Raw genomic sequence first — 72,089 nt, 5'->3', positions numbered from 1 at the left:
TCCAAAGAAGTGAGTGGGAGCACTATAGAATTTCTGATAAGTATATGTTATGGATCAGAAATGATGTAGAATTTCTAGAAAGCATATAGGGTTATTTGGAAAGTGTTTTTCAATGGAAAACCTGGATTAAGCTACTTGAGCATTGAGCATCAAGATCTATAAGGATAGATCAAAACGCTTAATGGTACTTTCAAATGAGCACATACCTTGACATGATCTTGAAGTTGTTCAAGGTGGATCAGTCAAAGAAGGAGTTCTTGCCTGAGTTGTAAGGTATGAAGTTAAGACTTAAAGCTTGACCACGGCAGAATAGAGAGAAAGGACGAAGGTCGTCCCCTATCCTTAAGACATAGGCTCTACAGTATGCTATGCTGTGTGCCGCACCTGAAGTGTGCCTTGCCATGAGTCAGTCAAGGGGTACAAGAGTGATCCAAGAACGGATCACAGGACAGTGGTCAAAGTTATCCTTAGTAACTAGTGGACTAAGGAATTTTCTCGATTATGGAGGTGGTAAAAGAGTTCGTCGTAAAGGGTTACGCCGATGCAAACTTTGACACTAATCCAGATTATTCTGAGTAGTAAAATGGATTCGTATAGTAGAACAGTTATTTGGAATAGCTCCAAATAGAACGTGGTAGCTACATCTAGGAGATGACATAGAGATTTGTAAAGCACACACGGATCTGAAAGGTTCAGACCCATTGACTATAACCTCTCTCACAAGCAAAACATGATCAAACCCAGAACTCATCGAGTGTTAATCACATGGTAAATGTGAACTGGATTATTGACTCTAGTAAACTCTTTGGGTGTTAGTCACATGGGGATGTGACCTTGAGTGTTAATCACATATCGATGTGAACTAGATTATTGACTCTAGTGCAAGTGGGAGACTGTTGGAAATATGCCCTAGAGGCAATAATAAATTGATTATTATTATATTTCCTTGTTCATGATAATCGTTTATTATCCATGCTATAATTGTATTGATAGGAAACTCAGATACATGTGTGGATACATAGACAACACCATGTCCCTAGTAAGCCTCTAGTTGACTAGCTCGTTGATCAATAGATGGTTACGGTTTCCTGACCATGGACATTAGATGTCGTTGATAACGGGATCACATCATTAGGAGAATGATGTGATGGACAAGACCCAATCCTAAGCCTAGCACAAGATCATGTAGTTCGTATGCTAAAGCTTTTCTAATGTCAAGTATCATTTCCTTAGACCATGAGATTGTGCAACTCCCGGATGCCGTAGGAGTGCTTTGGGTGTACCAAACATCACAACGTAACTGGGTGACTATAAAGGTACACTACAGGTATCTCCGAAAGTGTCTGTTGGGTTGGCACGAATTGAGACTGGGATTTGTCACTCCGTGTGACGGAGAGGTATCTCTGGGCCCACTCGGTAGGACATCATCATAATGTGCACAATGTGATCAAGGAGTTGATCACGGGATGATGTGTTACGGAACGAGTAAAGAGACTTGCCGGTAACGAGATTGAACAAGGTATCGGGATACCGACGATCGAATCTCGGGCAAGTATCGTACCGATAGACAAAGGGAATTGAATACGGGATTGATTAAGTCCTTGACATCGTGGTTCATCCGATGAGATCATCGTGGAACATGTGGGAGCCAACATGGGTATCCAGATCCCGCTGTTGGTTATTGACCGGAGAACGTCTCGGTCATGTCTGCATGTCTCCCGAACCCGTAGGGTCTACACACTTAAGGTTCGATGACGCTAGGGTTGTAAAGGAAGTTTGTATGTGGTTACCGAATGTTGTTCGGAGTCCCGGATGAGATCCCGGATGTCACGAGGAGTTCCGGAATGGTCCGGAGGTAAAGATTTATATATGGGAAGTCCTGTTTTGGTCACCGGAAGAGTTTCGGGGTTTATCGGTAACGTACCGGGACCACCGGGAGGGTCCCGGGGGTCCACCAAGTGGGGCCACCAACCCCAGAAGGTTGCGTGGGCTAAGAGTGGTGAGGGACCAGCCCCTTAGTGGGCTGGTGCGCCTCCCACAAGAGCCCATGGCGCCTAAGAGGTGGGAAAGGGGCAAACCCTAATGGGATATGGGCCTTAGGGCCCATATTGGTGCGCCTCCTTTTCCCATCCCCTCTTGGCCGCCACCCTTGTTCCCCATCTAGGGCTGCCGCCCCCCCCCCCTAGGGGTGGGAACCCTAGAGGGGGCGCAGCCCCTCCCCTTCCCTATATATATTGAGGCATTGGGCAGCCCACAACACGCGATTCAATCTCTCGTTGGTGCAGCCCTGCATCTCTCTCTCCCTCCTCTTCTGTGGTGCTTGGCGAAGCCCTGCAGGATTGCCACGCTCCTCCATCACCACCACGCCGTTGTGCTGCTGCTGGATGGAGTCTTCCTCAACCTCTCCCTCTCTCCTTGCTGGATCAAAGCGTGGGAGACGTCACCGGGCTGCACGTGTGTTGAACGCGGAGGTGCCGTGCGTTCGGCACTTGGTCATCGGTGATTTGAATCACGACGAGTACGACTCCATCAACCCCGTTCACTTGAACGCTTCCGCTTAGCGATCTACAAGGGTATGTAGATGCACTCTCCTTCCCCTCGTTGCTGGTCTCTCCATAGATAGATCTTGGTGACACGTAGGAAAATTTTGAATTTCTGCTACGTTCCCCAACAACCCGGTCTAATCCCGAATCCGCCGTGGACACAATCGCCTTCGGATCCTCAATAGTACGATTTGCAGGAGAGAGTCCGGTGGGCTCCAAACTCCCATCTTCGAACCTGGTGGTTTGCTCGGGATCTGAGGCTAGAGCAGTGGTCGGGGCTGCGAACCCTTCGAAGATCAAGTCTCCTCGGATATCAGCGACATAATTTAGGTTCCCGAAACTGATCTGATGACCAGGGGCGTAGCTGTCGATCTGTTCGAGGTGGCCAATCAAGTTGGCACGCAGAACAAAGCCACCGAATACAAAAATCTGGCTGGGGAGAAAAGCTTCCCCGGAAATGGCATCGTTGTAGATGATCGAATGAGCCATCGAGCCTTCTGTTGATGACACAGTGGAACTCTCAATGAAAGCACCAATGTCGATGTCAAAACCGGTGGATCTCGAGTAGGGGGTCCCGAACTGTGCGCCTGAGGATCGAAGGTAACAGGAGGTAGGGGACACGATGTTTACCCAGGTTCGGGCCCTCTTAATGGAGGTAATACCCTACTTCCTGCTTGATTGACTTTGATAAGTATAGGGGTTACAAGAGTTGATCTACCTCGAGATCATAGTAGCTAAACCCTAGATGTCTAGCCTGTATGATTTGCCCTGGCCTCTACGGATTAAACCCTCTGGTTTATATAGACACGGAGGGGCCTAGGGTTGTACAGAGTCGGTTTATAGAGAAAGGAAACTTCACATCCGGACGCCAAGCTTGCCATCCACGCAAAGGAGAGTCTCATCCGGACACGTGGGAAGGCCTTCAATCTTGTATCTTCACAGCCCATCAGTCCGGCCCATGTCACATAGCCCGGACGCCCGGGGACCCTCTAATCCTGGACTCCCTCAGCCACCGAGATGGCCTTGCCAACTCCGTGCTACCTATTGCTTCACTTCGGTCTCATCAAGTTGATGCAATCGGCCTCGCCGAGATGGCTTGCCAACTCTCTGTTGCCTTATTGCTTCACTTCGGTCCCACCAAGTTGATTTAATTGGTGCCACTGAGACGAGGTTTGCCCTAGCCATTGCACATCGGTCCCTCCGAGTTGTTCCAGTTGGTCCCACCGAGATTCCTAACGTTCATATCTTTTTACACATGTCGGTGCTTGCGAGATTTCTGATCGGTGTCACCGAGTTGGGTCAAAAGTGTGTAACGATTGGATTTTATGTGGAGGTTATATATACCCCTCCACCCATTCTTCTCCATAGAGAGAGCCATCAGAACATGCCTACACTTCCACCATTCATTTTCTGAGATAGAACCACCTACTCATGTGTTGAGATCAAGAGATTTCATTCCTATCATTTGAACCTTGATTTCTAGTCTTTTCCAAGTTGCTTTCCACTCAAATCCTTCTTCCATCATAGCCAAATCCGTGAGAGAGAGAGAGAGAGTTGAGTGTTGGGGAGACTATCATTTGAAGCACAAGAGCAAGGAATTCATCATCAACACAACGTCTATTACCTTTTAGAGAGTGGTGTCTCCTAGATTGGTTAGGTGTCGCTTGGGAGCCTCCAACATGATGTGGAGTTAAACCAAGAAGTTTGTAACGGCAAGGAGATCGCCTACTTCGTGAAGATCTACCTGAGTGAGGCAAGTCCTTCGTGGACGATGGCCATGGTAGGATAGACAAGGTTGCTTCTTCGTGGATCCTTCGTGGGTGGAGCCCTCCGTGGACTCGCACAGCCGTTACCCTTCGTGGGTTGAAGTCTCCATCAACGTAGACGTACGATAGCACTACCTATCGGAACCATGCCAAAAATCTCCGTGTCCCCATTGCGTTTGCCTTCTCCAAACCCTTCCATTTCCTTCATGTGCAATGCTTTACTTTCCGCTGTTGTGTAGGTTGATCACATGACTTGTCATAATTGCTAAAATCTGCCTACAACTAAAATTGGAAAAAAGTTAGATTTTTATTTGGTCAAGTAGCATAATCACCCCCCTTTAGACATACTTTCGATCCTACATACGCGGATGTCGACGAGGTGGCGGCAGCACGTCCACACCTACTGCGATCATGGAGGAGAAGTAGAACACGGGAGGCTGCCGCCACTTGGGTCCCAGGAAGGCCACTGCCGCTGACCTGGCCGGTTCTTCTTTAGCTCAGACCATCCTAGGCACCCGCCTGAGCTCCACAGAAGCACCCTCCCCCTCCGACTGAAGCATCCTCTTTGTCACTCCGATGAGAAGCACGGCCAGACATAAGGAAGATACAGGGGAAGAATATGCCTTCGGGACTCCCGGCAGTCCGGTTAGCAAGCTGCCGAACATGGGGAAAACAAAAAGATGCGCGCCGCGGCCGCTGTAGACTAGTGTAGTGTACCCATGTCGTGGGAGTGAAGCTCCGCGCGACCGTACGTGCATACAGTTTTATCTCTTTAGTTGGAAATATGTTCAAAATGTAACCGTTTTCGTCCGGTTTGTATGAAATCCGTCATGTTTATATGAAAAATCCGACCAAATTTGCATGAATTTCATCCAGTCTGTTCAAAAAGAGTTTGCAATTAATGTAGCTACGGTTGGATGGCGGCCTCCCGTATCTGAGTGCGCGGATGGATGCCAGAGGAAATTTGCGGGTCGCCGTTGGAGATCCCTAATAGGGGTAAGATCGCCCATTTTAGTACAGTACAAAGTTGTGTCTAAAAAAAGCCCGAGCAAAGCATGTCGCTTGTCTTTGGAACTGCAAAGTCGGCTGTTGGCAATAGCGGACGAATGTCAAGTCAAGCCGAGCGTCAACATCGATCCCAGTTAAGAGCTCCTTTGATTCAAAGGAATTCTATAGAAATTTTCGAGGATCGAGATCTTTTGAAATTTTTTCTATATTTATCCTTTGATTCATAGGATGAATTCCATATGAATTTTTCCAATGAAATCTTTTGTACTACATTTCATAGGAAATCTAACATCCACTCCAACCTCTTTTACAATTCCTTTGTTTTTCTGTGAAATCAAACACTTCTTGCTAATCCTATAGGATTTAAGTGGGCATGACACTTCAATCCTATACTTTTTTCATTCTCGCGTTTTTAAAAACCTGTGAATCAAAGAGGCCCTAAGAGGTTGTTTGGATAAGCAGAATATACAAAACCCGATCGCTATAAACTAGGAAAACAGACTAACAGAATAAAACCTTGTTTAGCCGCTGTAACAAACCGTGGATATAGGAAACTCAGTTCTCGTAAAACCCAGAATTTTGCGTTTATGGAAAAACGAGTATTATTGGTTTTTCCAAAAACGCGATTTACATATACCCGATCCCATACAGTTTCTCTTCTTCCTTCGTATCTCCTCACGCTCGTCTTCCTTGTTGCGACTGCGCGGAAAGCATGCCGATATGGCGTTCCTGTGATTAGCAGGCCTCCATCCACGACACTAGCTCCCCCGTGTGGCTTACCGCCGAGGGCGTCACCGCCAACCGCATCAAGCACTCGCATAAACTCTCCGCTGCCGGTGTCGAGGGGCTACACGCCCGCAGGCCGACCTCGTCTCGTCGGGCAGAGCTCGTAGGAGGACCAAAGAATGGCGGTAGGTAGTCGCGTTGAAAGGAAGCTTTGGCGTCTGCGTGCCAAATCATGGAGGCCTGACGGGAGGCAAGCAGAGGATGAGCAGTAGACATGGGGAGCGATCCGCCGAATTGGGGTGGCTGCATGATGCACCGGCGACAAGGAATTAACAGCTGTACCTTGGGAATTGTCAATCAAAGAAGGAAAAAAAAAAGTGCAGAGAATATTACGAGGCAACAGAATAGGCCCCGTCCGTAACCAAACATGGAACAGGAAGAACTAGATTTGCACTTTCCTAACCCCAAACATGATTTTCTTTAAACTGATTATTCTATAAAAAAGGGATAAAACCGGTTTTGCTAAAAACCAGCTACAAACTCGTTCTGTACAAATCCATCGCTAAATATTCGCTATCCAAACAACCCCTAAGTGTTGATCAACTCTTCCTCGGTCTTGGTGCACCCTTCCGACCGCCACCGAGTCCGTCAAGGCTGCCGAAAAAACAGCAAGCGGCGCGGCGTGGACGGGCCGAGCGTCAACATTCCGCACCCGTCGCCCGTCGCACAGCCAGCAAGCAGCTGTGACCTTGGGGGCGCGCGATGCCAATCGCCGCCGCTCCGCCGCAGCGGTGGCGCCATCCCATGCCGTGCCAAAAGGCTTTGGTTTTCGCATTTCTCGTGAGACGAAGAAGAGGGGCCGAACGGTGACGCGCGCGGCAACGACAAGGCGCATCTCGCCGTCACGTCCAGGACGGACGACGACGGGACGGCCGGCCGGAGACACCACACGGGATGGTCGAGGGAAGAACGTGGTACACGCACTTCTCGACGCGAGAGTTGGCCCGCCGGACGGACAGAAGTCGAAGAGAATCTTGAACAACATAGCTCCGGGGACGTCGGATGTACTGTGATTTCTGCCGTCCGTCCGTCCGTCACGTGACGAGCAGGCTATTCATCCTCGGGTCGGGCAGATTAGATTGTCCGGATGATGACGAGGTAGATAGATGCGGTGATGTGGTGGCATAAATGCAAAAGGGATGTCGGCGTAGAGTAAGATGAGGGCCGGGATCAGTGGAGGCCGGTCCCTTTCAGACGAGATGGGCACGTCGCTGATCGAATTGAAGATGGATGCCACAAATCATTGTGGCATTTCGTAGTACCGTAGACACGAGCGAGATTCCAATCAAGCATCAGGAGGCAGGACAGCCCAGCCCTGACACTGGGGGACTGCAAACCCCAGGCCTGGCTTGTTTTGCTCGCGCCACGCATAATGCTCGACAAAGAGCATAGTCTAATCCTTTTTACTTGAGTATTAGGTGAGCAAAGCATAGGTAATACTACTAGTCGAATTGGTTGTCGCGTGTGCCGTAGAGCATGAGGAACAACTATCCTATCCTATCCAGGAACAGTATATCATTAGCGATAAAGGCGATCAGAGGGGGTGTCATCCGAGCTGTGCTACGCAACGGGGCAAATTTGACAATTTTAACCTTAAGACGAAATTAATTCACGGAATGAACTGCCCGTGAAACTATTTTACAGCACTGACCCTTTTATGTAGCGCCCGCCACGCAGGCGCCACACCATACGGTGCAACGCCCAGCTATGGGGCGTTGCACGCCTGTCCACCGTAGCAACCCTTGGACCCGCACCCAGTAGTGCAGCGCCTCCGAGCTAGGCGCCACACATGTAATGTGCAGCGCCCGGCCCGTAGGCGTTGCACTATGACTTATCCAGCGGTTTGGCCCCCCTCCCTCACTCCCCCACCCCACACACCCCAACCCGAGCTTTGCCCCCTCTCCCACTCTCTCCCCCTCTCAAATCCTCTTCCAAATCTTACAAATTTGAAGAATTTGTCTGTAGATTTCGAAGTCATACCCTCCCTCAAGGTAATCTTCTCCGGTCCCCTTGTTTTGATCCAAGTAATGCTAGTTTGGGGAAACCCTAATTTTGTTTGGATCTAGAGATTTGCATGGAGATGTGAGATCTTTGTTTGTCAATTTCCTATGACTAGGCTTTGTTAGTATGTTAGGGTTATTCTTATGGGTGTTCTTATGTTGGTGCTAGGGTTATGGTTAGGGTTAGGGTTATTGTTAGGGTTATGGTTAGGGTTAGGGTTATGGTTAGGGTTAGGGTTGTTGTTTGATATATATATTAGGGTTTGTATTCCGTGTTAATCCTTAAATTACTACTCATAGAAGCAATGTTACGTTGTGTTGTTTGAATGCTTATAGGGATGGGAAGAACATGCTGAGGCGTTGCACCCTTGGGCTGAGCTAAACAGAGAGCAAGCAAAGTGTTTGCAAGCTAGAGCCGCTACAGCGCCTAGCTTGGAGGCGCCACACTGTACAGTGCAACGCCTCCCGGGCGTTGCACTGTACAGTGTGGCGCCTCCAAGCTAGGCGCTGCAGCGGCTGTAGCTTGCAAACAAAGTAGTTGCTCTCTGCTTAGCTCAGCCCAGGCGTGCAACGCCTCAGGTCTAGGTGTTGCACTATACAGTGTGACGCCCAGCTCTGAGGCGTTGCACCCTTGGGCTGAGCTAAGCAGAGAGCAAACACTTTGTTTACAAGCTACAACCGCTGCAGCGCCTAGCTTGGAGGCGTCACACTATACAGTGCAACGCCTAGCTCTTGGGCGTTGCACTGTACAGTGTGACACCTCCAAGCTAGGCGCTGCAACGGCTGTAGCTTGTAAACTTGGTCATTTTCAGATACATTGCAACATTTCCTAGAATAAGCAGTCAAAAACTTTAAGTTCACATTTCAGTCACAGTTGAACATTATTAAGACAACAAGTGCAACATAGAGGATCAAGTTCAACATTGCTAAGACGTCAACTCCAAGTTCAACATAACTAAGACATACAAAGAGGATCAAGTTCAATATAGAGCTACCACAACTCCAAGTTCACTGACATAACAACTCCAAGTTCACCGACATTACAAATAAAGGACGATGGCTGGTTCCTAAGAAGAGCTAGTTCCTTGAGCGCTTTTTGGCTGCTCCCCCCCTTTTGCTGGCTAACTTCTTGATCTTTCTAGGAAGAGGAACACGCTCCCGCTCTGGCTCCGGTTCCTCCACGTCATCGACATCGTCATCCAAATAGTCATCCAAAACCGCCATCCGCGAGGTGCCGACCGTCCTTTTGCCTCTTTGGGTGAAGTCTTCAGGTGTGTACTTGTTGATTCCCGTCCTAGGCTTTAGCATGTATGCAGACCTAACCTGGTACGTCCCCAAGGTCATATCATCATCAGCAACCTATGCATCAACAAAAGATATGGAAAGATCGTGTGTGAGGATATAGTTAGCAATGCATCAACAATTGGATATATATGCTCATGCCATACCTCTTGGGTGACCACACCCACATCCTCATCCTCCAAATGATCACCATGGCTCTGGCCCGAAGCAGGATCTGATGGTGTCGCCGACCTAGACCGTTCTGGTGATACATACTCGGGGTCATGACAACCAAAAAGGTTTGATAGCCGCCTTAACTTTTGGCCCTGGCGCTGCAACATGTACAAGTGAATGAGACATCGAACGTAGCAACACATGTTAAGTGCTAGTTTGAAGGAGATGTGAACCTTGATGAATGCTCGAAGTGCACCTTCTCCATCGCTTTTGCCAGCCGGGGTTGTTTCAAGAATAGTCTCGGTCTCATCAGCTGCTTTCTTGATCTGGGCACGCTATGAACAGAAATGGTATTAACGTGTTAGGCAAGCGAAGATGTGAATAGTGTGAATGAAAAGCAAAGAGGGCAAATACCACAAAGTTCATCATTGGAGCTGAAGGGATCACTGAGTTGCCTTTCCTGACTAATGCGTTGTACTGGTGTTGGGCTACCTCATCAAAAACAGTGGATTCTTTCAAAATCTCCTCAGCATACGCCGGCTTGCATACCTCCACATGGGTACTTGCAAGAAACCATGTGAGATAGTTGTTGAATGCTACACGACAGTGCTCACGAAGCTGGACTCCTTTTCCAGCCCTAACTTGCTCCACACTAAGCGCAAACTGTACGACATACTTTCTGTGATGCTTGTCCCAATCCTTAATCTTCCGCTGCCTTTTCCTATCCAACCTGCAAGTTAGAAACATAATATTAGTAGCATCAAAACCGCCGAGAAGCTACTAAGTACTCAAGGTTAATTATATCTTACGCGTGTAGCAACTTGTCCGTGTCCTCCCACTCCAACGGATGTGCCTGGAACAAACCAAACTGACGGCGCACTCGATGTGGGAGGTGAAGCTCAACCGCCCAGTTGCATATGAGTGGGCACCGCATACGCCAGAGATCCCTATCCCTAGTGCACATCGGATTCAGCCTGAACTCTAAAGGGTTACCAAAACTATCTCCTGTTCCATACGGCTCCCATATCACCTGCAAAATGGGATAGAATGCAAAATTGATATCGACTTGCAATAGAAGCATCATAATCACTTATGCAATGTCAATTCACCTGCTCAGGCGTGATCGCGTCAAGATCGCTCTGGTACAACTTGTACATGACCGAGGGATCATCTGTCGTCTCATTTATCACATCCCACTTGTAAGCCCAAGTGGGTAGCCGTAGTAGGTCGCCTTTGTCGTCCCAATCATCGTACTTCACCTTCTTCGGACGTCCAACCGGAAAACGCTCCCAGCTCCATATGGAAAGTGCGAGCAAACAACCACCAATACCTCCAGATGACCTACAACAGGCTTCATCCAACTGCACATAAAAGAAAACATGGTTCAATTAAGAGCAAAATCGCATTCATAATGTAGCAATGAAGTGAAAAGGAAACAACTTCATACCTGTCTATACAAGTAAGCCAGTGTCGCCGAACCCCAACTCCAATTGCTATCGAAGACGGTCAATGCCTTCAGCCACATCCATGGAGCATTCTTGCCTGTGCCATCAGCAAACATAGTCCTGGATATCACATACCACATGTCGACACGAGCATATGTCTTGACCGTGTCCTCATCAGCTTCCGGTGGGCAAGTACCAAAGTGCTCAGTAATCCACGTGAAAGTAGCACCGGCTGCGACTCTTTCCTTCTTCTTGTTTTCTGCTGCTGGTTCCGGAGGCTCCAGAGGAACCATACCGATAAGGGCATGCATCTGCGCGCGCCACCCATCGGAATCGGTGCTCATACATAGAGGATTCCCATCGATAGGAAGACCGGTGATCATAGCAATATCCTGGAGCGTCACTGTCATCTCCCCGGTCCGTAGATGGAAACTATGTGTCTCCGACCGCCAATGATCAATAAGCGCGGTGAGTGCTGGAGCATTGTTGGGTGGCGTCAACCATTTGACCATATGAATGAAAGGGAGAAGTCCTGTCTCCCTTACATATGGTGTGTATCGCTCATCATAGCGCATCCACCCAAGGGTGACCCCGTGAGAACGAAGCTTCAAAGGTGCAAGAGCCTACAAACAAACAATTCATAACATTACATATGGGGCATTTGTGTTTGAAATAAATACGAAATTCATAAAACAGGCCACTATCATTATTACCCGCTGCTCCACCGCCATAGCGTACGACCGGTGTTGTTTGTCCCAGTGATCATCGAGAAGCCAAACCATCCTAACAATTTTGAAAGAAAGCTTTCTTGTCAACACGATTATCTTTTGAATACAAATAAACTAAAGTACGCCTACTAGATGCAACCATACCAATCTATGTATCCAACCATATCAAATCAAACAAAACTAATAAACTAGGATTTTACAAATAACTAGGCCTACTTCATACAAATAACTTTTCCATAAACTATGCCTACTTCATACAAATAACTCTTTCATAAACTAAACTAGGGTTCCACAAATCAAACAAACAAGGGTTGTAATACATGCAGAGTTCTAATACATGCAAGATTCAAATCTAATCTAATCAAACAAGGATTCCCAAATCTTCAAAATATCATATTTTCTATGGATAGAAAGAAGGGGATCGGGGGAGAGTACCTTCTAGGATGGATTGGTGAAGAAATGCACGGACCAAATCGTCGGATCTGAAGGATTTAGGAGAGGGGATTGAGAGGGGGAGAGGAGGAAGCCGCCAGCGCGCCTGTTCTGTAACTGCTGGAACGAATGGGTCGGGTGGGGGAAGGAGGAGGGGGAGGGGCGGCTGGCTTCTAAGTCATAGTGCAGCGCCTACAGGCCGGACGCTGCACATTACATGTGTGGCGCCTAGCTCGGAGGCGCTGCACTACTGGGTGCGGGCCCAAGGGCTGCCACGGTGGACAGGCGTGCAACGCCCCAGAGCTGGGCGTTGCATCGTAGGGTGTGGCGCCTGCGTGGCGGGCGCTACACAAAAGAATCATTGCTGTGAAATAGTTTTATGGGCAGTTCATTCCGTGAATTGATTTCATCCCAAGATTAAAATTGTCAAATTTGCCATGCAACGGCAGCATGCATTATCATATCCCACGCCACCAAACACGCGTGTCGTATACTATAGAAAATATATCACGATGTGGTTCATCGTGAAAGCAACGTGTGTGCGGTGCGCCCCCAGCGTAACCATCATCATCAGAAAAGAAAGAGCCGGACAGATCACAGATGAACGGATTAGCAGATATAGGATCTAGCTCCATCATCGTTCCTTCCAGCATGCTAGCATAGTACTCCCAGTGACGAGGACTCCGGATCAAATCGACGGGGGTCGCTGCGGATAACAGTTTTTTATCACCAAAAAGCAGGTGCATGCATTAGCGTTGCAACTATCGGGGCTATTTTATTGTTCTCAAAGCAAGGACCGGGCACGGCTGTCGTGTGGTTCTAGAGTAGAATATATCCTGGTGATTTCTCTGAAAGAAACATGTGTGCCTGGCAGTAGCACCATCAGGCTTTCTGTAACCATCAAGAAAACAGATACTCTGGATAGATCAACAGATTTGATTAAATATCATAATAATCGCCAAGAAAGAGAGAGCAAAGGTTTAGATCAAATTTCAACGCGTCGATCCAAATGAACGTACGTTTTATCTGTTTGGGTTGGCCGAACGGACGGGCGCGTCTGCTTTTTTATTGGGTTGGCCTATGCGTCCATCAAATGGCAGACCCAAATTTATGCGCATCAAAAAAAACTTCGTAAATACCCAATCAAAACAAAATAATTAAACATAAATGGCTGGTTAACCGCAGGCCAAAGTCCACTTAAACACTAATTAAACATAAAAAACTCCGCGCTCGCACGCTGCCCTAGGCCTCGCTCTTGCCCTTGCCTTTGTTGTCGTCGCCGTGGCCGGTGAGGTTGATGAAGGCGGGCGGCGGCCTAGCCCACCCGAATGCGAGCTGCCAGGCTGCCAAGGTAGCCTTCTCCGACGTCTGCTGCTGCGGCGGCATTGTGACGCGGCGGACGCGCTCCTCCTCCTTCTCGCGCCCCCAGAGCATCTGCCGCTCGCCATCGTCCCGCTCCTCGACGAGCCAGTGCGCCTTCCGGCGCTCCAGGTGGGCCTCCTCCCTCTCTGGCGCCGCGGCGTAGTGGATGGAGGCGTGCTCACCCACTCACGGAGCTCGTCGGTCCACGAGTAGGACTCCTCCGGCCAAGCGGGCAGCGGTGGCGATCGCTCCCGCGTGGGCGTGGGCTTTGGCTCCGGCTCCACTTTGGGCTCGATGACTGAGGGCGACGACAACGACAACCGCTTCCGAGTGGGCGTGGGCTCTGGCTCTGGATCCGCCTTTGGGCTCGACGGCTGGGGGCGGCGATGGCGATCGCTCCCGCGTGGGCTCTCGCTCCGGCTCCGCTTTGGGCTCGACGGCAGCGGCGACCGCTTCCGTGTGGGCATGGGCTTTGGCTCTGGATCCGCCTTTGGGCTCGACGTCTGGGGGCGGCGGTGGTGGGACGTAAAGGGGAGCATGGACGGAGTCCCCCGCGGCCGACAAAGCGAGGTCCTGCTCCAGGTTGTCCCACTGCGCGTCCTCCTCCAGCCGGCTCTACTCGAGCGCCTATTGCAGGGCCGCCTCGAGCGCGACTTGGTACGCATCCTCCGCCTCCTTCTCCTCCTCCTCCTCCGGCAAGACCTGTGAGGGCGGTGGGGGGGATGGCATGGTCGATGTGAACACCGCGTCGGTGCTCCTCCTCGGCTACCAGTTGGGGGAGTCTGGCGCGTAGGCACACATCGCGCGCGACGCCAACGAACCCCCTTGGCGTGCGCCGACGAGCGGGCACCGTTAGAATGGGGACGTATGCAGGTCCAGATGCCAGCCGTGCGGCGGGATGACATCTGGATATTGGAGGGGCCGGCGGTACTGCCAGTGCCATCGCGCCTGGTAGACTGGGATGTACAGCCATTCCCACTCCCGTGGCGGCGGAGGAGGCGCCCGAGAATAGCTAGCACTAGCGCTGGACTTCCCCTTCCCCTTCTCGCTGAAGAAGCACATGGCTAGCTGGCTAGGGTTTCTCGTCGTCGGCGAGGGAGCAAGCGTGACTAGATGTGGACGAGAATGGAAATGGATGACCCTCCTCCCTTTCCCCTGCGCACGCTTGCATTAAAAAGGACAGCCACACGGCGCTTTTACCTACTGCCAGGCGGACCCGAGGTAGGTGACCGCGTTTAATATGACAGCGGTCAGTAGTTGAGCGGCCGGCAGGTGGGGCCACGACGGACACCGAGAGGACGTGCGCGTGTTCGTTTGGTGTCCGCGTGGACACAAGTCAAGTTCAAATTTAGGCATGAAATGCATACAAACAGACACCGAGCGAACGCGATTTAAGTTCGCACGTTGGGCTGACATTTTCGTTCATTTTAATCTAAACAAACACGTGCCGACGAATTGGGTCCCCGCGTTGGAGTTGCTCCTACACTTTGGCTTTGGCACCAGCCCTCTGTGCCGGGATGTCCGGCGGAATCCGCCGCGCAGTTTCTCCTCTCCACTCTCCCCCCCTCACGCGTTCATCGTTCTCCCTACTAATCCCCCTCTCCCTCCCTCTCCGGCCTCACTGGATACTGCCGCTGCTCGGCGCGACCGACTGGCATCTCTGGACCGGAGCGAGTGATTGCTTGGTCGTCCCAGATCCAACAGTATAGTATTCAAGAAGTGGTGCCACCCACCGCAAACACCTGGGGGAGTAGTTGGCGGCGACCCGGCCATTCAAGACTCACCTCGGTGGTGCCTGCGGGGATATTCGGTGCCCTCGCCACTCCCCCCGCCCCAGTTCTTGCTCCCTCGCCGGAGTTCGTCCGGCCGCCGCGATGCAGCAGCAGCAGCGGCAAGGTAATCAACGCCGGATTCTCCCGGCGCCTCCTACTTAGTACTACCGTAGTTCCAAAGTTCCAATATTTCCCCGTCTCGTGCGCGGTTTCTGCGGCGGATTTTGGTTACCAGGCGCCGGGCGGTTAGATTTGGGTTCGCGGGGTGGGGAGTAGTAGTAAATAGTCCTAGGTGTATGGATATTTGGTGCTGGATCCTATTTATGCTGCTGCAGAACTCATGTCCCTGATTCACCTAGCTGCTATGTTTCTTTCTTTCTTTCTTTTCTAAATACTTTGAAACCATGATCCTATGTACTACTAGTAGTAAATACTCTTTTTTTTTAGAAATATCTAGTAATAAATACTTTGGAACCATGATCCCTCCAGCTGCTGTGTTTCTTTCTTCTTTTCTTGTTAAAGAAAAATGGTGATCCCCTGCTTCGTTAATAAACTGTGAAAAATTCCCTTAGTTGTTATGTGTTCCTAATGGTCTGGTTTGTGACAAGTTTGTTACATTTTGTTTGCGATTCAGGTCACGACATACTAAATCTGCAGCGGGAGGTGAAGACGCGGTGGCTCAAGCCCAGAGAGGTTCTTGACATATTGCAGAACTGTGAGCTGTTCGGGATCCAAAACAGGACCCCTCAGAGGCCACCGAGTAATAAAACCATCCTTTTGTTTTCTTGCTTGCGAGATACAGTATCCGATTCAATCTAATGTGTGCCCTGGGTGTGATTAACCTACTTGGTACTGAAATTACAGGTGGTTCTTGGTTCCTTTTCAACCGTAGGGTACATCGCTTCTTCCGGAATGATGGGTATGTGTGGCAGAAAAAGAAGAATGGGAAGAGCGGCAATGAAGCACATGAGTACCTTAAGGTCTGTTCAACCTTTATCTTCTCTAGTCTAGTAATAGGAGTTCAAGTGTTAATCATGGTATGTTTTGGCGGCGAGCATCTGAGAAAGCCAATAAATAGATGGGATATTTGTTGTTATGGCCCAATCAGATAAGCTGGGTAGTTAATATGCTTTCCTCTTTTGACCCTGCAAATTTCAGGTTGATAATGTAAAGGCTCTGAATTGCTACTATGCTCGTGCAGAAAATAATCCTAGATTCATGAGGCGGATATATTGGATGCTTGAACCGTAAGGACTGTTTACTTGTGTAGGGGGCATATGTTAAGTACTGTATTCTATGCTTCACATAAGCTTTTCTTATCTCTCGGATGTTTTTAAATTGTGATTGCTTCTCCTTAGAACACAAACCCAATAGCAACTTTGTCTTTGTGCTCCTCATGAAGAATTTTTTTAATGGGGACTCAGGGAGGAATTTATAAGCAGTTCATGGGCACGTGTCATTTCATTTTCTTGCTTATATGGTAAAGCCTGTTGCACAAATTCATATTCACAAGTTATTCTCTGTATGGTCGTTACTTTGAAGTTTCAGCATCCATCTGAGATGTTCCCAACAAATAGAAACCACCATTCACCAGTTCCTTGTAGACATGTTAAAATTTGTAATGCTCTACAATGTTCTTCCACTTTTTCTGATGATGCAGAACAGTGCAAGAGACTTTATTCCTAAGGGCAATCCTATATTTTTATTAGGAGTCTCCAAAATAGGCACATCAATTCTTGTACTAGTAATTAAGTTCCAGAAAATATTGGTATTATACCCTGTTATTACTATGACTTCTACTGTTGGAGTGTGGGTTATGATTTGCTGATATTTTCCCCTGTGAATACGAACCATTTACGTATAAATTTTAGTTCACATTTAATGAAAACAATTCATCTTTGCAGGGCTTATGAGCACATCGTTCTTGTCCACTATAGAGACGTTCTAGAGGTTTGTCTCTTGCTTAACTCCTTGCTTTATGAATCTAGGATCCCCAATTGTGAATTAGGGTCCCCAGTTGTGGTGCTTTTTTGCAATTTACTCATTGCGTTATCTTCCTTCTCTCACAACATATCTTCAGTTCTGATGCTTAACCAACTAGGATGAGTGAAACAATAACATTGGTTTACTACCCACACTTATCTATTCACTCTCAACTGTGGGCAATATAAGATTAATTGATCACTGGGGCATAGCACCAGTGAAATTGAACTTGAAATTTTGTAGGCTTGCATTGATTAACTCACCTATTAAGCTAGTGCATATTATTATAGTGACTGAAGTCACCACATTTGGCATGTCCTGTGCTTAACCTTTGTTTGCTGATTGATTGCCAGGGCAGCATTTCAGTATCAGTGCTAAACGGTTCGCCAACATCCAATCAGAATGGCAGTGCTAGCAGAGCTGATGCACATAGTTCGCCAGGGTTGACTAGTGAGATAGTTGCGCCACTTCTCAACTCGTGCAGCCCAGGATCCGCGGAAGAAGTTAGTTCCCAGATCCCGACCATAAACAATGAAACAAATGATATAAGTCTATTTGATTGGCGGCGGACACTTGAAATGCAGCTGAGTCTGGAAAACAAGGAACGTCATGATGTTAACACTGATGAGGTTCTGCCAAATCATGATCCTATTCCTGCGCATGGGATACAGAATGAAGAACTAGACGCATGTATAAACCTTGCAGATGTCTTTGATCTGGGGTTTAGGGAAGACAACCATGCTGAAGGAAGTCACCCTTATCCCGATCCTATCGATGTCCTGAAATATTCAGGTGCTCTACTCTAGCACTAGCAAATGCCATGCATTTGATTCTTTCATTGGTAGTTACTGCCTGGGTTAACATGGGCAAACTTTCTGAAAATTTGCATTTTTTCCATGTATATCTTTTCTTGATCAGAAACATGGTTGGAGGATGACCAACTTAAATCTATTCTACATTCAGCTCCTGTGACAATTGATGAAAACCAATGGTTCCATCTTCATGAGGTTTCTCCAGAATGGGCATTTTGTTCTGAAAGTGCTAAGGTATCACCCAGAACTGAAGTTGATATTCTTAACTGAACGAGTTATTTTTGTGAGTTAAATAATGCATCTTCATTGTTCTGCTCTATTGATAAGCTATGGAACAATTTGGGGATATTGTCACATGGGATTTACATTAACATATACACTATAATAATCGGAGTGTGCATGATCTGTGGGTTCATCTATTGCCTCGTTGAGTCGTTGGCAAAAATGCCGTCCATTAGGGAAATACTGCATTCAAGTCAATTTCTACCATGATCTTACAATAATTAATTGGAGGCTCTAAACATAATGCAGGTTGTCATTGTAGGAGATTTCCCTTGCAACCTCTCCAATAGTTCATGGGTGCTATTTGGTGATGTTAAAGTACCTGCGGTAGTTGTCCAGCAAGGTGTCATCCGTTGTTATACTCCACCATACCTTGGTGCTGGAAAGGTGAGAATGTGCATGCTCGATGAGAATGGGAAACCTTGCACTGAAGATCGAGAATTTGAATTCGTTGAAAAGCCTACCAACACAATGATTAATGGGAACGGGAAACCCTGCAGTGAAGCACGAGAATTTGAATTCCAACAGAGGCCTACCAAAAGTGACAGTGGGCTGTTGTTGCTGATTAACTATGTGCAGATGCTTTTTGATAGTCATGGCTGTGAACTCTTCTCAAAGTTCAGGTTGCCACTCCCAAATGCTCGGTCTGGATTCCCAGTTAACCCCTCAGAGATTATAGGGAGAACATGTGAGCAGTTGGACCATGAGAATGCAGTAAATTGCATCATGGAAGTGATGCTTAACAATAAGTTCCAGGACTGGCTATCATCCAAATTTGAACAGAATAGTGAAGGGGAGTATTTGCTTCCTAAGCAATACCATGGTGTGATACATACAATTGCTGCATTGGGATACGACTGGGCTTTGAAACCGCTGCTTAGTAACGGCGTGCCTATAAACTACCGTGATGCAAATGGATGGACTGCTCTGCATTGGGCTGCACGATTCGGAAGGTATTGATGACCTATTCATTAAATGGAATGTTGTATGCAAACTAGTTTCATAAGCTTTCCTATTCTTGCAACCAAATGCAAATGTCCCATCTGTAATATAAGCAATTTATCTTCTGTTTCCTAGCTTCATCACATATGGATTTCCTCCTGACTCTGACCCTAATATGAAATGACAGGGAACAAATGGTAGCGGTTCTTGTTGTTGCAGGCGCTGCTGTGGGTGCACTTTCAGATCCAACAGCGGAAGACCCTGCTGCCAAGACACCTGCTTCGATTGCGTCTGCCTATGGTTTCATAGGCATCTCTGCATTCCTTTCAGAAGCACAACTAACCAGTACCCTTGATTCTCTGGAATCAAAAGAAAATGGGAAACCCGTAGATCATAATGGTGGAGTGAGTACATCTAGTGCTGTGGATAGAGTATCAGATAAATGTGCACATGTGGATGGTGGAACTGATGATCAGCTTGCACTTAAGGATTCTCTAGGAGCTATCCGAAATGCTGTTCAAGCTGCCGGACGCATACAAGCTACCTTCCGTGTGTTTTCCTTAAAAAAGAAGAAACAAAAGGCTCTTCAGAATGGAGATAGCTCTGCTTCGCCATCTATGCTCGAAAGAGCTACATTATCTATCCAGAAGAACTTCAGGTGCTGGAAGAAAAGTAAGGAATATCAGAAAATTCGGAAAAATGTCATCAAGATTCAGGTAAGTTCAGTTCCGCGTATAATGCGCAGAGTAATTATTTGATGTGTACTAGTGCATCCTTAATGTTTTGAGGATTTTGTTCAGTCGATAAGCAAGTCCACCTGTTTATTCTGATAGGCACGGTTCAGAGCTCACCGAGAAAGAAACAAGTACAAGGAGTTACTTCAAAGTGTTGGCATCCTTGAGAAGATCATGCTGAGGTGGTTCCGAAAAGGCGTTGGTCTGCGAGGAATCAATAGCAGGGCGATGCCAATCGACCAAGACGAGGAAGAAGACATCGTCAAGGTTTTCCGCAAGGAAAGAGTGGAAACAGCTGTCAGTGAGGCTGTTTCGAGGGTATCGGCTATTGTCGGTTGCCCTGTCGCAAGGCTGGACTACCGCAGGATGCTCGAAATGCACCAACAAGCAAAGGTGAGGCCATGATCCGTGGTGTCTACTGAATGCGTTTCAGCCCAAAACTTGCTTAAGGAAGTACAGATTTACGAGCGAAAAACTCACTCCATACCTACTGTCTAGCACTTTGTGCATGAAATTTGCAACTTATTTATTCTCTTGAACTTACTAAAATGGTTTCCCCATCACAGATTGGCCATGGAAAGTAGCTGATCTGGCACCAGCTATGTTGGTGACAGAGCACTGGGCACCCACTATCCTGTGTCCTCCTCCCCTGTTAAATGATGATCTGGAAAGCAGCTGGCTTCCTGAAGAGCAGTAAAAGCCTTGGTGAGTAGTGGATCCTGCCCAAATCAGAAGGATTTACCAACAAATTTCAGTACCATCACCAATCCATGGTGAAATTGTAGTTTCACTTCACTGTACATACCCCCCCCCCCCCCCCCCCCCCCTCCTCCTCCTCCTCCATGTGCATAACCTGACTTCTGGCCAAACTTTAGGAAGGTGTAAGGCCTGTGTGTGTGATGAGGAAGTACCATCTGCTATGTAGTACCATCCTTCACATTTGCTAGGCGTGTACATGGTAATAAATGTAATGATAAATCCTGGACCGGAGCTCAATTGTCAATGAGGAGTATGATGAAGCTCTGGAAGCTTAAATACCAGCTGCCTTGTGTGTAGGGCTCCCTCCGGTCATTTTCACTCCGCATATAAAGATTTGTCCGAAGTCGAACATCGTAAAGTTTGACCATGTTTTGCGTCATGAATTTAATTTTCATATTGTATAACTTTAGTATGATAGATGTCGATATATTTTCATATAAACATGGTCGAACTTTACAAAGTTTGACTTCAGACAAATCTTATATGCGGAGTAAAAAGGACCGGAGGGAGGGAGTACCATCTTCCACATTTGCTAGGCGCGTACATGGTAATAAATGTGATGACAAATTTGAAACGGACCTCAATTGTCAATGAGGAGCATGATGAAGCTTTTGAAGTTTGTACTATGTACTCCCACCATTTATATTTGTTACTACTAGGCCTGTAAATGGTAATAAATGTATGGCAAATCCTGAAACTGGCATCGGGCGTAAATGACAAGTAGTACTGGTACCATCTTGTGCACATGCAAAGCATAACTGGTCATTGGCCAAATTCACACTTCTTTGATTTCCATGATCCTGCTGTGAATTCAACCAAAGCACAGGATTACATGATCCTGATGCAGGCCTGCAAGGCAAGGCAGAGGGAGTAATAATGCTCCGGCAGCATTTTGGCCTTCCCTTTGGCCCTTCTATTTTGCAGGTAGCAGCAAATCAGATTCCATGGGATCCTATTTGAAATGAGAGAAGAGAACTTGTTCCTGTGGGAAATGAGGTGATTCATGTGTTCCAAGCAGAGGCCCATAGATATCGACACAATCATATTTTTTCTTTTCTCTCTGATGAAAGTTGGTCGAAAATTCGTGTTCGAAGAAAAAACCCTAGACATCGACACAATCATAGTTTTCCTCTTTCTGATGATGATGGAAGGTGGTTGAATCCGCCGGTTTCATTGACAAAGGCACCAGCACAACCATAGATAAAAGACATTATATATGTCAATGGAGGCCGGTAAGCACCGGGACAAGCACAAGGGCAACGCTGGGGCAAGTAAACACAGGATTACACCATTGCAACCACCATGATTAGTTTAGCCCCCACCGCAAGAAAGTGCGTCAGTTTGGAGACCTTGGGGAACGATGGCATAATGCGGCAGTTAGGTCCCGTGACAGCGGCCCGGACCACGTAATAAACAAGGGTTTAGCCATGGGTGGGTGACGTCAGGCAAAAGCCGTTTTCATCGGACGGAGACGCCACAAAAGCCACACCACCATTAGGATATGCATGTTTATTACTAGCTGGGTAGAGAAGAGAAGAGAAGAGAACCCAACCAACAGCAGGAGAGGCTTCAGGAGGTTGAGGACTCTGATAGGGACAGGAAAGGAGAAGAACACAGCAGCTGAGAGTTCAAGAAAAGGAAGGCTTCAGCTTTGAATGTGTGATGACTTACAGCTTGGGACACACGGCGCAAAAAAACACATTCAAATGCACAAAATGGAAATTCCTGCACAAACCACCAGCACCTAATTATGTACACCCATACAATTCCCCGGGAGGAAAAAGGAAGGAAAATTTTGCTCTCCCTACATTTTACATTTACATTACAAAGGCGGAGGACGCCGGTCGAGCTGAAACCTGCGGTCAGCGTATATGGTTGGCGGCCTTTTTTCACGCAGGCCGTCTCCGAGAAGTTGCTGAACAAAATGCCGCACGTGCGTCCCGGCTCCAAGAGCTTTACACCTTTTTTCTTTGCCTCTTGGTGGGATGGTGTACCAAGAAACAGAGCCTGGGTGGCTCCATCTCCAGGTTTTTAAGCTCATACCTGGAATAATAAGAAAAATCATGACATTAGACATGAAGGATTCCGCGGTGTATAATATAATGATCTCGGAGATCTCAAAATCAGAGCTTGCTTTAAGAAATTGTAATAGTAGTCCTTTAGAACCAAACCACCACAAACAAACTTCAGCAAGAAGGCCTGCTAAGAATTGCTTTAAGCTTTATAAATATGCATATCACATTTTCTTTTGCCTACCAGCGCTAGTTCGATTCTTAAATAAGAAAGAAACATGGATGCAGATAGGAGGGAACAAATTACAGAGGAACTTACTCTTGGGAGCACTGCAGCTTCAACAAACTCCTCCGCGCCAATGCCATGAGCTGTGTGGCGACATCCTCCACTAATTTACAATCCATATAGACCTACCTACTGAACATGGTCATGACTTTGGAAAAATCGAGTTACTTCTCTGTACAACTGCTCCCCTTCGAATGGCTTGGAGACATAGCCATCCATTTCACATTTCAAGCACTGCTCACATGTTGCCTGGATAACATCTGCCGTCATGGCCAATATCGGAGTTCGCCACCTCCGAACGTTAGCACATTCTGGTGGCGCTTCTCCGCGTTCTATCCGCTCATTTAGCTCTCGTTCCATCATTCTGATCCTCTTGGTGGCTTCAAACCTGGAAAAAAATGCATGATAAAACTTCAGTAATTTATGACTGGCAGATTAATACTCGAAGGAAATGGTGAGCAGCCACTTAAAGACTTACCCATCCATTTCTGGCATTTGTATGTCCATGAAACAAGCATCAAAACTGTGAGGTGGTTTTAGCAATGCGATTGCTTTCTTCCCACTGTCTGCACAAATTACTTCTGCACCATACTTCTTGAGAGCACCAGCAGCCACTTTAAGGTTCACAACGTTGTCGTCAACCACAATGATTTGCCTCTTGTGAAGAAGGCTACCCAACGCTGAGTTGCCAACGACTCCATTCTTTCCATTCACCTTATCTACTCCGCCCAAAGCCCGCCTTAGTGAAGCCTGAAGCATACTTGCACGAAGCGGCTTCATGATTACATTCAAGTTATGCTCCCTCGATATATTTGAACCGCTCTTGATAGAATTAGTAGGGTTCTCCAAAAGGAAGAGCTTCGGAGGGTCTGACTGATCTTTGCTCCGCAGTTTGCTAAGCAAATGAGGCATTGAATGGGATTCCTTCATCCAGGTTTCCTTGTCAACTAGCACTAGCCTTGTAACTAGTGATGCGCAGTTCATCTTAGGAATAACTTGGTTTACATCAGTGGTCAATTCCGTTTTGACTCCAAGCCTTTGCAAATGGTACTTGGTAACCTTGGCACGAACCGGCTTATGATCAACTACCAATGCATTTATCCCTTTAAACCCTGGCGATTTGTTAGCATTTGCATTGGAGCGTGCCTTCGTAAGCACTGCAGTGAAGGAGAAAGTAGAACCAACATTGGGTATGCTTACATACCCAATCTCCCCCTTCATGAGATGAACCAGGCACTTGCTGATGCTTAACCCGATGCCAGTGCCCCCATGGATGCGGGCAATGGATGGACCAACCTGCATGAAAGGCATGAATATCCGGGATTGGGCTTCAGGTGGGATGCCGACGCCGGTATCTTCAACAGATATTATCAATCTTATTGTTTCAGGCATGATGGGAGCAAAGGTCATCTCAGACAAGTGTAAATCCGTATTGAAAAGTTGGAAGCTCTGCCAACTCTGCCTTCTGTTAGCTACCTGGTAGCCACTTAAGGTGTTGTAGGTGTTGTTTGTGTTTTGAAATTCTGTTTCCACCTCTAAACAACTCATGACCTCTTCGACGACATGAACTGTCAAGTAGATATGCCCTCTTTCTGTAAACTGTGAAAAAAAGATAGAAATCTTCAGCCAACAAGTAACAGAACACATATAAATAATGAACATTCATAACAACATGCTTTGTATTTCTATTTGCACTATTCACGTATATTAATCATCTTACTTTTATGGAGTTCCCCATGAGATTTGTAATGATTTGCCTCATTCTACCCGGATCGCCAATAAGTGTTTGTGGAACTTGATCAGAGACATACACTGCCAACTGCTCACGTAGCACGTAAAGATAAAATCATGAAAAATGAAAATGGTTAGTGCATTCCAACAAAATACACCAAAACTGCACTGCAAGAATCTACTCTGGAATTACCTCCAGTCCTTTCTCCTGAGCTTTTCCACAGAAGAGAGACAAGATGTCATCACAGACTAGTCTAAGATCAAAGGGCACTGCCTCAAGCTCGAGTTTGCCAGCTTCTATCTTCGCCTGATCAAGAACCTCATTTATGAGGGACACTAAAGCTTTTCCGCTGGCTTGGGCTGTTCTAACATAGTCTTGCTGCGTTGTGTCCAGATCAGTATCCATGAGCATTTGGAGCATTCCTGAAAAAAGTGGCGATTGCTTAAATCCCTTCAGTCAGAAAATAATGGAGTATACATTATGGATTAGATCAATCACACACTTACCTAAAACCCCATTCATTGGAGTTCTGATCTCATGTGAAACTGTAGCCAGGAACTGCAAACAAGCAAAAGAAGGGCATGGAATGAGAAAAAAAAAAATCAGTTAGACAAGCAGTATAGGTTGTGTAGAGAGATTACTAACCTGTGACTTGGCAACATCTGCAGCTTCCGCACACTTCTTGAGCTTCTTCATAATTTGAAGATCATCTTCAACTTTTGCGATACGATGCACAGTAGCATAAAATATATGTCCAATGAGCAAAGCAATCACATAAGCCCCTAACGAATATGTTATTGCAAGCCATGGCAATGGTGGCTTTTGCATGAACCTGTTGAAGAGGAATATGTCACATGAACAGTTGTTGTGTTTTACAGAGAAGAAGGGAGAGAACAGGACACATGGGCAGTACTACGTCGAATGTATCCATACTGCAGAGTCGATAAAAGGCAAGAGCGACAAATCAATCACCTGCAATGCATCTCATGCCGCCTAGATGGATCGCCAAAGTTGAGCGTGCTATTATGGTACATCCCACTGCCTGTATCATCCGAACCATACATGCTGATCGGCTTGTCATTGGTAGTATCATACACATTCACCATGATGGACTGCTTCCCCGCGAGCTGATGAAGCAACTTGTCGACGAGCGCTTCTATGTCAAATATGCCACCTAGATAGCTGCTTGCAAGCAAAAAGCAGCCAGTTAGAGATTCTGTTGCATACTCACATATGGCTGGAATAGGATGCTTTGATGCAGACTTTACCCTATGGCGGCTTGGACGCGCTCCTGCGGCCTCGCATTCGCGGGGGGCTCGGACTTGTACACGGAGTACGTCAAGATCACGCCGAGGCGGCCGTTGAGCAGCTGGAAAGGAGCAGTTAGAACACCCTTCCCGGATTCTCTGGCTCGTATTATGTTCTCGCGATCGTCCTGCAGAAAAGCAAGCCAAATGCACTTCTGTTAGCATCAAACAATGTTAACTCAGAACCAACGATTATTCCTCATCAGAGTAGAAGAATCCCAAGATACTAACAAGTGACCACACCGTAAGTTGGTAAAAAAAATCATTCACTGTCAGTGGTAAAACACTGCTAGTAGCAGCAGCGCTGGCTGGGCTGGGCTGAGCTGTAAAACCACATGAGGAGCACCGAGAGGTGCAGCTTTATACGGCCGGCCGGGCCTAGGCTAAAAAGGATAAATCTAGCTTAGCTAGCGTGAGACTTGGGAGTGGGGGGAAAAACGAAGGCACCGAGATTTTTTGTGTGGGATAGGAAAGCAAGCAAGTAAATTAATGGTCACGCACAGCGCCGGAGAGCATGTCGAAGGAGATGACGTTCTTGTAGGCGTCCTGCGCGAAGATGACGGGGGCGTACTCGTCGGCCGGGCCGCGGATCTCGGCGACGGCGGCGTCGCCGGGGCCCTGCGAGTTGGGGGAGGAGTACATCTTCTTGATGCTCCAGCCCTGCTGCCGCTCGAAGTGGTCCCGCTCGGCGTGCGTGACCCGCACCGCGTACGCCACCCCGCTCGTCAGCGGCCGCTCGAACGCCGTCCTCTCCGCGTACCTCGCGAACGTCGCCTGCGGGCATGCCGGACAGAACAGGGTTAGTTACTACTAATCGGCTTCACTTTCCGGCATCACCGCCATGGGAGACGGGACGGAGAGCAGAGCAAGATTGATGGTGCCGTACCTGGGTGATGGCGGAGGGGTTGAGCGAGTGGTGGAAGGTGTTGACGAGGATGGCGAGCGCCTGGAGGTGGTTCATGCTGACATTGAACTGGTCCTGGAGCATGCGGGCGCGCTCGTCGCACATGCTGGCGAGCGACTCCCGGCGCTTCTCCACGGCGCCGGAGTCGAAGTAGTGGAAGATCTGCAGGCAGATGAGCGTCCAGCCGACCACCCAGAGGAAGAGCGTCCAGCGCCACCAGCGCTCCCGCGCCTCCCGCGAGCCGTGCCCCCGCACGTGGCTCCGCAGCGCCTTGGCCGACAGCTTCTCCGGTAGCGGCAGCCGCACCCTGTCGAGCCCCATCCCGAGGAACCCCACCAGCCCGGCCGCCACCGCGCCCTTCCCCTCCATCCCGGCGGCCCCCTCCCCGCCGCCTCGTGCCGAGCGAGCAGCGCCGGTCATTCGGCTACATCGCCAGCGCCGCCGCAGTGGCTCCCCCGCCGCCGCCGCCACCACGCGCCCCCTCCGCACCGCATCCACGCCGCACGGACACAGCGTGGTCGAGGAAGCTGCCGCCGCGCCCGGATTGGAGGATTGGATGCCCCGGAACCAAACCAAACCGGACCAAAAGGGGGCCAACAGCCACGCGCTTTCGCCGGTCGCTCCGCCCTGTCGCCCACAATTTCGCCGCCTCCGAGCTCCAAAATCGCCACCACCAGACCAAACCAAACCAAACCCCCGACCCGTCGGCAGGCACGGCGCTTGACCGACCGACGGACGGCAGCCGGAGAGAAGAGAAGAGAAGAGAAGGAAGGCGAGGCGAGGAGGGGGAAGAGCAGCTCCAACGCCAACAGCAACAGGAATAGGGCGGGCGGCTACAGGAGGAGGACGGGGGAAAGGGATTGGGTTGATTGGAGCAGGGAGAGAGAGAGAGGGGGAGAAAGCAAAGCGGCCAGGAGCAAGCAGGTGAGGCTGTGGAGTGGAGGCCGAAAAGGAGAAGCAAAGAAAGAAAAGCGGCAGCCCAGCAGCAACAAGTGAAACAGCGCGAGCGAGCGAGCAGGGAGGAGGAGGCAGTAGACTACTCCTCCTACTGCTAGAGTGGTAGAAGGTGGCACCAATCGCAGCAGCGGTAGAGGCCAGCACGCAAGTGGCTCCTCCCATCCTCCCCCGCCCCCTCTCCTTTTCTCCCTCCTCATCCCCCGCTAATCTCATCGCTCCACCCACAGAAGCGGCACAGAGAGGGGGAGAGTTTAATATGGCACGCGTACCGCCCATGCGTGTTTTAATTTTAACAACAAGACTACTGTTGCAAATCAAATCAGCGAGCAAACGTGCAAATCCGACTGCTGCTACTACTTACTATACTTACTACTACGCCTCTTTTATGCTTGCATTCATTTGGCGTCCTGCCGAACCCAATTCAATGATTTGTTTGTAATTTTATATATATGGTGTGTACTTGGCGTGCTCTTAAACGGACGACCACGACGGCTTGGCTTGCCATGAATGTCCGCTCCATTTCAAAAACGGGAATGAAGACGGAGTCGAGGCCGGGCGGACCCGTGGGTTGCCGCGGCCGTGCGTTTGCCGAATGGGTGCGGCTAGGCCTCGGTCGACGACGAAGATTTAACCAAATCTCTATCAAGTGACGACGTAAGATGCAAATAGGAGAGAGAGAAAAAAAACTAAAGAAAAATGCACGGGTCTCGATGTAGAACCTCACGGACGTAACATCGACCGAGACTTAACAAAGACCGAGACTTGGCAAGAATGTTGGCGAGTTGTTCTGGTTGTTTCTCTTTCAGACATGCATGAGTGCATGCAAGTGCGGTTGTTTTGGTAGCCTATGTAGTGACACGTGCTGGGCTAATACTATGTTTGCTAGCCTTGTATACATGGTGAGACATGTTAAGCTCAGGTTTTCTTTCGTAGCCTGCATTTGGTTAGACGTGCTGAGCTGAGACTACTGTGCTTGGTAGCACGTATCTGGGTGTGGCATTGCATCGATGGAGTTTTTGACGCAAATGATCAGCATTTTCACCCAATGAAAATATGAGAAAACGCATTTGAACACTCAACTAATAATTCCAGCAATAAAACATCGCCATTCCAACATAATCTCAACAAATGGTAAGAAACATACTACTTCAAACCGTAAACACGTAATTCAAAAGGTTGCTTCTCCATGTCTCTTGGGTATATCACTACTAGAAAAAGGCCTACTAATGGCGCACCTAATTTGGCCATTAATGGCGCATTAGTGGTGCGCCATTAGTAGCACGCCATTAGTATATTTTACTAATGACGCACCACGGGATGCGCCATTAGTATATATAACAGTGCGCCATTAGTATGCCTCCCAGGGGGCCATGTATACCCAGGTGCTTTGGCATACTAATGGCGCACGACAACGAGATGCGCCATTAGTAAGTTCGGTATACTAATGGCGCACTGTTTAATGATGCGCCATTAGTATCCTTTGGCATACTAATGGCGCACTATGATGTGATGTGCCATTAGTATGAATATTAGGTTTTTTTTTGTTTTTTAATTTTCTGTTTTTTGCACAGGTTACAAAATGTATAATTGGACAAAATATAAACAGCACACATCAACAACAGATTCATCGAATACAATAGAAGATTAGTCTCTGAATACAATTCATCATTTTAGTCTCCGAATACAATTCATCATATTAGTCTCCGAATTGAAAAGACCGAACAAAGATAGAACATTATATTACAAGTCTCGAGACCGCGAGTTTGTCTTCACATTACAAGTCGATATCGATCATCTAAACTACCATCACATAGAAGAGAGCTGCGGTCATCACGATGAGCATCATCACGATGAAACTCGTCTTCATCCGGTTCCTCCAACGCTCCCTCCCCTCTCCCGCTAGATAGCGGGTGTAACTAGATTCGGCCTCGGCCCTAGTGGCGTACCCTTTGTAAATGTTGCCGCTGAATCGGTGAACCTGTCTCCGACACTCCTCCCAGTCGTCGTAGACTCCGGGAACCTTACCCTTGTACACGACATACCACGGCATCGCTATGCAGTAGCCAAACGAAACGTTAGTACCAATTCACAGACAATACATAAGCAATATATAAGTATGCAACAGAACGATCGAAAGAGAAAAGCAAGACATTAATAGCATCGATTACATCTTAAGTTGAACGACTCTCGAAACCAAAGAGACATACTACAAGTTCATTAAAGTTTAATTACAACATGAGCCAATCGATGTTTCAGAACTAGACACAGCATCACTGCTTTCGACTCGACTCAAGGGACCGGAGCGTGGATGAAGCCGCCGTCTATCGTGGGAGTCATGAAAGAACGGGCGTTGTCAGCCTGCATTTGTAGGATTGTGTCGATGTCACTGTTGGACGGTTGATTTCTGAGGTAGAACTGCCCCGAGGTACGAAGGACATCTTGATGAATGATTTCCGCAAACTCCGACTGGATGCGAAAGAATTCTTGTCTGATGTCCGCGTCCTGGATTGCCGACACGCTCGCGGCCCAATCTTTGAGTCTACTCGGTAGCATAAGGTGATGATGGTCCCGTACGATCGCCCGCATGTGATGGATGGCGTAGTAGGCACCCTTCTGACCGCCAGGCGGCTGCTTGATGCAGCAGAACGTCGTATTGTGGGAGAACACGTGCTTGCCGTACTTACGAATAGGCCTGGTGAAGGTGCCTCCAGATTTGACGTAGCCGGGGAGAACATCGTCAAGAACCTTCTTGACATTTGTGTAGTCTACGTTCGACTGACGGTCCGGGTCGAAATACGTGGCCATGGAATATTTGGGGCTTAGGAGGATGAGCGTGCAATGTGTGTCACTGCAGAAAACACGGAATGTTAAAAGAAAAACGATCGAAATCTAAGAATTCATATGTTACGGGGCGGTTGAGGGGAGGACTTACTCGGGAAAGTAAGGCACGAGGAAGTTATCCTTATCTTGGTTTGCCAGAATGACGCCTTCGAGGTAAGAACTCGCGACTTGCCGGTCTCCGGCGCTGCCCAAGATCTTGGCACGCATGTAGAAGGGGTCGACTATCACGATGTCCGGGGTCTTGTCGCGAATGATCCGCATCTCCATACTCAGCGAAAATAGCCGAACGAAGGTGTAGTGCAGCGGATGAAGGTTCAACATAGCATGGATGTCATCAAACCGCAGGACGATCGTACCCCCGATGGAGTTATCCATAAAGCCCTTGCCCTCTGGCACCTTGGCCGCAAAAACCGGGTATGCCACATCCTTCTCTCCGAGACGCCGCTTCTCCAAAGAAAGAACACTGTCATGCAGACTCCGCATAGCACCGGTTGCAGCGTCGAGCATATTTCTCGGTAGCATCGGCCTACCCGCCACATGCACCCTCCTTGAGATATCCTCAGGTGAAGGTGGCCCGTCCTGAGCACGGATCGTACTCGGTGCCGGCTGGCCCGCACCCTTGTTAGTCTTTCTTTTGCGTGCCTTCTTCTTCTCCTGTAATGGGACCGAGTTCTGCTCACAGACCTCCTTCTTGAGTGTGTTGGGGCTGATCATATTTCGCACCTCGCCTATCTGAGGCTCGGTGAAGTCGGCAGCTGGAGGCGTTTCCTGAGAGCTGAACTGCAGACGACGCCTGTTGCAACTTGGCTTCTCCGCGGTACCAGCTAGATCGCGCACGTCTTTTGTTGGGTTGGGTTCTTGAGAAGGAGGCCCCATGAAGTCGCCACCGTACCCATGATCGGCAAAGTACTGATCGACGTTGGCAAATGTATCGTCGTCGTCGTCGTTCTGATCCTGTGCCATATGCATGTTTGGATCCAGTGGCATAGGGATGTCCGGCACCGTTGCGGCGGTCTTGCCATGGGGCCGACTTGGCGGCGGCACGACTGGCGGTGTTGTCTTTGGGGTGGTGTCCCCCGCCCCCAAACGAATCTGGCTCTTCGGCCAAAGCAGGGGCCAGCTCAGGCAAGCGCTGAGGGTCATCACGTCATCATCGTCGGCCCCGACGGGTCGAATCGTAGGTAACAACTCGTCGTAGCCTGGCAGCACCCGAACCAGTTGAACCCTAAACAAGTTGGGTGGCATCTGGGTACCGTGGAACAAGGGGTTGCCCGGTTGAACGATTTTGCCCTTGGCGACATCGACCAACTCGTTGTTCACGAAGTGCAGGAGAGTGCACGGAACGTCGGCGGCGCCCTGCGAAAACATGTAGGGCGTTAGGGATGCCCAGTCAAAGGCAAGGAGATGAAGTCCTTGGCCGAGAGAGGCTTAATTAGTTACCGTGATGATGGCGTCGAGCTCGGCTAATGTCGAGGCACCGCCAACGGCGGGCGTGCAGTTGACGGAGGGGCCGCTTGCTGCAGAGGTGCCGGCCGGCGTACACCCGGGTGCATTAAGCTCCCGTGCCGCCTTCGCCGGAGACACCAATGCCGCCTCCGCCGGAGACACCAATGGCCCCGCCATTGCGTTCTGCGAGTTGCTGGCCGTGAAGCTAGGAATCGGGGGCGGCCCCTGTTGGCCGCCCGCAATCCACTCACTAATCCCCTGGATCAAGGTAGGCACAACGGCGGTGATCGTCGCTCCGAGTTGTTGTTGCACTTGCTCTTGGACAATCTCCGGAATCCGCGCCACCTGTGCCCTGAGTTCTTGAACCTCGCGCGCCTGGCTTTCCGAGCTGGTCTTTTTCTCCTTTCGCCCACCAGTGTTATAGTATGACGACCATTTTGTCGACAAGCCTTTGCCGGCCACACGACCAGCTGACGTCGGCTTACTGAGCTTATCCTTGTTCTTCATTACATTCAACGCCCTATTTAGAGTGGTGTCCCAAGGGTTGCTCTTAGGCGACCCCGCGCTACTGCTTTCAGTCGCCTGTGGAAGGAATGTGAACCATTTAGAAATTTGGCTTCATTACTTAGAATGCAACCATATGGAGCTAATTACGCGGGGGTGTATTCCTTACCAGAACAAGCTCAAGCGCCCTGGTCTTTGGATCCGTGGTAAGCTCCTTTGTTTTCGGGTCCTTCTTGTACCGGGCCCTGACAAAGTTCCTGGTCTGCTTGTCACCGTATTTATCGAAGAGGGGCGGTAGGCCTTTCTCGGCACGGTCCGCCTCCTCCTTGTCCCATATAGGCTCCGCCACTCTGTAACCGCCGGGACCGAGTGTGTGTTCCCCTAAGTTCAGCTCCCGCATTTCTTTCCCCTACTTACTTGATTCGGAGCTTGCGGTGCTCGAGCAATTGATCTTGAAGTCGTTGTAGTCATCTTCGGTGATCGAAGGATTTTTCTCCTTGATCTTCTCATAACTCTCACCTTTCTCGATCATTCTCTTCACATTGCTTTTCCAAGTAGACAGGGCCGTGCTCATCTTCGTGAGGGCAGTATTGTTCACTTTATTCCCTTTGAGACTTGTGTTTTCAAATTCAGCGGGGAACTTGTATCGTTCGTGCAGCTTCGTGAAGAGGAGGTTGCGCAAATTCCCTCGGTCAGGATGTCTGAGGTTCTCGGTGTTGATCAAGACGGTGCTTCGGAGAATGCACCCGAGCTGAAGCGAGTACCCCTTGACTATTCGTTCGGGCGCCGTTGGATTCCCGTTGGAGTCCACTTCAGTAACTTCCTCCTTGAGGGTGCGGAGCACGGTCGGGCGCCGGTCCTTCCGTTGCCTCTTCGGTTGGCTGCCATCTGTGCGTGCGCCGCCATCATCAGTGGTGGCATCCTCGGCAGCACCATCAGTGGTGGCATCAGTGGGGTCATCCTCGGCGGTACCATCAGTGGTCTCAGGATCAGTGGGGAAGGCGGCGTCCTCATACAAGTGAGGTTGTTCCTCCATCTCCTGGGACAGCTCCCAGAATTTCTTGCCGCTTGAACCCCCGGCCTCATCGTTGTTGGCCATGTTTCTCTATAAATAGGAACAAAGTTTGGTCAAAAAGTTGGTTATTGTCAAGGAACAAGATCATGGTCTCATCATTTAGGGTTTGTCGACACCGAGGAGAATTCTATGTTGGGCTACATTTGGTCTACGTAGAGGCTCATGGAGTAAGATAGCATAGATGTCTGGGTTCTAGCTCATCGCATGCTTTTTAGAAATGAATGAGCTAGCTAGTCACTAACAAATCGAATTTCATCAACTTGCAATACAAGGCTCAAGCAATGGGTCAGGCGTCTTCTAACTATACCAGAAACTTGTTTTGGTCCAAAATGTCTTTTATACTACTCTAAGTAACAAGCAAAACTTTCACCACTATTTTAATGGTAACATGCTAGTAAAAATAAAAAAATAGTGGCCAAAAGGTAGTTTTTATAGTAAATCGAGTCATTTTTTTATCATGTGTTTTGTATGAAGTATTAAACATCAATAGTGGCCAAAACTGAAGAAAAAACTCCACACAAAGCATACTACGTATAGTTTTGAGCTGCCAAATTATAATAGTGGAGCAGCAAGTGAATCCCTCACATTAATCAACATCCTGATTCACTCACAGTTGACTGATCAGAACAAATTGCTTTACTTGTATTGGGCAGTCCTTGAAACATAGAAAAAGAGATCACACAATTGATTTAACACTGAAAATTGTATGTCTCTATTCAACATAGGAGACTAGAAAGATGGAACACTGAAAACTGTTAAAGCTACAATATAGGAAAAAATTAATCTTCTCAAGGCTCACAACTGAAAAATAATTAATAGCTTGCAATAACACATCTTAGTGGAACCAGGCAAGAGAAATAAAAGTTGGCTTGCATTGTGGAACCAATTAATCTTCTCAAGGCTCACAAATAAAAGTTTCGGTTGAGAATCGGGCACCTTCTAGGTCAAGAAAATTGGGCATGACCTTTGCTAATTTTCTTAACCTAGGAGTGCCCCATTCTCAACCGAAACGGAAATTAATCAACATTTCAGGAGAAAGGGATCATTTCACATCAGGAAAAATAGATCATTTCATCTAGCTCATGCCAGGCAATCAACCAAACCAAATATGTACAGGAAAGGTTCATCAACATCAGTCAATTAAGATACTACACCATAAGCTTCATCCAGCACATGCCATGAAACCTAGCAAATTATGACACACAATGCCATAATTAATCAAGAGTTACTACTACAGTACTCATGTACTCCATCTTACAGAGTTACTCCATCACAGCAACAACAACCTTGCAGATCAAAAATGATTTGTGTAATCTGGTTGGTACTCTTACAGTTGCATAAATTGAAAAAAAATTGATCTGTGTGATCTGGGTTACAGTATCAGCAACCTTGCATTTCATTTTATACAAAATTGTACTCCACCAAGAACAGAGCCATACTATAGCAGCAAGACTGTAGTAAGAAAGAACCAATTCCCAAGTCCCAAGTCCCATATCACACAAAAGAGCAGAGTGCATGCTTGATGTTAAACTTTTTTAGGTACTTCTTTGTCATTGATGATATATGGGATGAATCAGTATGGGAAATTATTCACTGCGTGTTTCTAGAAAACCAAAAAGGTAGTCAAGTAATCACAACCACAAGACTTGAAACTGTAGCTAATGCAAGCTGCAACTATCAGCACGAGTTCGTTTACAAGATGAGTCCTCTTGATGATCAAAACTCAAGAAAACTATTTTTCAGCAGAGTTGGACAGAATGACTCCTTGTACATTTTTATTTTGACGAAACTAAAAAAAATTGACACTTGGGTTAACTGAAGAAGGAAGCAGCACGATTCAATGTCTAGCAGCAGCAGCTGTTAGACACGGCAGTGGCGGCTACAGGCGCGCGCAGCAGCAGCTGTTGCAAGGCAGCGGGCGGGGCGCGGCCGTGGGCAGGTGCACACGCGCGAGGGGGCGAACTGGGGCGGCCAGAGACGCGAGGAAAAAGCACGGCCACGACGAGCTCGTGGCCATGGCGGACGATGGCTTCAGCCTCGAACAGAGCGACGAATACGACGGCGGTTCCGCACGGGAAGGAGAAGGGAATGGTTGAGTGCCTCACCGAGGAGGCACACGATGGCCCGTTGGTGGCTTAGGAGCAGCAGAACGGCGACAATCGTCGCGGACGCGCCGGTGACTGTAGGTTGAAGACGACGACGAATCCGGCAATGTAGGGGCTCCCACCAAGGATGTCGGGGGGTCGAGGCGGCGTCGGGGCGGCGGGGCAGCGGCATCGGGAGAGGAGAGGGGAGGGGATCGAGGGCGAGGGCGAGGGAGAGAGAGGGGATAGGGAGGGGCCGGGGAGGAAGGGGAATATGGATGGGGCCGGGCACAATACTAATGGCGCACCACCCCTCGATGCGCCATAAGTATATCCATACTAATGGCGCACCCCACCGTGGTGCGCCATTAGTATTTTTTTTGATTTCTGCTCGAGCCAACAGGTTATCTTCCACCTGACCTGATCCACACCAAGTTCCCTCTACTAGCTCGACTGGTTAGCAGCCAGTTCTCACACTAGGAGGTCCTGGGTTTGATTCCCAGGCTCCACAATTTTTTTTATCCATTTAAAATGTTGTTTGATACTTATTTGTGTTTAAATATGTTCAAACTTGTTTAAATCATAATAATAATATTTTTTTATAAGACAGTAATAATTTTTTAAAAAATTACATCAAACAGTAATGCCGGTGGAGCGGGGGAGGGTGCGCGGGGTGCGGGGGGTCGGCGGCGGCGGTTGAGTAGGGGAGGGGTGCGGGGGGTCGGCGGCGGCGGTTGAGTAGGGGAGGGGTGCGGGGGGTCGGCGGCGGCGGTTGAGTAGGAGAATCGAGGGTGCGGGGGGTCGGCGGCGGCGGCCGGTGGACCAGGGGGTGCTCGGCGGCGAGGGGGACCGGATCTGGCGAGGTGGGATAGCGATCGAGATGGAGGGGGATCGAGATCGAGTGTCCATGAAATTTAAAAGTATTCATGATAGTTCAAAAAGTGCCCATGAAATACAATCGAGAAATGAAGGCTACGATTTAAATACAATCGATCTTAGCTAGCTATCTGTTCACAATCTTCTTGCCCTTCTTTTTCGCAAATGGAGTTCTTCTGTGGAACGGACGTCCTTTAGGTAGGGTGGTCCTGCTTCTTCTTGTGGTGTATGCTGCTACTTCATCATCGTCGTCATGTTCGATCCTCGGGTCGCCATACTTGTCGAAGTCTTGCTCATTGGCTACTCCATCCATTCCGATAATCTTCCTTTTGCCTCTCCTCACGACAACACGACTGGGCTTTGACGGGTCGATAATGAAGAAGCATTGGTCCACTTGGGAAGCCAGTACCCATGGCTCATTTTTCGCGGTGACGTTTGCGCCCGCGGTCTTGGATTTGGCTTCGGGTATAACCATGGTGGTGAAATACCGGTCTTCTTTTAGGACGCTCTTCGCCCATCTGACACGGAACATCGGGACCTTCTCTCCAGCGTAGCTCAGCTCCCAGATCTCCTCGATCCTTCCGTAGTATCTGTCCTTGTCGTTACCGGTGTAGGATTCCATCGTTACCCCGGAGTTCTGATAACCATCGCTCTTCATGTCCTTGGCCTCGGTGTAGAATGTGTAGCCATTGATATCGTACGCCTCATAGGTCATCAGCTTGTACTCGGCGCCCTGTGACAAGGCGAATATGAGTTGTTCTTCCGCGGAAGAATCCTCATGTAAAGGGTATGACAGAAGCTTCTGCTTGAACCAACGCGTGAAACATGAGTTGTGCTCTTTGAGTATATCTCCGTCCGTCCTCTGTTGGCCTCGGTCATTGTACGTCTTCTTAATAAAGGTTTTGTGCTGTACCACCCAAGGATCGACCACGTCTATGTGTTGTAGCGCGACTAGGTTTGCTCTTTCAAAGTCGGCGAGTCGACCCTCGAAGTAGACATGCATTTCGCGACGACCCTCACGGTGACCCCATCCAGCGAGCCTGCCGAGGTGCCTGTTGACGGGCAGACCAACGGGGTTCTCGATGCCTAGATAATTCGTGCAGTAGGAGATGCACTCTTCTGTCAGAAAGCCCCTGGCTATGCTTCCCTCTGGACGTGACATGTTGCGAACGTATCCTTTGATGACACCATTCATCCTTTCGAACGGCATCATGCTGTGCAGGAACGTCGGCCCGAGTTGGATGATATCGTCCACGATATGGACCAGCAGATGCACCATAACGTCGAAGAATGCGGCCGGGAAGTACATCTCAAGCTCGCATAGTATCACCACGATCTCTTCCTGTAGCCTTCTGAGTTGCCTCACGCCAACAGACTTCCGAGAGATGACGTCGAAAAAGTTGCATAGGCCAAATAGGGTTTCACGGACGTGCGCGTCCATGATCCCACGGATTGCAACTGGAAGTATCTGCGTCATCAGCACGTGACAGTCGTGAGACTTCATCCCGCTGAACTTCAGCTTCGCTGGGTCTAGGTATCTGCTTATCTTCCCCGCGTAACCGTAAGGAAGTTTTACTCCTACGAGGCAGGTGAAAAACTGCTCGATCTCCTCCTGACTTAGAGTGAAGCACGCGGGAGGGTAGTCATTTCCGGTCTTCTTGGCCTTTTTGCCTTTGTGACGACTTTCCGTGTCCTGCTTCGCCTCATCATCATCATCATCATCATCATCATGATCATCATATATAGCGTGAAGCTCCTGCCTGATGCCCATTGATTCCAAGTCTGCCCTTGCTTTCGGCCCATCTTTGGTCCTCTCTGGCATGTTGAGCAGGGTACCAAGCAGACTCTCGCACACGTTCTTCGTGATATGCATGACATCAAGGCTGTGAGGCACACGGTGGATCTTCCAGTACGGCAAGTCCCAGAAAACAGATTTCGTTTTCCATACCTTCAGCAGCGGCTCTGGCGCCTTTCGCTTCTTTCCCGGCTCTGGCGCCTTTTGCTTCTTTCCCGGCAGTGGGCAGTCTTTTCAATTTTTCAACAGCTCGTCTATTTCCTCGCCGCTCCTCGTACGCGGGCGTCCTCGGGGTTCGGTTTCACCATCAAACAGATCCTTGCGTTTTCTCCACGGGTCATTGTCGTGAAGCCACCTTCGATGTCCCATGAACACGGTTTTCGAAGACCCGGGATCTCTATCTAGCTGGCGATACGTTGTGTCATCCATGCACCTGACGCATCCAGAAAATCCGTGGACCACCTACCCCGCGACATATCCGTAACCGAGATAGTCATGCACTGTCGTGAGCAGCGCGGCTCTCATAGGGAAATGTTCTTTCTCTGCAGCATCCCACGTATTGGCTGGCGTTTTCCACAGCGTGTCAAGCTCCTCTTTCAGCAGCCCCAGATACAGATTGATGTCGTTCCCTGGTTGTTTCGGTCCTTCAATTAGCATACTCATGTGAATGTACTTCCTCTTCATGCACAACCAGGGGGGAAGGTTGTACATCCACACAAACACAGGCCAGGTGCTATGTGTGCTTCTCTGACTGCCAAACGGATTGACTCCATCGGTGCTCGCGCCCAGCACGATGTTCCTTGGATCATTCCCAAATTCTGGGTCTTCGAAGTTCAACGCTTGCCACTGGCTCGCATCCTTAGGGTGACTCAGCATCTTGTCTTTTTTATCTATCTCCGGATCATTTGCGTCATCTTCTCGCTTCTTCTCCTCCCTATCCGCATGCCAACGCAGGAGCTTTGCTACCTTAGGGTCCGCGAAATACCGCTGCAGACGAGGAGTGATCGGAAAGTACCACACCACTTTTCGAGGAGCTTTCTTCCTCTTCTTGTATCGAGTGACGCCGCACACCGGACATATGGTAGACTCCGCGTGCTCATCCCGATAAATGATGCAATTGTTCATGCACACATGGTATTTCACGTGCGGTAAATCCAGGGGACACACGATTTTCTTCGCCTCCTCCAAACTGGTCGGGCACTTGTTCCCCTCGGGAAGACGTTCGTGCCAGAATGACATGTTCTCGTCGAAGCATGCGTCGGTCATTTTGTGTTTTACCTTCATCTCCAGAGCCATGAGCGTTACTTTCAGGCGGGTATCCTCGGGCCTGCATCATTCATACAATGGAGTAACCGCGTCTAACTCAAGTTGATCCATCTTGGCTTTCTCTCGGGCGGCAACTCTTGCGTTATCCGTCTGCTTGAGAAGCAGCTCTTGAATATGAGGGTCCTGCACCCAGCCCATCGATGGTCCAGCGTCGTCTGCTCCGCCGGCATCATCATCTTCATGATCATGCCCGTCGACTGCTCCGGCATCTTCCTCATCATCATGTCCTGCATCTTCTACATGATGACTGTGTACAACATCACCGTCGTGATCATCTCCTCGGGATTCTTCGTCTTCTCGCCCGCCCGAGCCGCGGTGGTTGTCTTGCTGCCCTTCCTCATTTCTTGCCCGGCCCCCATGGACGACTTCGTAGTCATCTTCATCACCTTGCCACCGATAGCCATCCATGAAACCACGCAAGAGCAGGTGGTCCCGCACCTGCCCGGATTCCGGGTCCGCAATAAGGCTCTTCAGCTTGCATCTTCGACACGGACATCTTATCTCCGTCTCGTTCTTTTGAAGCATCTCGGCCTTCGCGGACCTCAAAAACCTATTCACGATGCCTTCGGTCATCATGCGGACCATGGTCGCCTGCGGGGTAGAGCAAAACGATATTTTAGAACCAAGAAAAAATTTGGCATGACTTTCCCTAAAAATAGGACCAAAAAGAATGCTTAATGCCAAAATTCTCGCCGAAACGGAAATGAATCAACATTCCGGCAAAATATTGGCAACTATCGAATTTCAAATACCGGTACACCTCCAAACACAAACACATATGCAACACCACAAACATATGCAACACCACGAACATACATAGATCTAGCTAGGCCATAAAAAGTGCATGTGCACATTGTTGTAGGGAGAACAACATAAATATAGCTTCCCCCCTTACTTACCTATCAAAACAAGGTAATTTAACCACTTAAATTGAATGAATCTATGGTGGAAATGAGGTGAAAAAGAGGAGGCACCCGAGACAAGGAGGAGGTGGAGAGAATGAAGTGGGGAGAAAGTGAGTGTGGGTAGGAGAGGCTGTCCAAAATATCTTGTTGCTGCCCACTTACTAATGGCGCACCAACTCTAAATGCACCATTAGTAATCCAGGTTACTAATGGCGCTCCTCCTGGTGTTGCGCCATTAGTAGTTTTGCAAAAAAAAATACTAATGGCGCACTCTCCCACAGTGCGCCATTACTAGTTTAAACTAGTAATGGCGCACGGTGCGCCATTAGTAGTTTTGCAAAAAAGGGAATAAAAAATATAATAAAAAAACAACATTAGTGGCGCACTTTCCGGCTGGTGCGCCATTACTAGTTACAACTAGTAATGGCGCACTGTATCTGGATGCGCCATTAGTATGTTTGGACAGGCGCACTAGTTAAATTTTTTTTTGATACTAATGGCGCACCTTGGCCAGGTGCGCCATTAGTAGTTTCAACTATAATGGCGTATCAGTAGATGGTGCGCCATTAGTATATACTAATGGTGCACCGCTTGTCTGGTGCGCCATTAGTATCAATCCCATCTATAGCCCTTTTTCTAGTAGTGTATGCTGTGCTCCTGTTTGAATCTTTGCTCTTTAAACAACATATTAAGGTGAAATGGGAAGGCATGAAATATATTCAAACTCCATTAACTCGTGCTCGACAAGGTAAGAGAGCAAAAAATAGAGATAGCAACAAAAAAGATCAATACAACTCCCATATGTCACTTTTTATTTGCAGACAAGCAAGATCAATTGAAAAAATATCCTAGAGAATTTAAAAGGCGTACCGCCCATTCATGTTTTAGGACTACTGTTTTAAATGAACAAACGTGCAAATCCCCCCCCCCCCTCTTTTATGTTTACATTCATTTATTGCGCTACCAAATTTAATTCAAAATATTTATATGGTACGCACTCCCTTCACTCTTAACTAGAGGACATCTTGTCATGAATGTCATGAGACTACATCTTGTCATGAAGTTAGTTTGAGCATAGTTATGTTTTAAGACTAATTAAATTAAAAATATCCTAGAGAATTTAATAGGTGTACCACACCCATGTGTGTTTTAAGACTACTGTTTCAAAACAAACGCGCAAATCCTCCTCCTCTTCTCTTATGTTCACATTCATTCATTGTGCTACCAGATTGAATTCAATTTATTTATATATGGTGCGTACTCTCTTCGCTCTTAATGAACGTAATTTATATATGGACATCTTGTCATGAATCTGCCTCCCGCTTAAAAAAATAAAACAACTTGTTGTAATGAGCGTTGGTTTGAGTATAGTTACATGACAAAAAATGACAGTATATTTTTTCCATCTGAATGAAATGGAAATAAAGCCTGCCATCCCTAAACAAATACTAGTGTGTTTCATGACCAACCTAGTGATATTGTTCCACCTAATCAATTGTTTTCTCGAGGGGAAAGGGCATTTTTAATTTTTACATTCAAATGGTCAAGTGACCCTCCTTTATCTGTGTGCTTCATTAAAATATTCGCACACACACGTTTCCGAAATACTCCCTCTGTTCCTTTATATAAGGTGTATTTTTTTATAAAATTCCAGAATGTAAGGTGCATTTCTTTTAATTCCTCATAATTCTCTTGTTAGCCCTTCAGAAATAAGGAAAATATCTTTCTCTTGATTGTATGTATCTCTCCTTGTAGCAAAAGAAGGAAACCATTTCTCTGTCGATTGCATGTATCTCTTACTTTTCTATAGTTACTGATTTACTGATTTCCTGTAGTTACCGTGTCTGAAAAAATACATCTTACATAAAGAAATGGAGGGAGTAGTTGTACACATGTGTACATGAGGCGTTGTTTCTTCCCCCAGACTCATCGTTAAATCACAAAGCAAAATGACTTTGCTGCGGAAATCTCGGCGCTTCATTAGATTACTACGAGCCACCGACGACTAAATCATCTCCCCGTCCATAGCAAGCAAACAAAACCCGGGAGGGGCGCCGCGACGTCGACGTGTAAAGTAAAACCCCGGCTCGACGAACCGTTCATTCGGCGGACGGGGGTCGATCTTTTTCTGGGAGGCCGCTGCTGATGACGGGTGACGAGGCTCCGCGCGTGGGCCCGCGCCCCAAGCCCAGCAGCCACCACGGCCCACCACATGCCGTCGTCTTCCTCCGGAGCTGGCTGGAGCGGAGCGATCGGGCCACTCGCGGACTCCCGCTTCGCGCACGCAGCGGCCGCGTGCTCCACTGCCGGTCTCTTCCTCTCCTCTCCTCCTCGCCCGGCCGTGCTTGTACCCTAGGTCAATTTGGACGATTGCGCGCGTGGTATCCCATTCCCAGCCCCAATTATATGAGAGAGAGAGGTGTTCTGAGTTGTGAGGATGGGTGCTGCACTGCTGCATGCCTGCTGGTGTTGGGGTGAAAGGGAGAGGGAGGTGACCCTGAAATAATCTGGATCGGGGCGGGCTCGGCTGATAAGCGCATCGCATCGCCTCGCCACCGATGATTTTTTGGTATTTCCGCGGCGGAAAAGGATAGACTGGCTGGCTAGCTGCGCGCTGAATGCAAGCGTGTGTTTTATCCAGCGTGTGATGGCTCCGCGTCGTTTTCGGCCTACGATGACGTGTGCGGACGGGTGACGCTCGTGCGTAGCTCTCCGATCCGACGGCTACCACCGAGCCGGCCGTATGCTTCGGCTGAATTGAAATCGTGTAGTTCCAACGAAAAATTCTTTGGCTTGTATACTACTCCATCCGTTCCAAAATAAATGACTCAACTTTGTACTAACTTTATACTAAATTTAATATAAAGTTGAGTCATCTATTTTGGAACGGAGGGAGTACCAGAGAGTGTTAGATAATTTTTGTTAAATGTAGAGATAGTTTTTTTAGATTTGAAACACAATGCACAGATAATTCAAAGGTAGTAGTGTACTAGTAGTATTTTAAAAAAATTGCTGGTTAAGAGTAGTATTTAACATTTGACTTCGAACACTAAAGAAAAACAACACATGCTGGCTGCCACGGAGTCACAAGTCTAGGAATGTGGCGAGTTTTTAAAATTTTGTTGGAAGTCAACTCTTCAAAAGTTTTGGCTGTCTCCAACTCGAAGAAAAAAAAAATTGGTTGTCAACGATGACAGTTGAGGGAATGAGAGTACCGATGACCTCCATTGCTGCCCATTAAATCGTTGATGGCGCTATAGTATATCCAAGTTCAGAATTTTACCAACAATGATTAATCCGCCAATGCATTAGTTATGTCACCCAAAGATGGTAAATAATTTCCCATTTTAATCACTTTTTAGAATATGATCCATAAATATATCAAAACACATGGAAAAAAATCATCAAATCTCAAACTTGGGTACAAACTCGAGGGAGCCCGGTATTAAAATACGGTATTTGTACATCACAAAAAATTAGATACTTTTTGTGAATACGCATACACATGTAAATTCCGTATGTATGTGTGGAATTTTATAACAATATACTTTCACACTTTTTTTTTGCAGGGTAATATACTTTCGCACTTGACATGTAAAAACTTTAGGGCCAAATTTTGTTTTTTCTATGTAGCTTACAAATCACAATAATTTCAAACAAAAATTCACAGATTGGCACTGCACACATATAAGTATTCATGATTTTTTTTAAACTTCTAAATACGTTTTTTGAATTCTATTATATAAATAAGAAGGCCCGAAAAGCTCGGCAATCATACGTCCGCACACGAAGCAGAATTATAGGCTCGTTCAACAACACAAGAAAAATATTTACAGTTTTGCTAAAGCACATCTAAATGTGCCATAAGTATTGGACATATAAGTCATATGTCATTGATCTTACATTGAGATTCGTGTGATTTTTTTTCCTTTTTCTCTTCATGCTTGATTCACTCACTTAGATGTGCAATAATTAGAGCACATCTAGATGTGCTCTAGACACACCAAGTCTCTCCAGTCTCTTCTTCGATTGTTCTGAATTCTTATCTCTTGCAACAGGTCTGTCCAGGGGCGGACCTACATTGAGGTGAGTGGGGGCCCAGGCCCCCACTCAAAATTTGAAACTCCAGTATTATTGGCTTGTGTTTTTTTGAAAAATATGCAAAAATTGTTTGAATTTTGAAAGAATATGCCCCCACTCAAATACTTTGCCCCTAGTCAAAATACTCTCTAGATCCGCCACTGGGTTTGTCTCTCCCCGGCCCGCAGTCCACCCTTTGATTATGGCACTGTTAATTTACTTTTGCATTCAATTACGTGGCAGTTATGCTTGCAGCCCCCAGAAGAAGAAATTTGATTAAAGCTGGCTTTAGCATTACGCCTCCAAATCACCACCCACCCAGACCCATTCATGAATGCCACTGGCCCGAGATTATCCCCGGCTGTCCGTCCAACGGCAACGTTCAAACGTGGCAAGACAAAAAGAGATTAACATGATTGCAACGACCGAGGGCCGTCCGATGGCTCCATCCGACGGCCCATGCTTTTGCAAGGCAGGGATCTAGCTCCTCCCACCGGCAGAGCGCACAGTCGTCTCTCCTTCCTTTTCAGAGCGAGCTTAACTGCGAGCCCCTGCGATCGACAGGACGTCCACTGTTTGCATTTAACCCGCCCCTTAATTACCCTTGCTACTAGTCAATCTGCTGTGTTTGCTGGACATGACCGCCTTGACTCGTAAAAAGATAAATTCCCGCAAAAAAAAGTAAAAAGATGAATTAGCTGGCCCGCTAGTTCCTTAATTACCCTAGTGAATGCTCTAGCGCAAACACTGGTGCTAAAAGGTCTGGTAAAAAGATGGATTTGCTATTAATAGCGTCTTGCTCGCGCCTCACCGATTTAAGGGGGCGCTTAAGAGCACACGTGGCCGGAAAGGCTACCTTTAGGCATGCAGGTTAAATTGATCGGATGGTGGTACTCCAATCAACGTAATTATGCACAAGTGGGTCGGCTCACTTTTAATTCTGGAAACACTGCTGAATCTGGTCTTTTCGCGCGCACGTTTCACATCACCAAAACACATGAAAAGGGATAGAAATTCATGCAACTCATCCAAATATTCACACGAAACGGCACATATTTTGTGCAAGATGAAAGTTCTTGTGTTGTTGTGTTACAAATGAGGCCCAAAAGCAACTCAGGCAGAATCACCATATTGGCCCAATCGCTACAATAACCGCTAATACGATGATATTACCCAAATGGCATCCTAGAGAGTCCATAATTTACGGAGGGATCTAATCTAGCTCGCGAGCCTTCATATTTGAAAGTAGGGGGCGTTGACTTGGATCGCGCTCCATTCACCACACGAAAGAGAAGTTTCATCCCCCTCCTCACCCCCAATGCTAACCCGTAGCAATTTTACTGACATTGTTCCCACGCATCGCTCACATATATAAGGGCTGCACATATTCCACTTCCCTTCTCGTAGCCCACTCACCGCCTACACTTCCCTTATAGCCGCCCAGGGCCTCCACTATCACCGTTGGTTGATTGGGTGTTGTTCTACGAGGATGAGCGGGAACTGTAAGTGCATCTAGTGCCCCTTAGTGATTTTGGTGTATTGAAGACTTATAGGTTAAGGGACTAATGCGTGTGTGAGTGTACACAGGTCTATAAGTCTACGAGGAGTTTGATATTTACAGGAAAAGTCGACCCCTAAAAATGAATATCTTTGACTGAAGATTCTGGTATTTTTGAAGACTTTCATGAAGACTTTGAAAGTGAAGAAATTGGTGTGTCCGTGAAGACTTGATATTCATGCGAGAAATATGAAGCTTGAAGACTTTCGTTTTCATAGTTTTGTTTTTTCTCTTTCTTGAGTCATAGGAAACACCGTACTGTTAAAGGGGGTCGAGAAAATACTAAGGAAAAATTTTCATGTGATGCACACCTACCAATCCCTTCGAGTGAAGCCATTGAAAATCTCATACAGTTTAGTCAATTTCTTCAGTGACAGAGACGAAGTTCTTCTGGTCTTTAAGGAATTTGTCCTGACTGAGGAGTTAGGAATTCGCCAGTGCGGATTGCCTACACAGTGAGGAACATGATAGCCCTGAGGATTTTGGTACTCAAAATTCCGACCGTTGCTGTGCTATGCGCCAGCTGTTCCAAAATATCTATCCACCTAACGGTCATATCATTGAAGGGCATTTATGTCTTATCATGTCGGGCTGCTCCTTAGGCTATAAATAGCCGCCCCCTACAACCACTAGCTGGTTGAGGCTGCTCCGAAAGAAACCGACACTTGTCATTTGAGAGCTACCCATCCTCCGAGGACTTTGAGCGAAAATCATCAAGTGAGGAAAAACCAAAAACCCAAAACCCAAACACCTACAAACCCCAAGTGATTGAGCATCACTGAAGAGATTGATCCTGAGTGGATCCGACGCTTATTACCTTTGAAGACTGTGCTTCTTCCAGACGGTTAGGGGTCATGATCTAGAGCATACAAGAGGAATTATGGATCGCCGGGTGACCAAGTTTGTGAAGGTTTGGAAGTCGCCTGAAGACTTACCACGAGTGATTGGACGAGGTCTATGTGACCTTAGTTCAAGGAGAATACGGTGAGGACTGGGTGTCTTGGACTAAGTGTCCTTGACTGGGTGTCCAGGACTGTGTGTCCTCGAGTTTAAATACTCAGCCGCTCCAATCAGACGTACAACTGAGACATCAGTTAGAACTGGTCTACCAAATCATTGTCTTCACCGAGCTTACTGGTTCTATTTCCTCAACTCTTCCATTTCCTCATAACTGTGCTGTATGTTTGTTCATATATGTGTTTGAAGACTTTGACTGAAGACTTTGTCAATTTCCTCAGTTCAATTTCTTCAGTCTGTTTGTCTTCATCCTGTGTTATCCTGTGATTACGCTTCCTGTACTCTGTGCCTGTCTTCATTTCATCATGATGACTATGCTTGTATTCTGTTGTGTTTACTTTTGAGTACTTATTCCGCTGCTAGTAGTTCTTCGCTAAGGAATTTCCTCACCGGCAAATTCCTCAGTGAAGAATTTTATAAAAATCGCCTATTCACCCCCCCTCTAGTCGATATAACGCACTTTCAATTGGTATCAGAGCAAGGTACTCCCTTGTTCTGTGTGATTTTGGTTTAACCGCTTGGAGTTTTAGTTATGTCGACCGCTCCGGATGGCAATGGGTCGGGTTTGGATCGGGTTGAACAATATAAAATCCATATCCATATCCATGAAGACAGTATTTGCCCGCCCATGAAAAAAATCCATGGGTGAAAAATTGTGTCCATGTCCAAACCCGATGGATATGAATACCCACTGGATATCCATTGGGCCCTCTCAAGACATATAAATAACACATAACACAATGTTAACATAAGCTCTTCCATTTTTCACCTCGTGGCAAGCTAGGCTTCACTTATTATAAACATCAACTTATGGTAAATCAACGTCCACTAACAACCTAATATCATTTAGTATTTTTCTAAAAGATGAGAATGACGAGTCATTTAATGAGGATATGAAATAAGGGAAGGGTGTTGGAGTATGTTAGTGGGGATGAAATGTCAACTAATAAAAGTTATGGTGGGGATTGTGCAATTTCTTTTGCATGTTTTACATAGCAGCGTGTAAAATTGCAATGGGACATGTGACTGTGGGGTAGGTATAGCAGATTTTTGCCCATTAAGGCATACTACCGGGTCGGGTTTGGATATACCCACGGGTAAAAGATTATATCCATGCCCTATCCACGAGCAATCGGGTCGGGTTTGGGCGCCGCCCATGGGCACAAAAGCATATCCAAACCCTATCCATTCGGGTTGGATATCCATGGGTATCCATGTCCATGGATAAAATTGCCATCCTTATCGACCGCAGGTATGATCAAGGTCTCTACTGGGTGTCCTACCTTCGATGGGACGGACTACCCCTACTGGAAGAATAAGATGCAAATGCATTTTGAAGCAATTGATAACGATCTCTGGTATGTTGTGGAAAATGGTGTTCCCTTAGTCACACCTTCTCTGAATGCTGCTGATGTGAAGAGATTCAAGCAACTCGACTCTTAAGCGAAAAATATCATATGTTTCCATCTGAGCAAAGGACAGTATGGCAGAGTGAGTGCTTTGGAAACAGCGAAGCTTATCTGGGACAGGTTGTCCAAAGTGAATGAAGGAGTCTCAACTCAGCGTGACTCTCGAGTTGATGTTCTTCGCAATCTCTTCAACCGCATCAAAAGACTCGACAATGAAAATGTTCAACAAACCTTCGATCGCCTCACTGACATCTCAAATGAGCTTCAAGCACTTGGTGCCACCGACATCACCGACCATGAGGTGGTGAAGAAATTGCTGAGATCGCTTGATTCCTCATTTGACACTCTGGCATTGATGATACAAGAACGTGCTGATTACAATTCACTTGATCCCGCTGATATTCTCGAGAGGCTAAATACTCATGAGTTCCAACTTGCTGAAAAGAGAGATCTCTATGGTTCAAGCTATGGCAGAACACGTGCACTAAAGGCCAAAGCAGTATCTGAGTCCGAAGATGAAGACTCTGGTAGCAGCCTTGGTGATCCTGAAGAACTGAGCCATGATCTGGCTCTGCTCGTGAAGAAGTTTCAAAAGTTCTCAAGACGTGGTCGCCTTGGAAGATCCTCAAGGAGCAATGATTCCTCATCCAGTGACTACAAGAAGAGGCTCTATCACAAGCGCAAGAAACCTGAACATTTCATTCAAGATTGTCCTCAGTGGGAAAAGGAATCAAAGAAGAAGAAATACAAGGATTACAGTTCTGATGATGCAAAGAAAAAGAAAAAATCCACAAAATCCTCATCATCAAAATCCTCAAAGCCTTCATATCACAAGAAGAGCAGCTCCAAGAAGGCCAGGGCATTCATTGGCAAGGAAATGGACTCTGAGGCTGAATCTGAAGAAAATGAGGAAGAGGAGTCATCTGAGGAGTCCGAATCCGGAGTGATGAGCCTTACTCTCGCTACTGCATTCGTCAGCAAGTCTATCTTCAACATTGAGGAAAATGACCTCACCAACAAGGCTGATGAAGGGGATGATGACTACGCTCCCACCTATTGCTTCATGGCAAAGGGTGCCAAGGTACTCAAATATACCTCCTCTGAATCAAGTGAGAATGAATCTGATGAAAACCTTAAGCCCAGCTATTCTAAACTTGCTAAGATTGCTATAAAACAACAAAGGGCTTTAGAAAATGTTGAAAACATGCTAAATAAAAGTTATGATATGTTGGGTGAAGAAATGGATCGCATTGAAACTTTGACTGAAAATCTTCAGAGACTTCAGTCCAAGCTTGACAAACTTTAAAGTCATCATAACACTCTCTTATCGGATCATGAGAAGCTTTCTTATGAATTTCTTCAAATAAAGCAAGACCTTGAGAAGCTAAGAGTGAGTTATGAAGATCTTCAGAAGGAGCGCGATTCATTACTTGCTCAACAAATCAGCGCATCTCAGCAAGAATTTGTTCCTCCATGCTTGAAGTGCATTGAACGTGAATCTGCTAATTCTTCACCTGAATGTTCAAATGCTGCTAATGTTTCAAATTCTTCACATGCCTCTGCTATCACTAATTCCTCATCTGAGGACATTGCTAGTATCACTGACGATGCAGGGCTGAAGGAATTGTACACGACAGGCATGTACAAAAGCCTCAAAGGGCAGCAGGCTCTTTGTGATGTGCTTAAAAAGTAGATCCTCAACAGGAACCCTAGGAAAGAGGGTATCGCCTTTGAGAGGAAAATCAATGCTGATGGTACATATTGGAAGCCTGAGCAGTACCCCAAAACTACATGGGTTGCTGCAAAGGGACCTCCAGTTGATTCATCTAACTTATCTGGATTTGCATGTGAATCTCCTCATTCTAATGATGAGTCAATTGACTCCAACTATAAACTATTCAAAAATCAGAATGGTGAAGTATTTGCTAGATATGTTGGCACTAACTACAGGAACGGCTCCCCTATGAAGAAAATCTGGGTTCCCAAAAGATGCTTCTTCAGGTGAATGTCATCATGACGCCACCTGTGAAGAATAGGAACCCCAGATCAAATTCTTCATATGGACCAAATTCTCCATATGGATTTAAGTCCTCATACGGACCAAATTCCTCATATGGATCAAAGTCCTCATATGAACATCATCGTGCTAACCCGTCTGTTTCGTATGGAAGATCTAAGGATTATGGATATGTGCATTATTCGTCAAATCATTATGTCCATAAGTCCTCGAAGAATTTCTCTGCTTACTCTTATGCTTACTCTAACCCCTCTTATGTGAAACGAAATGGATTGGCTTCTATGCCATCCTTCTCGTATGGAGCTCGCACAATGATGAACTCTTTGCCACCCCTTCAGATGTGGGTGGTGAAGAAAAAGAACTAATATCTTCTGCAGGGTCAGGTTTCCAGACGCACATAATCGTCTGAAGAATTTGCTGGAGACCTGAGCATGCGTGAAAGGACGCATGCTAATCATGAAGAAATGAAATTTCATTTCTCACGTCCTCATATTGCGTTATCAGTTCTTTTACTTGATGAAATTGATCTGATAAATTGATGTCATATTCTTCTATGATGAAGTATATGAGTTTGTAAGCTTCACTAATTCATCTGTAGGATGATCAACCCAAAGCCACTGAGTGGGTCCTCGATAGTGGATGTACAAACCACATGACTGGTGACAAGAATCTATTGATGGATGCTCCATTATCACCGTCACATCTGAAGCATATCATCTTTGCTGACAAAGGCAAAAGTCAGGTATTGGGTCTAGGTAAGGTTGCGATTACAAAGGATCGACACATGGACAAAGTCATGTTTGTTGAGTCCTTAGGATACAACCTTATGTCTGTCTCAATGCTTTGTGATCTTGATATGGTTGTTGTCTTTGGCAAGTACCATTGTGTTGTGGTTATGGAAGCTGACAATTTCAAAGTCTTCGAAGGCTTTAGGAGAGGAGACCTGTATATTGTTGATTTCTCTACAGGACCACAACCAGCCGTGTGCTTACTTGCAAAAGCTTCAGAAGGCTGGCTCTGGCATCGACGACTTGGTCATGCAGGCATGAGGAATTTGCACACGCTTGCGAAGAAGAAGCATGTCGTTGGCATCGAGAATGTCAAATTTCTCAAGGATCACCTATGCGGAGCCTGTGAAGCTGGGAAGATGACCAAGGCCAAGCATCCACCAAAGACTATCATGACCACCACTCGCCCATTTGAATTGCTTCACATGGATCTCTTTGGTCCTAATCATTATTCTGCTATGTCAAATGAAGCATCTCAATATGGCTTTGTTATTGTTGATGATTATTCTCGTTACACATGGGTACACCTTGTTACTTACAAACATGAAGTGCAGGAAGTCTTCAAACGATTTTCCTCGAGGGCTTCAACCAACTTTGGTGTGAAGATCAAGCACATCAGAAGTGACAATGGCACTGAGTTCAAGAATTCTGGTCTCGATGACTATCTTGATGAACTTGGTATTACTCATGAGTTATCTCCTCCTTACACTCCTCAGCATAATGGCGTCGTGGAGCGCAAGAACATGACTCTTGCTGAGATAGCTCGCACTATGCTTGATGAATACAAAACGCCTCGTCGTTTCTGGACTGAGGCAATTGATACTGCGTGCCACATCATCAACAGAGTATATCTTCACAAATTCTTCAAAAAGACTGCCTATGAACTCCTCACTGATAAGAAACCCAATGTAAGTTATTTCAAAGTCTTCGGTGCTAAATGTTGGATTAGAGATCCTCATCACAACTCAAAATTTACACCGAAAGCACATGAAGGTTTTATGCTTGGTTACGGAAAGGACTCGCACACCTACAGAGTCTTCAATAACGTTCTTCACAAAGTTGTTGAAACTGTAGATGTGCAGTTCGATGAAACTAATGGCTCACAAAGAGAGCACCTACCTACTGTGATAGATGAACCAGCACCTGAGGAAACTATCAAGTTCAAGGCTACCGAGGATGTCATTCCTACTGAAGAATCTGCTGAAGAATTCATTCCAGAACATGAAGAACATCGAGCTAATGCACCTGAAGAAAATGGTGCTGAAGAAAACGCTGATTAAACTCTTCAACGACAACCAGCTTATCCTCGCATTGCAAAAGAAGTGCAAGTTGAAAGGATCATCAATGACATCAAAGCGCCAGGTCCTCTCACACGCTCAAAAGCTTCACATTTGTCTAACTTTTGTGGGCAGTATGCTTTTGTCTCTATTACAGAGCCCACTAAGGTAGATGAAGCATTTCTGGAGCCTGAGTGGATTCAGGCCATGCAAGAAGAATTACATCAGTTCGAGCTCAACAATGTCTGGGAATTGGTCAAACGTCCAGATCCTCGCAAGCACAATATCATCGGCACAAAGTGGATCTACCGCAACAAGCAAGATGAAAATGGCCTTGCTGTGAGGAATAAGGCACGGCTTGTAGCTCAAGGCTACACACAGGTTGAAGGAATTGATTTCGATGAAACTTTTGCACCTGTTGCTAGACTTGAGGCTATTCGCATATTACTTGCTTATGCTAACCATCATGATATCACTCTATATCAAATGGATGTGAAAAGTGCATTCCTCAATGGTAAGCTTGAGGAAGAAGTATATGTTGCTCAACCCCCAGGTTTTGAAGATCCAAAGAATCCTGACAAAGTCTTCAGACTCAACAAGGCCCTCTATGGCCTCAAGCAGGCCCCACAGGCTTGGTATGATACTTTGCAGGAACTCTTCATGAAGAAAGGCTTCAAACCCGGTTCACTTGACCCTACTCTTTTCACTAAATCTTATGATGGTGAATTGTTTGTGTGCCAAGTATATGTTGATGATATTATCTTTGGCTGTACTGACCAACGTTATAGTGATGAATTTGCCTATATGATGAGTGAAGAATATCAAATGTCTAGTATGGGAGAGTTGAAATTTTTCTTTGGTCTTCAAATTCATCAACAACACAATGGCATATTCATATCTCAGGAGAAATATCTCAAGGATGTACTGAGGAAATTCGGCATGCAAGATTGCAAAGGCGCCACTATGCCGACAAATGGCCATCTGTGCACTGATGAAAATGATATTGACTTCGATCATAAGGTATACCGCTCCATGATAGGTTCCTTATTATACTTATGTGCATCTAGGCCAGATATAATGTTTAGTGTTTGCATGTGTGCCCGATTTCAAGCTGCACCGAAGGAATCACACCATAAGGCTATGAAGCATATTCTTCGATATCTAGCTCACACACCAACACTTGGATTATGGTACCCCAAGGGCTCGGCTTTTGATCTTGTTGGATATTCTGACTCTGACTATGCTGGTGATCGTGTGGATCGCGAGTTAACATCTGGTACATGTCATTTCCTCGGACGATCCTTGGTCTGTTGGTCCTCAAAGAAACAGAACTGCGTATCACTATCTACTGCTGAATCTGAGTACATTGCCGCTGGTTCTTGCTGTGCCCAATTGCTATGGATGAAGCAAACTCTCAAGGACTACGGCGTCAACATGAAGAATGTACCTCTCTTATGTGACAATGAGAGTGCCATCAAGATTGCTCACAACCCAGTTCAGCACTCGAAGACAAAGCACATTCAGATTCGTCATCATTTTCTTCGTGATCATGTGTTGAAGGGCGACATTTCTATTGAGCATGTGAAGAATGAAGAACAACTAGCCGATATCTTCACAAAGCCCTTGGATGAGAAGAGATTTAGCAAGTTGCGGTGTGAGCTAAATATCCTAGAATCTTCGAATGTTCTGTGAAAAGGACACTCATCCTAACACTTATGCAAAATTAATGACTTAGATGTGCAACACATGAAGAAACGTTTTACTTCAATCAATGAAGAATAACACTCTTAGTGTGAAGAAATTAATGAAGAATTTGATTCTCAGAACCCTACGATAATTGTACGCGGTGTCTGAAATCATCATTCTTATACGGTGGGTCACGCCACCACCAAAAGTTGAAATTCCTCAAATTATTCATATTCTTCAACTTTGCATAGTCTTCACTGGTTCCGTTGTTTTTCTTCATTGGCTATATATATATATATATATATGAGTTTATGTCCTCTACAGCATTCACTTATTGCTATTTCTTTAAGTTGGTTTTCTGCTAAGTGAATGTGATCGGACCCTTCCCCTCTATGCTATACTCAACCCAATCTGTTCACAAATTCTTCATGTGCGTTCTATTTGAAACTCGTTCGAAATCTTCAATGTGTCCTTGTCAGCTGAAAAAATTGCGAACGGAACTTTAAAACTAATCTTATCCAAATTTTCAGTTTTGCCGCTCAAATCGTTCCGCATCCCACGATAAATTTTTAATTCACCCACGATCTTACATGATCTCCACTACACAGTATGTGGGTGACACATGTCGTGCGAAGGAGAAGGGTCAGGGGCACGTTCGTCCCAAATCTTTGGGCGAACAGTTTTGCACTGCTACTATAAGTACCCCCTCATCCCTTCCTCACTTCCTTTACTCCGCTCGATCTCTCTCTCCCACTCGAGCTTCCCAAACCCTAGCACCGCCGCTACTCCATCGTCGCCGGTGAGGAAGAGCTTCACTGCCTCGACCTCGTCGTCATCGTACTCGCGCCGACCGCGGAATTCTTCACCTCCTCCGCCGTCGTAGACGTCTTCCTCCGCCAAGTTAGGGCGTGGAAGATCTACACCAACGAACTCCACTGTTTCACCTCACTGTTCGTCGTGTTCTTCATTCAGGGTAATTAAAAGTTACTTTTACTGCCCTCTTTGATTCGAAGTTTCTCTACAAAATCTTCAAAGGTGTTTTATTCTTCAAATCTTCACACCCTAAACACCTCACATGTCATCTGTTCTTGATTCGTTTCTCTAAGCATCATTTTTCTTTAAGATTCCTCAATTGTGTGGATCTTCGATCTATACAACTCTGGAACCTAAGACAAAGAACGCTTAGTGAAAATCTTCAAGACTCATATGGTCAAATTCCGCAAACTTGTTTTTTTTGAAAAACCTTCTGAGAATGCATATGACCTCTCCAAATTCCTCGCAACTATACTCTGTTCCCAGGTACACATGTCAGCTGCTGAATCACTAGGTTCTCATCAACTTAACTCATTTGCAGCGTTCCTCGAAGAAAAGTTGCATACTTCTTCAGAGAATTCAATTGTTCAAATCCCTCAACTGAAGAAAATGGCTGACGGTAAGAAGCCACAGAAGGGAGGAAAGAGGCCTGAGGTAAATACAGCGTTTGAAATCCCTGATGACATATATGCTGGGTACTGCACACCTACTAAGGAAACCAAGAATGAGCGCAAAGTGCGCATTCAGAAGATAGAGAGGAGATGGGCAAGAGAATGGAGGGAGTACAGATATGTCACTCCTAAGTATATGAAGAAATTCGCACTCAATCCTCCATGCCAAAGAGCTCCACTGGCACCTGGCCAAATTGCTGATCCCACCAGCCTCAAGCGCGGTGAGGACTATCCTAATGAATGGGCCAAGCGCCAAGCCAAGCTGGCCAAGCAAGCCAGAGAAGCAGTGAGGAAATTCAATGAAGACTCTGCTGCGGCTGCTGCTGCCTCTGCTGAGGCCTCTGTCAAGCCGAGGAAATCCATGCCTAAGAAGCCTGCTCGTAAGCCAAGTGCTTCACCAACAGTGCCCTCACGGCCAAGTTCCTCAGCTGCACCCTCACGGCCAGACTCTTCAAGGTCCTCACGACCAATCCCTCAAGCCGCTCCTTCAAAATCCTCAGCACTTCCTCCAAAGTCCTCAGCTGTTCCGAAAAAGTCCTCAGCACCTGCGCATCTGGCATCGTGCCAAAGGACTGCAGGCATCTCCATTGCCTCTGGTGTCTCAGCAAGCTCCTCAGCTTCACCAAATTCTACATCTGGCCCCACTCTGCTGAAGACCAAGGCCACTGCTGGACAAGGTCCACGCCCAAGTCCTCAAAAGAAGCAAGTTGCTTTCCAAGTGCCGTCTGAAGAAGATGAAGCTGATGATGATGAATATGCAGAAATTATCAGAGACAAACAAGTTAGGGCTGCTAGAGCCAAAGGCACACCTGTGCCACTGCTTTTGGATCCCAAGCTGATCCTCGACTACATTAATCTCCGGCACAAGGACCCAAATACTCCTATGCCTGACTTCAAGCTGACACCTAGTCAAAATCACATGCTGACTCATTTCATCCAAGAGGAGAAATGGAAATATGATCAGGCCACGCAGATCAAGAAGGCCCAGTACAGAAAGGAGAAATATCTAGAACAACGTTGTCACTATGACAACTGATGAACTTGTAAAAATCCAATCTGAAATCAAAACCCTTAGTGATGACTTCGAAGCCTACTATGCTGATTGGCAAGGAGCCAAAGTTAGATTTGTAAAGATAACTGAATAGTTCACTTCAAATGTTGCTGCTGTTGGGTTTCGTAGTAATTTCAAAAATTTCCTACGCACACGCAAGATCATGGTGATGCATAGCAACGAGAGGGGGAGAGTGTGATCTAAGTACCCTTGTAGATCGACAATGGAAGCATTAACTTGGTTGATGTAGTCGTACGTCTCCACGGCCCGACCGATCAAGCACCGAAACTACGGCACCTCCGAGTTCTAGCACACGTTCAGCTCGATGACGATCCCCGGACTCCGATCCAGCAAAGTGTCGGGGAAGAGTTCTGTCAGCACGACGGCGTGGTGACGATCTTGATGTTCTACCGTCGCAGGGCTTCGCCTAAGCACTGCTACAATATTATCGAGGACTATGGTGGAAGGGGGCACCGCACACGGCTAAGAATATGATCACGTGGATCAACTTGTGTCTCTAGGGGTGCCCCTTGCCTCCGTATATAAAGGCTCAAAGGGGGGGGGCTGGCCGGCCAAGAGGAGGCGCGCCAGGAGGAGTCCTACTCCCTCCGGGAGTAGGACTCCCCCCCTTTCCTAGTTGGAATAGGATTCGCGGAGGGGGGAAAAGAGGAGAAAGAGGAGGAAGGGGGCCCGACCCCCTCTCCTTGTCCTATTCGGACCAAGGGGGGGGGAGGGGCGCGCGGCCCATCTATGGCCACCTCTCCTCTCTTCCACTAAGGCCCACTAAGGCCCATATACCTCCCGGGGGGTTCCGGTAACCTCCCGGTACTTCGGTAAAATCCCGATTTCACCCGGAACACTTCCGATATCCAAACATAGGCTTCCAATATATCAATATTTATGTCTCGACCATTTCGAGACTCCTCGTCATGTCCGTGATCACATCCGGGACTCCGAACAAACTTTGGTACATCAAAATGTATAAACTCATAATATAACTGTTATCATAACCTTAAGCGTGCGGACCCTACGGGTTCGAGAACAATGTAGACATGACCAAGACATGTCTCCGGTCAATAACCAATAGCGGAACCTGGATGCTCATATTGGCTCCTACATATTCTACGAAGATCTTTTATCGGTCAGACCGCATAACAACATACGTTGTTCCCTTTGTCACCGGTATGTTACTTGCCCGAGATTCGATCGTCGGTATCCCATACCTAGTTCAATCTTGTTACCGGCAAGTCTCTTTACTCGTTCCGTCATACATCATCCCGAAACTAACTCATTAGTTGCAATGCTTGCAAGGCTTAAGTGATGTGCATTACCGAGAGGGCCCAGAGATACCTCTCCGACAATCGGAGTGACAAATCCTAATCTCGAAATACGCCAACCCAACATGTACCTTTGGAGACACCTGTAGAGCTCCTTTATAATCACCCAGTTACATTGTGACGTTTGGTAGCACACAAAGTGTTCCTCCGGCAAACGGGAGTTGCATAATCTCATAGTCATAGGAACATGTATAAGTCATGAAGAAAGCAATAGCAACATACTAAACAATCGGGTGCTAAGCTAATGGAATGTCAATCAGATCATTCAACTAATGATGTGATCCCGTTAATCAAATGACAACTCTTTGTCCATGGTTAGGAAACATAACCATCTTTGATTAACGAGCTAGTCAAGTAGAGGCATACTAGTGACACTCTGTTTGTCTATGTATTCACACATGTATTATGTTTCCGGTTAATACAATTCTAGCATGAATAATAAAATTTTATCATGATATAAGGAAATAAATAATAACTTTATTATTGCCTCTAGGGCATATTTCCTTCAGTCTCCCACTTGCACTAGAGTCAATAATCTAGTTCACATCGCCATGTGATTTAACAGCAATAGTTCACATCACCATGTGATTAACACCCATAGTCCACATCGATATGTGACCAACACCCAAAGGGTTTACTAGAGTCAGTAATCTAGTTCACATCGCTATGTGATTAACACCCAAAGAGTACTAAGGTGTGATCATGTTTTGCTTGTGAGATAATTTTAGTCACCGGGTCTGTTATATTCAGATCCATAAGTATTTTGCAAATATTTATGTCAACAATGCTCTGCACGGAGCTACTCTAGCTAATTTCTCCCACTTTCAATATGTATCTAGATTGAGACTTAGATTCATCTAGATTAGTGTCAAAACTTGCATCGACGTAACCCTTTACGACGAACCTTTTGTCACTTCCATAATCGAGAAACATATCCTTATTCCACTAAGGATTATTTTGACCGTTGTCCAGTGATCTACTCCTAGATCACTATTGTACTCCCTTGCCAAACTCAGTGGTAGGGTATACAATAGATCTGGTACACTGCATGGCATACTTTATAAAACCTATGGCTGAGGCATAGGGAATGACTTTCATTCTCTTTACATCTTCTGCCGTGGTCGGGCTTTGAGTCTTAGTCAATTTCACACCTTGTAACACAGGCAAGAACTCTTTCTTTGACTGTTCCATTTTGAACTACTTCAAAATCTTGTCAAGGTATGTACTCACTGAAAAAAAACTTATCAAGCGTCTTGATCTATCTCTATAGATCTTGATGCTCAATATGTAAGCAGCTTCACTGAGGTATTTCTTTGAAAAATTCCTTTCAAACACTCCTTTATGCTTTGCAGAATAATTCTACATTATTTCCGATCAACAATATGTCATTCACATATACTTATCAGAAATGTTGTAGTGCTCCCACTCAATTTCTTGTAAATACTGGCTTCACCGTAAGTCTGTATAAAACTATATGCTTTGATCAACTTATCAAAGCGTATATTCCAACTGCGAGATGCTTGCACCAGTCCATAGATGGATCGCTGGAGCTTGCTTATTTTGTTAGCACCTTTAGGATTGACAAAACCTTCTGGTTGCATCATATACAACTCTTACTTTAAGAAATCCATTAAGGATTGCAGTTTTGTTATCCATTTGCCAGATTTCATAAAATGCGGCAATTGCTAACATGATTTGGACAGACTTTTAAGCATCGATACGAGTGAGAAAATCTCATCGTAGTCAACACCTTGAACTTTGTCGAAAACCTTTTGCGACAATTCTAGCTTTATAGATAGTAACACTACTATCAGCGTCCGTCTTCCTCTTGAAGATCCATTTATTTTATATGGCTTGCCGATCATCGGGCAAGTCAACCAAAGTACATACTTTGTTCTCATACATGGATCCCATCTCAGATTTCATGGCCTCAAGCCATTTTGCGGAATCTGGGCTCACCATCGCTTCTTCATAGTTCGCAAGTTCGTCATGGTCTACTAACATGACTTCCAGAACAGGATTACCGTACCACTCTGGTGCGGATCTCACTCTGGTTTACCTACGAGATTCGGTAGTAACTTGATCTGAAGTTACATGATCATCATCATTAGCTTCCTCACTAATTGGTGTAGTAGTCACAAGAACAGATTTCTGTGATGAACTACTTTCCAATAAGGGAGATGGTACAATTACCTTATCAAGTTCTACTTTCCTCCCACTCACTTCTTTCGAGAGAAACTCCTTTTCTGGAAAGGATCCATTCTCAGCAACGAATAACTTGCCTTCGGATCTGTGATAGAAGGTGTTCCCAACTGTCTCGTTTGGGTATCCTATGAAGACACATTTCTCCGATTTGGGTTTGAGCTTATCGGGATGAAACTTTTTCATATAAGCATCGCAACCCCAAACTTTAAGAAACGAAAAATTTGGTTTCTTGCCAAACCGCAGTTCATAAGGCGTCGTCTCAACGGATTTTGATGGTGCCCTATTTAACGTGAATGCAGCTGTCTCTAATGACCCCAAAATGATAGTGGTAAATCAGTAAGAAACATCATAGATTGCACTCTATCCAATAAAGTATGGTTATGACGTTCGGACGCACCATTATGCTGTGGTGTTCCAGGTGGCATGAGTTTGTGAAACTATTCCACATTGTTTTAATTGAAGATCAAACTTGTAACTCAAATATTTGTCTCCGCGATCAGATCGTAGAAACCTTATTTTTCTTGTTACGATGATTTTCCACTTCACTCTGAAATTCTTTGAACCTTTCAAATGTTTCAGACTTATGTTTCATCAAGTAGATATACCCATATCTACTTAAATCATGTGTGAAGGTCAGAAAATAATGATACCTGCCGCGAGCCTTAACTCTCATCGGATCGCATACATCAGTATGTATTATTTCCAATAAGTCAGTTGCTCGCTCCATTGTTCCGGAGAACGGAGTCTTAGTCATCTTGCCCATGAGGCATGATTCGCAAGCATCAAGTGATTCATAATCAAGTGATTCCAAAAGCCCATCAGCATGGAGTTTCTTCATGCGCTTTACACTAATATGACCTAAACGGCAGTGCCACAAATAAGTTGCACTATCATTATTAACTTTGCATCTTTTTGGCTTCAATATTATGAATATGTGTATCACTACGATCGAGATCCAACAAACCATTTTTGTTGGTGTGTATGACCATAGAAGGTTTTATTCATGTAAACATAACAACAATTTGTTCTCTTACTTAAATGAATAACCGTATTACAATAAAAATGATCAAATCATATTCATGCTCAACGCAAACACCAAATAACACTTATTTAGGTTCAACACTAATCCCAAAAGTATAGGGAGTGTGCGATGATGATCATATCAATCTTGGAACTACTTCCAACACACATCGTCACTTCACCCTTAACTAGTTTCTGTTCATTCTGCAACTCACGTTTCAAGTTACTACTCTTAGCAACTGAACCAGTATCAAATACCAAGGGGTTGCTACGAACACCAGTAAAATAGACATTAATAATCTGTATATCAAATATACCTTTGTTCACTTTGCCATCCTTCTTATCCGCCAAACACTTGGGGCAGTTCCGCTTCCAGTGACCAGTCCCTTTGCAGTAGAAGCACTTAGTCTCAGGCTTAGGACCAGACTTGGGCTTCTTTACTTGAGCAGCAACTTGCTTGCCGTTCTTCTTGAAGTTCCCCTTCTTCCCTTTGCCCTGTTATTGAAACTAGTGGTCTTGTCTACCATCAACACTTGATGCTCTTTCTTGATTTCTACCTTCATCGATTTCATCATCATGAAAAGCTCGGGAGTCATTTTCGTCATCCCTTGCATACTATAGTTCATCACGAAGTTCTACTAACTTGGTGATGGTGACTAGAGAATTCTGTCAATCACTATCTTATCTGGAAGATTAACTCCCACTTGATTCAAGCGATTGTAGTACCCAGACAATCTGAGCACATGCTCACTAGTTGAGCGATTCTCCTCCATCTTTTGGCTATAGAACTTGTTGGAGACTTCATATCTCTCAACTCGGGTATTTGCTTGAAATATTAACTTCAACTCCTGGAACATCTCATATGGTCCATGACGTTCAAAACGTCTTTTGAAGTCCCGATTCTAAGTCGTTTAAGCATGGCACACTAAACTATTAAGTGGTCATCATATTGAGCTAGCCAAACGTTCATAACGTCTTCATCTGCTCCTGCAATAGGTCTGTCACCTAGCGGTGCATCAAGGACATAATTCTTCTGTGCAGCAATGAGGATAATCCTCAGATCACGGATCCAATCCGCATCATTGCTACTAACATATTTCAACACAATTTTCTCTAGGAACATATCAAAATAAATACAGGGAAGCAACAATGCGAGCTATTGATCTACAAAATAATTTGCAAAATACTACCAGGACTAAGTTCATGATAAATTTAAGTTCAATTAATCATATTACTCAAGAACTCCCACTTAGATAGACATCCCTCTAATCCTCTAAGTGATTACGTGATCCAAATCAACTAAACCATGTCCGATCATCACGTGAGATGAAGTAGTTTCATTGGTGAACATCACTATGTTGATCATATCTACTATATGATTCACGCTCGACCTTTCGATCTCCGTGTTCCGAGGCCATATCTGTATATGCTTGGCTCGTCAAGTATAACCTGAGTATTCTGCGTGTGCAACTGTTTTGCACCCGTTGTATTTGAACGTAGAGCCTATCACACCCGATCATCACGTGGTGTCTCAGCACGAAGAACTTTCGCAACGGTGCATACTCAGGGAGAACACTTCTTGATAATTAGTGAGAGATCATCTTATAATGCTACCGTCAATCAAAGCAAGATAAGATGCATAAAAGATAAACATCACATGCAATCAATATAAGTGATATGATATGTCCATCATCATCTTGTGCTTGTGATCTCCATCCTCGAAGCACCGTCGTGATCACCATCGTCACCGGTGCGACACCTTGATCTCCATCGTAGCATCGTTGTCGTCTCGCCAATCTCATGCTTCCACGACTATCGCTACCGCTTAGTTATAAAGTAAAGCATTACAGCGTGATTGCATTGCATACAATAAAGTGACAACCATATGGCTCCTGCCAGTTGCCGATAACTCGGTTACAAAACATGGTCATCTCATACAATAAAATTTAGCATCATGTCTTGACCATATCACATCACAACATGCCCTGCAAAAACAAGTTAGACGTCCTCTACTTTGTTGTTGCAAGTTTTACGTGGCTGCTACGGGCTTAAGCAAGAACCAATCTTACCTACGCATCAAAACCACAACGATAGTTTGTCAAGTTGGTGCTGTTTTAACCTTCGCAAGGACCGGGCGTAGCCACACTCGGTTCAACTAAAGTTGGAGAAATTGTCACCCGCTAGCCACCTTTGTGCAAAGCACGTCGGGAGAACCGGTCTCGCGTAAGCGTACGCGTAATGTCGGTCCGGGCCGCTTTGTCCAACAATACCGCCGAACCAAAGTATGACATGCTGGTAAGCAGTATGACTTATATCGCCCACAACTCACTTGTGTTCTACTCGTGCATATAACATCAACACATAAAACCTAGGCTCGGATGCCACTGTTGGGTTTCGTAGTAATTTCAAGAAAATTCCTACGCACACGCAAGATCATGGTGATGCATAGCAACGAGAGGGGGAGAGTGTGATCTACGTACCCTTATAGATCGACAACGGAAGCGTTAACTTGGTTGATGTAGTCGTATGTCTCCACGGCCCGACCGATCAAGCACCGAAACTACGGCACCTCCGAGTTCTAGCACACGTTCAGCTCGATGACGATCCCTGGACTCCGATCCAGCAAAGTGTCGGGGAAGAGTTCTGTCAGCACGACGGCGTGGTGACGATCTTGATGTTCTACCGTCGCAGGGCTTCGCCTAAGCACTGCTACAATATTATCGAGGACTATGGTGGAAGGGGGCACCGCACACGGCTAAGAATATGATCACGTGGATCAACTTGTGTCTCTAGGGGTGCCCCTTTCCTCCGTATATAAAGGCTCAAAGGGGGGGGGGGCTGGCCGACCAAGAGGAGGCACGCCAGGAGGAGTCCTACTCCCTCCGGGAGTAGGACTCCCCCCTTTCCTAGTTGGAATAGGATTCGTGGAGGGGGGAAAAGAGGAGAGAGAGGAGGAAGGGGATCCGGCCCCCTTTCCTTGTCCTATTCGGACCAAGGGGGGGGGGGACGGGCGCGCGGCCCATCTATGGCCACCTCTCCTCTCTTCCACTAAGGCCCACTAAGGCCCATATACCTCCCGGGGGGTTCCGGTAACCTCCCGGTACTCCGGTAAAATCCCGATTTCACCCGGAACACTTCTGATATCCAAACATAGGCTTCCAATATATCAATCTTTATGTCTCGACCATTTCGAGACTCCTCGTCATGTCCGTGATCACATCCGGGACTCCGAACAAACTTCGGTATATCAAAATGTATAAACTCATAATATAACTGTCATCGTAACCTTAAGCGTGCGGACCCTACGGGTTCGAGAACAATGTAGACATGACCGAGACACGTCTCCGGTCAATAACCAATAGCGGAACCTGGATGCTCATATTGGCTCCTACATATTCTACGAAGATCTTTTATCGGTCAGACCGCATAACAACATACGTTGTTCCCTTTGTCATCGGTATGTTACTTGCCCGAGATTCGATCGTCGGTATCCCATACCTAGTTCAATCTCGTTACCGGCAAGTCTCTTTACTCGTTCCGTAATACATCATCCCGCAACTAACTCATTAGTTGCAATGCTTTCAAGGCTTAAGTGATGTGCATTACCGAGAGGGGCCAGAGATACCTCTCCGACAATCGGAGTGACAAATCCTAATCTCGAAATACGCCAACCCAACATGTACCTTTGGAGACACCTGTAGAGCTCCTTTATAATCACCCAGTTACGTTGTGACGTTTGGTAGCACACAAAGTGTTCCTCCGGCAAACGGGAGTTGCATAATCTCATAGTCATAGGAACATGTATAAGTCATGAAGAAAGCAATAGCAACATACTAAACGATCGGGTGCTAAGCTAATGGAATGTCAATCAGATCATTCAACTAATGATGTGATCCCGTTAATCAAATGACAACTCTTTGTCCATGGTTAGGAAACATAACCATCTTTGATTAACGAGCTAGTCAAGTAGAGGCATACTAGTGACACTCTGTTTGTCTATGTATTCACACATGTATTATGTTTCCGGTTAATACAATTCTAGCATGAATAATAAACTTTTATCATGATATAAGGAAATAAATAATAACTTTATTATTGCCTCTAGGGCATATTTCCTTCAGCTGCCCCAATGCAACAGGAAATTCCTCAGGCTGAAGCATCTGCTCAGCCGACTGAAGAAAATGCCAGCACCGCTGATGACAATCAGGCTGCTGAAGAAAATGTGAGTTCCAGGGCTGATGACCGCATTCCAGCCACTGACGAAATTGCCAGGGCACCCACTAGTGGTGTGCCTGAAGAAACTGAAGAACTCAGGGCAACTGCATGAGTTGTGCCTGAAGAAAATCAACCAGATTCCTCAGCTACTCCTGCACCAACACCAACTCCGATCCTTCCATCCGCATCAGATGTGAAGAAGACCAAGGCTGCAGAGCGTGCTGCAGTGAAGAAAAGGAAAGCATCAGCTGCTTCAGATTCTTCAGCTCCGAAGAAAATGAAGCCTATGACAAGTTCATTTGCACATCCGATTGATGTTGTTCCCATCTCAACCAGGCTATCAAAGGACCTTGTTCCTTTTGATGAAGAATATGTGATCCCCAGCGGATTTGATGAAGAAACTCCTTCTGCTGCTTCGTCTGAACCGTTGGATGAAGAAATTGAAGTGGATGCGATCCCTTCAACACCTATCATCTCCTCGCCCATGCCTCAGTTTACAGCTGAAGAGGCTGGCGTTGAAGAAATGGAAGATGAAGATGTGGACATTGGCTGCTCCACACCCGTAATCAGTGATGAATTCTGGAAAAGTCAGCATCCAAACTCTCCAATGTTCACCCCTCTACAGCAAATTCCTCAGTATCCCACACAAACTGTTCACATGGGCTCTGAAGAAACTCATCCCACGGCATCTGTCCATGAGGAAATTTCAGCCACTAGCGCTGAAGAAACTACTGCTGCTAAACAACCAACTACGTAGACTGCCACTGAGGAAGAACCAGAAATTTCTCAGCCTGAAGAACCTGCGATTGAGATTCCTGAGGTCGTGATGCAACTCACTGACACTCCTCTGCCAAAGCCAAAGGATCCATTCTCACGCAAACAAAAGTTCAAGGCTGATGATTTCTTCGGCGAGCACGTATTCTTCGAAGATTACAACCCATATGACTCTGCTCGCATTAGGAAGAGGCGTTTCTGGACTGCTAGTCAAGCCAATTTCTATGCCTTAGTGCTGTTCAACAAGGAGAAGATTTTCTACCATGAGCATATTCCTCACGTGGATATGGAATCTCTGCCGTGCTTCGCACCAGTCCTCAGTGTTCTTCACGACGCTGGACTGCTCAATTTTTGCTCTGACATCTGCGATTGGAATGAAGAACTGATTCTTTAATTCTATGCAACGCTGCACATCACCGGAAATGCTGAAGATGTGAATTCATGGGTGCTGGACTGGATGTCTGAAAACACTCACTACAGTGCACCAGCCTCTGAATTGCTTCGTGCTCTACCACTCAGTCCTCCCCTTGAAGAAGCTCGCTGCATCTACAGTGAACCTGAGCTCACACATCATTACATGCAAGTGCTGATGAAGTCTTTGAAACCAGGTCAGGCACCACGAACAAAATTCCTCGTGAAGGAATTGTTGTACGTGCTCAGAACTGTCTATCGTATTATTATGAGGACAATCAGTCCTATCAAAAGCCACGACTCATCTGATGAGGAAATTGTTGGCATCATGAAGAATCTGGTATTCAACATCGTTCATGGCTTTCCTGTCAACTATCACGATTTCTTCATGAGGACTATGGCCTTATGCACCTTGGATCATGAGATTCCTCAGGACAAGGTCTTCACTCAACTACAAAGCTGATTTCCAGAATCATCTCAGCTACTTGCCCCCAATTGAAGTCCTCAAGCAGACATATTCCTCAGTTGATGAAAAGGGCAAGGCACCATCTGTAATTGATGAAGGCATTCGTCCATTGGATGGTCAGTTTCGCAAAGCTGCATCTTATTCCACCAATGATGACTCTGCCAATGCTCCCAAGTCCACTCCTCAAGCCACTGCTCCACGCGTGATGACAGACCGTGAACTTCTGCTTAGTCTTCACCAGAAGGTGGATCGAAATCACAAATGGGTTAAGCGTCAGTTTGGTTCACTTCTTCACAACATGACTGCCACACACAATGCAGTGAAGAAAAACCACTACTACCTCCATCAAGTCTTCGGTCGCACCTGGGCAATCCTGTCACATCTGTATGGTGAAGAAGATCTGAAGAACATGGGTCTTAATGAAGATTTTGACTGGTCTGCACCTCCACCGAAGAAATTCAAGAAGGTCAAGGTTCCTTCTCTGGTGGCCAACTCATATTCTTCATCGTGCGACACTGATGAACATGAAGATTTAGACGACATTGCGGCAGGCCCTACATCAACCAACGACCCCAACAACGCTGGCGCTCCTTCATCAACTTGATTATCTTCACGGGCGTTAGTCCTCAGTTTCGATCCTTTTGCTCATTTGATGACAAAGGGGGAGAAATTTGAGTTAGTCTTCAAGCGGGTCTATTTTATCGCCCATATAGAACGTTTTTTTGCTAAGTTACAACTCTCATTCTTCTGAAACTTTATTGGATCGAGTTGTAATCTTAAACCCGATGGTGCTCTGATACTTTTGATGCACTGTGCTCTGACACTCTTGATGCACTATTCTGCATGCTTATTCCTCGTTGATATTATTGCACGCATGCTGAATTTCATCAGGCACCATATTTCATCATGCATTTCAAATTCTTCATATTATATGTTAAATGCGTGTATGAATTACAAGATATAGGGGGAGATCTCCATGATTCAACTCTTCAAGTGTGCATTGCTTCAAAAGTAAATTCCTCACTATGCACATATTCAGGGGAGTTCTTCTATATCTTGCAATCAAATTCCTCAATATCAGTATTTACACTTCATATGTTTATCCCCGTTGAAAACATAACCTATATTGTCATCAATCACCAAAAAGGGGGAGATTGTAAGTGCATCTAGTGCCCCTTAGTGATTTTGGTGTATTGAAGACTTATAGGTTAAGGGACTAATGCGTGTGTGAGTGTACACAGGTCTATAAGTCTATGAGGAGTTTGATATTTACAGGAAAAGTCGACCCCTAAAAATGAATATCTTCGACTGAAGATTCTGGTATTTCTGAAGACTTTCATGAAGACTTTGAAAGTGAAGAAATTGGTGTATCCATGAAGACTTGATATTCATGCGAGAAATATGAAGCTTGAAGACTTTCGTTTTCATAGTTCTGTTTTTTCTCTTTCTTGAGTCATAGGAAACACCGTACTGCTAAAGGGGGTCGAAGAAATACTAAGGAAAAATTTCCATGTGATGCTCAACTCAAAATCCTACACCTACCAATCCCTTCGAGTGAAGCCATTGAAAATCTCATACAGTTCAGTCGATTTCTTCAGTGACAGAGACGAAGTTCTTCTGGTCTCTGAGGAATTTGTCCTGACTGAGGAGTTAGGAATTCGCCAGTGCGGATTGCCTACACAGTGAGGAACATGATAGCCCTGAGGATTTTGGTACTCAAAATTCCGACCGTTGCTGTGCTATGCGCCAGCTGTTCCAAAATATCTATCCACCTAACGGTCATATCATTGAAGGGCATTTATGTCTTATCATGTCGGGCTGCTCCCTAGGCTATAAATAGCCGCCCCCTACAACCACTAGCTGGTCGAGGCTGCTCCGAAAGAAACCGACACTTGTCATTTGAGAGCTACCCATCCTCCGAGGACTTTGAGCGAAAATCATCAAGTGAGGAAAAACCAAAAACCCAAAACCCAAAAACCTACAAACCCCAAGTGATTGAGCATCACTGAAGAGATTGATCCTGAGTGGATCCGACGCTTGTTACCTTTGAAGACTGTGCTTCTTCCAGACGGTTAGGCGTCATGGTCTAGAGCATCTAAGAGGAATTGTGGATCGTCGGGTTACCAAGTTTGTGAAGGTTTGGAAGTCGCCTGAAGACTTACCACGAGTGATTGGACGAGGTCTGTGTGACCTTAGTTCAAGGAGAATACGGCGAGGACTGGGTGTCTTGGACTAAGTGTCCTTGACTGGGTGTCCAGGACTGTGTGTCCTCGAGTTTAAATACTCGGCCGCTCCAACCAGACGTACAACTGAGACAGCAGTTGGAACTGGTCTACCAAATCATTGTCTTCACCGAGCTTACTGGTTCTATTTCCTCAACTCTTCCATTTCCTCATAACTGTGTTGTATGTTTGTTCATATATGTGTTTGAAGACTTTGACTGAAGACTTTGTCAATTTCCTCAGTTCAATTTCTTCAGTCTGTTTGTCTTCATCCTGTGTTATCCTGTGATTACGCTTCCTGTACTCTGTGCCTGTCTTCATTTCATCATGATGACTATGCTTGTATTCTGTTGTGTTTACTTTTGAGTACTTATTCCATTGCTAGTAGTTCTTCGCTAAGGAATTTCCTCACCGGCAAATTCCTCAGTGAAGAATTTCATAAAAATCGCCTATTCACCCCCCTCTAGTCGATATAACGCACTTTCAGGAACGAAGGATGAGAAGCGTTGGTAAAAATTATACCAACTCAAGGATTATCCTACGTTTGGTTGTCGGAATCGAGTCGCCGCCGGAATCAAAGTGCCTCTCACAATTTCGAGCATCGTCGCCAGAACCGATCACGGTCGGAATCAGAGTGCTTCTCATAATTTCGAGCACATTTGTCGAAATTGAATAGCCTCCGCCGGAATTGGTACCCAGTCGGAATCGTTGTTGTCGTTGTGCTTGTAGTCGCCCAAAGCCCTCGCCAACATGCTCGGTTTTAACTGAAATTTATTGTTTAAATGAATATATATGAATTGAAGATTGGCGAAAAAAGGATGACCCGCTGATGGGTGGGTCGCGTGATGTGAATGCAACTATTATGACGATTCTATGTTTACGCTTTGGTTCGATAACCTTCATATCGATATGGTGTGCACTTTATACGAGTAATAAGGGCATCTCTAACGATGTCTCTTAAATTGGAATCACAATCCGTTCGCGGACACAACCGTCGACGAGGATACCGGGACCATCCATGCAACGGTGTGCCCTAAACGTCGGCATGCATTTTAAACAAAAATCGGATAAACAGACAAATTTCATGGAAACTGAACGAACTTTGTGCAAACCGGATAAAACTTTGATATAATTTACACAAACAGGGAGACATTTTGTCCATTCAACTAAAAAATTTAGACCTCGTACTCATGGTTGCTCTGGCCAGTTGGACCGCCATTGTCCGCTCCGTTGTCGGAGTCAGAGTCGTCGGAGTCCTCGTGGTCCTTCCCGCGAAGGAAAGGTGCATAGGGGTTGCGGCAACCGTGATTGGTCGCAGCCTGTTGCTCGGCTTCTTCCTCCGCCACACGCATGGCCTTGCCGGCCATGGCTGCGAACGCGTCCCTGAAACTCCCGCCCTCACCTTGCCATTGCCGCAGAGCGGGGCAGCGGCACGCAACAACTCAGCCATGCCGATCTTCACATGCTGGTTGTCGAGGTGGTGTCGGCACCGTGCGAACGTCTCCATGGTGGTCATGTACCTGTCGAGGACCCATGCCTCCACCAGCATGAAGATCAGCATGAACCCAGACCAGCATGGGGATGCGCGTTGCGTCGCTCCGGCCGCACCTCCTACATCAGTGTGTTGTGGGACGATGTGCTGCTTCCACTGTGACCGTGGACATGAAGGAGGCGCACACACACATGTTCGCGACCGCCGTCTAGGGCCCCGTCTTCACGGCGACCGGGGCTTCGATGAGGCGGTGATGGTGGCGCTCTCTCCTTGCCATGTCAGAAGCGGGACAACGGTGATGACAGCCAGTCGTATCGGCCCAGCGTCTTGCAAAGCGACGAGCCCGACTCAATCCTTAAGCGGTGTCCGATTTGGACGTCGTGGTTGCAAGGTGGCGATAACAGCTCCATTTTCACGCAGTGGTGAGGTGGTGACAGTGGCTCCTTTTTCACACGCTGGTGAGGTGGCGACAGTGGCTCCTCCTTCATTCAGTGGTGACGACGCCTAACGGAGGCGTCAAACCGCGGTCGTGGAGTGGCTGCTCGTGGAGGAGCTCCAGGTGCGCCTGGTACTCCTTGTCCATCGTCACGACCTCCGCAAGGAGGGGTGGCTATGACCAGTCCTTCTCATTGATAGAGGAGAGGACGGTCTCCTTTTTGCTCGTTAGGCGATGGAGGAGGAAGACCTGGAAGAACGCGGGTGACGGCGCCAGATCCAAAGT

At 46.5% G+C, this 72,089-nt stretch overlaps 2 protein-coding genes and 1 pseudogene across 6 annotated transcripts; 1 reads left to right on the top strand and 2 right to left on the bottom strand.

The window, feature by feature from the left end:
* Nucleotides 1-9,111: 9,111 nt before the first annotated feature.
* On the bottom strand, nt 9,112-10,080 carry LOC147981112 (uncharacterized; annotated as a pseudogene). Its single transcript, XR_015599870.1, has 3 exons — nt 9,973-10,080; nt 9,552-9,893; nt 9,112-9,462 (listed from the first exon to the last, which is right to left on the bottom strand). The product of XR_015599870.1 is annotated as an uncharacterized LOC147981112 (transcript).
* Nucleotides 10,081-15,027: 4,947 nt separating this feature from the next.
* LOC125528089 (calmodulin-binding transcription activator 4) lies at nt 15,028-21,085 on the top strand. Of its 4 annotated transcripts, XM_087513801.1 has the most exons (12): nt 15,029-15,421; nt 15,932-16,057; nt 16,162-16,277; nt 16,456-16,544; nt 17,202-17,247; nt 17,634-17,783; nt 17,865-18,072; nt 18,199-18,326; nt 18,624-19,327; nt 19,504-20,032; nt 20,150-20,443; nt 20,617-21,085. In XM_087513801.1, exons 1-12 carry the CDS (start codon nt 15,400-15,402, stop codon nt 20,632-20,634), a joined length of 2,430 nt encoding a protein of 809 aa, XP_087369927.1. In that variant the 5' UTR covers nt 15,029-15,399; the 3' UTR covers nt 20,635-21,085. The 4 variants fall into 4 exon arrangements, with proteins under 4 accessions (XP_087369926.1, XP_087369927.1, XP_048548560.2 ...); XM_087513800.1 differs by having other exon boundaries at nt 15,028-15,421; nt 17,634-18,072; nt 18,244-18,326; XM_048692603.2 differs by having other exon boundaries at nt 17,634-18,072.
* A 1,345-nt stretch (nt 21,086-22,430) lies between these two features.
* On the bottom strand, nt 22,431-28,166 carry HK3 (histidine kinase 3). Its single transcript, XM_087513799.1, has 11 exons — nt 27,033-28,166; nt 26,648-26,920; nt 26,108-26,274; nt 25,812-26,021; nt 25,485-25,671; nt 25,346-25,397; nt 25,032-25,261; nt 24,828-24,926; nt 23,586-24,706; nt 23,141-23,495; nt 22,431-22,852 (listed from the first exon to the last, which is right to left on the bottom strand). Exons 1-10 carry the CDS (start codon nt 27,468-27,470, stop codon nt 23,237-23,239), a joined length of 3,036 nt encoding a protein of 1,011 aa, XP_087369925.1. The 5' UTR covers nt 27,471-28,166; the 3' UTR covers nt 22,431-22,852; nt 23,141-23,236.
* Nucleotides 28,167-72,089: the final 43,923 nt, after the last annotated feature.

Source organism: Triticum urartu, chromosome 3A, assembly GCF_056163025.1.
Source record: "Triticum urartu cultivar PI428250 chromosome 3A, HENAU_Tu73, whole genome shotgun sequence".
NCBI lineage: Eukaryota > Viridiplantae > Streptophyta > Magnoliopsida > Poales > Poaceae > Triticum > Triticum urartu.
Note: the sequence above shows the minus strand (reverse complement) of the source record. Positions and strands in the feature narration are given on the sequence as shown.

What these genes read in the sequence shown, in the direction of transcription:
- LOC125528089 (XM_048692603.2), top strand. Translation starts at nt 15,400, where the DNA reads ATGCAGCAGCAGCAGCGGCAAG. An exon ending in GCAGCAGCAGCAGCGGCAAG is followed by an intron (nt 15,422 to 15,931) that starts GTAATCAACGCC and finishes TTTGCGATTCAG; the next exon opens with GTCACGACATACTAAATCTG. An exon ending in GACCCCTCAGAGGCCACCGA is followed by an intron (nt 16,058 to 16,161) that starts GTAATAAAACCA and finishes CTGAAATTACAG; the next exon opens with GTGGTTCTTGGTTCCTTTTC.
- HK3 (XM_087513799.1), bottom strand. Translation starts at nt 27,470, where the DNA reads ATGACCGGCGCTGCTCGCTCGGCACGAGGCGGCGGGGAGGGGGCCGCC. An exon ending in CGGCATGAGATGCATTGCAG is followed by an intron (nt 25,672 to 25,811) that starts GTGATTGATTTG and finishes CCTCTTCAACAG; the next exon opens with GTTCATGCAAAAGCCACCAT. An exon ending in TCATGGGGAACTCCATAAAA is followed by an intron (nt 24,707 to 24,827) that starts GTAAGATGATTA and finishes TTTTTTTCACAG; the next exon opens with TTTACAGAAAGAGGGCATAT.